This window comes from Bos grunniens, chromosome 28 (genome assembly GCF_055505025.1).
Source record: "Bos grunniens cultivar Pamir isolate PY7600 chromosome 28, Bosgru_T2T1.0, whole genome shotgun sequence".
Lineage (NCBI taxonomy): Eukaryota > Metazoa > Chordata > Mammalia > Artiodactyla > Bovidae > Bos > Bos grunniens.
In genome coordinates this window covers 1,673,608-1,734,555 of record NC_141192.1, presented here as the reverse complement: position 1 = coordinate 1,734,555, position 60,948 = coordinate 1,673,608, and the positions used below count along the sequence as shown (strand labels likewise).

At 40.3% G+C, this 60,948-nt stretch overlaps 3 protein-coding genes and 2 pseudogenes across 3 annotated transcripts; 4 read left to right on the top strand and 1 right to left on the bottom strand.

Moving 5' to 3' along the window:
- The first annotated feature begins 1,954 nt into the window (after positions 1 to 1,954).
- On the top strand, positions 1,955 to 2,899 carry LOC147342719 (olfactory receptor 6C75-like). Its single transcript, XM_086381207.1, has one exon. It carries the CDS (start codon positions 1,955 to 1,957, stop codon positions 2,897 to 2,899), a length of 945 nt encoding a protein of 314 aa, XP_086237333.1.
- Positions 2,900 to 19,210: 16,311 nt separating this feature from the next.
- LOC147342718 (olfactory receptor 6C74-like) lies at positions 19,211 to 20,254 on the bottom strand (annotated as a pseudogene).
- A 6,067-nt stretch (positions 20,255 to 26,321) lies between these two features.
- Positions 26,322 to 27,437, top strand: LOC147342717 (olfactory receptor 6C74-like). The gene has a single exon (XM_086381462.1). The coding sequence runs from the start codon at positions 26,469 to 26,471 to the stop codon at positions 27,435 to 27,437; it is 969 nt and encodes a 322-aa protein (XP_086237588.1). The 5' UTR covers positions 26,322 to 26,468.
- Positions 27,438 to 45,021: 17,584 nt separating this feature from the next.
- Positions 45,022 to 46,012, top strand: LOC147342716 (olfactory receptor 6C74-like). The gene has a single exon (XM_086381464.1). It carries the CDS (start codon positions 45,044 to 45,046, stop codon positions 46,010 to 46,012), a length of 969 nt encoding a protein of 322 aa, XP_086237590.1. The 5' UTR covers positions 45,022 to 45,043.
- An 11,311-nt stretch (positions 46,013 to 57,323) lies between these two features.
- Positions 57,324 to 58,261, top strand: LOC147342715 (olfactory receptor 6C74-like; annotated as a pseudogene).
- Positions 58,262 to 60,948: the final 2,687 nt, after the last annotated feature.

Below are 60,948 nucleotides of genomic sequence, written 5' to 3'. Positions count from 1 at the left end.
GGTGGTAGCTGAGGTAGGAGCAGAATGGGAGTCTGGGAAACTGGGAGCCTGCAAGGAGAGTATGATAGCTTTTTGAAATTCCTAGAGAACTCACTCCCAGATTCCAGGAGAGTGTCAAGGGCAATATGTGCTCTTCTTTCTTTCCCAGAATTTCATCAGGAAAGATTGCCATGAAACTGTCACTTTGGTTTATTCCAATTGTGGAAAACTCTGGATTCATATGAAGAAGAATGCTTAGCAGACATGATACACATGTTGAAATTTTCTCTGGGGCAAATTAGGGTTATTTCAAATACAGGTGTTTCCCTTTCTTCTTCCCTCCCTCCTTCCTTTCTAGTCTCTTTCCGTCCTTTCTTCTCTCTTGCTCTTTCCTTCCTTCCTTTCTGCCTTTCTTTCTTTTCCTTTCCTCCCTTCCTTCTGCCTAAACCAGCATCTTCCTTTGTTACAAGAGTAGAGGACAAGTCTCTGGTTACTGTTACATGTTGTTGAGTACGTGACCTTAGTGTGATTGGATGATTCTGTAATTTATTTATTTTAAACTAAAGAGAAGTCTGCTTCTCTTTAAGCTGATCTTAGATACTGGGCTGTATCAGATGGCTAGTTCAGAGATCAAAGATGAACACTAATTGCATGAGGAAGGCTCACATAAAGAAATTTATGGATTAAAGAGTGAAAGGTATTATTTTATTTAGGTAGACAATTGGAGAGAAGATGAATCAGAAAATAATTGCCAGAGTCAAAACATGCACTCTCTTTTTGTCCTCACCCTGAGTGAAAGTGTTAGTCACTCAGTCATGTTTGACTCTTTGTGACCCCCACGGACTGTAGCCTGTTAGACTCCTCTATCCATGGAATTCTTCAGGCAAGAAACTGCAGTGGGTTGCCATGTCCTTCCCCAGAGATCTTCCCAACCCAGGGATCAAATCTGGGTCCCCTGCATTGCAGGCAGGTTTATTTATTAATTTTTTTTTACCACATGAGCCACCAGGGAAGCCCCAGTTTCCCCAAATATATAAACTGAAAGGGTCAAGAAATATTGAATCTCCCCTAGACTGACCACTGTGTGCATGTTAGGTCGCTTCAGTTGTGTCTGACTCTTTGCCACCCTATGGACTGTAGCCTGCAGGGTTTCACTGTCCGTGGGATTCTCTAGGGTTGCCATGCCCTCCTCCAGAGGGTCCTCCTGATTTCGGGATTCAGGGATTCAGGAAACCTGCGTCTCTTACACCCCCTGCGTTGGCAGGTGAGTTCTTTACCATTAGCGTCCCCTGGGAAGCCTGCAGAGGGCAAAGGAAAAATTCTCCTCTTTACCAGCTAGTCTTGGGCTTCGTAGAAAATCGACCTTGGTTGGGTCTCCAACAATCTGATCAGAGTCTGTCTGTTAACTCTTTTAATCTGACTCACTTTAGAAAGCTGCAACTCGGACCACCAGAACTTTTCCTGCAAGTGATGCTGTAAATAAAGATGTCAAATCCTAAGTATATCAAGGGGGAATTTTTTGTGTGCAGTGACAGACTCCATGACCATAAGTTTTTTTAAGGCTATAATTTTCCTTTTGCCATATTCACCTTGTAAATGCATGAAATGAGAGATATCTTACCAGGAATATGTTGCATAAGTAGATACACAACTAAAAAGACTTTTTTCTTCTTAGCAATAGACTATTTAGGAAAATGGCTAGCACTGTTAAAATGATTTTATGAAAACTTGTAGCTACATGCAGTTCTTGTTTATCCAAGATTTTAGGCTGTGTCTCTGTAAACATAATCAAAGATAGAAATCACTTATATTTACTTATTAATGGACAAAACTATACATAAAATATAATGTTTAAAATAATAAACACATCTAGTCACCATGCCTACATTATTTTACATATGTAATAAAACAAGGTTCCCCATTCCTTAGTCTTGACACTGCATAGCACAAAGTTTATCGAAGAAATGGAAAAGTCATGAATGGGGATGCAAGAAACAGGACAGCAGCTCCGGAATTCATGCTCGAGGGGTTTCCTGCTGTCCAGCACCTGGGGAAGGTCCTCTTCTCGGTGCACCTGCTGATGTATCTGGCCTCCGTCGCAGGAAACACACTCATCATCACCATCACCTGGGCTGACCATCACCTCCAGACCCCCATGTACTTCTTCCTCAGCAGTTTTTCCTTTTTAGAATGCTGTTTTACAACCACCATTATTCCTAAATTGCTGGCCATCTTTCTGTTGGGGAGGCAAAAAATTTCCTTTGCTGCCTGCATCACACAAGCCTTTGTCTTTCTTTTCCTGGGAGCAACTGTTTTCTTCCTAATGGCTGTATTATCCTTGGATCGGTACATGGCCATTTGCAAGCCTCTTTATTATCCAACCATCATGAACCCAAGGATGTGTTCCCTTCTGGTCTCTGCCTGCCTAGTTTTGGGGTTCTCCCTCATGGTGGTTCCAGTTACAAAGCTTTCTCAGTTATCCTTCTGTGGCTCCCGTGTCATTCCTCACTTCTTCTGTGATTTGGGGCCCTTGATTAATCTCTCTTGTTCTGATATCAGGTCTATTGAAATGTTGGCCTTTGGCCTTGCTTTGTTTATCCTTTCGACATCCTTCATTATAACCATCATTTCATACAGCAACATAGTCGTCACAATCCTGCATCTCCCATCAGCCAAGGAGCGACAGAAAGCTTTCTCCACCTGCTCCTCTCACTTCATTGTCCTCTCTCTGATGTATGGCAGCTGTGTCTTTATATACATGAAACCAAAGGGAACAAATCAACTCGACTCCAACAAGGGGGCTGCCCTTGTGAACACAGTGGTGACCCCACTGCTGAACCCTGTCATCTACACCCTGAGGAACAAGCAGGTCCATCAGGCTCTGAGGAATGCCCTGACCAGGGTGCGATTACAGAAATAGAACCACAGCCTCTTGGAAGGCAAATCCACCTTTTCCACCTAATGCAATCTCCCTCCTATTTCTGGAATCTCATATAGACTTGCAAATATGTTTTTTAAGGTTCTGCTTATTTCTTCTTATAATAGGGACTAGTTTGTCTTATGAATGTCCACTATTTGAAATTACTAATATTCTTCTTTATATTGGGATGAAAAATCTTTCTGGACCTTCTTCTATTCATTAGTTTTGAAATGAATTAACTTTAATTTTGGCTCTGCTGGGTCTTCATTGCTTCATGCAGACCTTCTCCAGTTATGGCGAGTGGGGGCTGCTCTCTGGTTGTGGTGTGGGCCTCTCCTTGTGGCTGTTGCAGAACACGAACTCTAGAGTGTGCAGGCGTCAGCAGCCGGGGCACGTGAGCTCAGAACTTGCAGCTCGCGCGTCCTAGAGTGCAGCCTCACTGGCTGTGGCACATGAGCTTAGATGCCCTGCAGCATGTGGAATTTTCCTGGGTCAGATATCAGATCTGTGTCCCCTGCATTGGCAGGGGGATTCTGAACAACTGGACCACCAGGGAAGTCCTATTCATTTGTTTTAGATCACTAGCATTCAATAAATTTTAATGAAGAATCCAACATACATAAATCCATTTGATGCATGTGGAATCTCAATGTTGGGAAAATGTGGCTTTAAGTATCTACTTGTGATGAGTGTAGGGGGATGGAGAGCAAAATTTGCAAATATTAAGAATATCAAATTGGTTCAGGGATAGATGTGACATAGTCACTATATTGAGTTTTGAAGTACACATATGTACATAACTGTCATAATGGCAATAAAATTACTTAAAATGACTCAGTAAAATTATTTCAATGTTGAATATGTTGTATATAAGTAGAATATAAATCTTTACAACTCTAGTTCCCACTATGATGAAAATTTATATGTCTGTAGTTGAAATTGAAAGTTCCCATTGGTTTACTGTTTTGCTAGGTTGATTTCATTACAGAAGACCTGAAGAAGAAGGAACACAGGAAGGGAAGCTACAGAACATTTAAAGAAGTTTAATCATAGATGGAAATAAGTCTAACTGTAATTGAAAATCTCATCAAATAAATCTATAACAAGGATCTATATTTATGAATGAGAGATTTGATACAATAACCTCTGGGTGTCCATTGTTAGTTCTAATGTGAAATAACACTATTTCTTCCTGATATGACACATGCAGCATGCTATAACAGAAATACAATGTGAGCATGGCAGAGAGATGATAGGATGTTTTAATGAAAGAATTACAACTGTAATTTAATTAGTCAAGATTTTGATAGGAAATGATAGATTTGGGGACAAAACAGTGAGAAAAACCCTGGAACTGGAATTTACCTAGCTTGGTTGGATGATAGCCACAATGCTTCTCTCTGACCACATTATTCTGTGACTGCAGACATAATGAAATCCCATGTGGTGAAGACTTTTGGTACATGACTATGTAAGAATTTGAAGAACAGATTTGCTCAGCTTACAGAACACATTTTTGTCCAATCTATGCATATGCACTGGCCTCCCTGGTGGCTCAGATGGTAAAGAATCTGCCTGCAGTGCGGGAGACCTGGGTTCAGTCCCTGGGTTGGGAAGATCCCTGGTTGGCCATGGCAACCCACTCCAGTATTCTTGCCTGGAGAGTCCCCATGGACAGAGGAGCCTAGTGGGCTATGGTCCATGGGGTCACAAAGAGTCAGACATGACTGAGCAACTAAACACACACACGTATGCAAAGATCCCTGTATTTTTGTGTGTAGGCATCTCTCTTTGTCTCACACTTGGGATGCTCCTTTGGCTTGAGGTATTGTGTCAACAATGATTTTTCCCAGAAAAATCAGCAACGGTAACTGTGTAGTTACTGACAGCAGGATCTCCTCACATGAGGGCATGTGGCAGAGGGGGCTGGAGGGATTGAGGGCATGCGGGGGCACAGCTAGGAGGGGCGAGCTCATGAGCCTTGTGTGCAGGGCGATGAAAGGAGGCAATGCTGGGGCCGTACACAGCCTTTAGTGCCCCAAATACATAAAGAAAACATGCAAATCAGTGACAACCCCCAGAAATAACCCTGATAAAATAAGGGTTTTGTAAAAGACCTAAGTAGACATTTTCACAAAGAAGACACATCAATGACTAACAGGTACATGAAATAATGCTCAGCATCGCTAATCAAAAGGGAAATGCAAATCAGAACTATGGTTAGATCTCATCTCACCCCTGTGAAGATGTCTGCTACAAAAATATCAAAGGACAAGGAGTGTTGATTAGGATATTGAGAAAGGGGAACTGCTGTGCACTTATAAAAAGTAATTTTATGTATTTATTTTGGCTGTGCTGGGTCTTTGTTGCTTCACAGGATTTCTCTAGCTGCAGGTAGCAGAGGCTGCTCTCTGGATGTGGTATGCAGTCTTCTCGTTGCAGTGGCTTTATTGTTATGGAAGATGGGCTCTAGGGTGTGCAGGCTTCAGTGGTTGAAGTACCTGGGCTCAGTAGCTGCAGCTCATGTGCTCTAGAGCACAGGTTCACTGGTTGTGGTGCATGGGCTTAGTTGCTCTGAGGCACATGAGTCTTCCCAGGTCATGGATCAAACATGTATTTCCTGTGCTGGCAGGTGAATTCTTTACCACTGAGCCACCAGGGAAGCCCCTGCTGTACACTTTTGATGGAGATGTAAACTGGTGAAGCCAGTGTGGAAAGTAGTAGGGAAGTTCATTAAAAAATAAAAAATAGAACTACCATATGATTTCCAAATCCTCTTGTGGGTATGTATTCAAGAAATTGAAATCCAGGCGCTTCCCTGGTGGTTTAGTGATCAAGAATCTGCCTGCAGACATGGTTTCAATCTCTGCTCTGGGAAGATCCTACATGCTGCTGAGTAACTGAGCCCATGTACCACAACTATTGAAGCCCGTGTGCCTAGAGCCTGTGCTCTGCAACGAGAGGCCACCGCAATGAGAAGCCCTCACGTTGCAATGAAGAGTAGCTCCTGCTCTTTGCAACTAGAAAAAGTTCACACACAGCAATGAAGACTCAGTGCAGCCAAGAGTAAATAAATAAGAAATTGAAATCCCGATATTGAAAAGACATCTGCACTCCCAGATTCCTTGCAACATTATTCGTAATAGTCATGATATAGAAACAACTTCTGCCCATTGAAGGATGAATGGATAAAAACACGTGGTATATACATCAGTAGAATGTTATTGAACTGTAAAAGAAGGAAATCCTAAAATATGTGACAACATGAATGGACCTAGAGAACACAGTACTGAATAAAACAAGCCAGACCCAGAAAGACAAATATGGTCTCTTTTTTAACGAGGAATCTGAAATATCCAAACTCAAAGGACAGAGAGTAGAACAGTGGTTTAAGAGGGTCTGAGGTGAGCCAGCAGAGAAGGCAATGGCACCCCACTCCAGTACTCTTGCCTGGAAAATCCCATGGACAGAGGAGCCTGGTGGGCTGCAGTCCATGGGGTCGCTAAGAGTCAGAAACAACTGAGCGATTTCACTTTCACTTTTCACTTTCATGCATTGGAGAAGGAAATGGCAACCCACTCCAGTGTTCTTTCTTGGAGAATCCCAGGGATGGGGGAGCCTGGTGGGCTGCCGTCTCTGGGGTTGCACAGAGTCAGACATGACTGAAGCGACTTAGCAGCAGCAGAAGCAGAAGTGAGCCAGACAGGGGGAGGTAGGTGTCAGTCAAAATATACAAATTTCAGCACTGCAAGATGAGTAGGTTTCAGACTCTACCGTACAACATGGGCATAGTGTTATGATACTGTACTGTGTTGTTAAATTTTTGGTTAGTGGGCAGATCTTATGTTGTGTTCTAAACTACAAAAGCAAACAAAACTAAAGGGATTGGGAGAAACTTTTGGAGGTGATGTATAGATTTATGGCCTTGATTGTGATGATGGTTTCATGAGTGCATACTTATCTCCAATGTCATCAAATTGTACACATTAAGTATGCACAGATTTTAATATGTCAATCATACCTCAATATGGGGGCTTTTAAAATGCAAAGTGCACCTTCTTTTAGTCAAAACAACATGCCTCAGATGAAAATTTTATTGGATGGGATGAACAGCATATTGGACATTACAGATGACAGAATAGCAAATTTGAGAATGTAATTATAGAAAAATTTAAAAATAAAACACATACAAAAATCATTCATTTAAGTTGAAAAGAGCATCAGTGAAGTTTGGTCCTTGGAAGAAGTTATGACCAACCTAGACAGCATATTAAAAAGCAGAGACATTACTTTGCCAACAAACGTCCATCTAGTCAAGGCTATGGTTTTTCCAGTAGTCATGTATGGATGTGAGAGTTGGACTATAAAGAAAGCTGAGTGCAGAAGAATTGATGCTTTTGAACTGTGGTGTTGGAGAAGACTCTTGAGAGTCCCTTGGCTGCAAGGAGATCCAACCTGTCCATCCTAAAGGAAATCAGTCCTGGGTGTTCATTGGAGGGACTGATGTTGAAGCTGAAACTCCAATACTTTGGCCACCTGATGCGAAGAGCTGACTCATTTGAAAAGACCCTGATGCTGGGAAAGATAGAGGGCAGGAGGAGAAGGGGATGACAGAGGACAGTAAAGGGGTGACAGAAGGGGATGAGATGGTTGGATGGCATCACTGATTCAATGGACATGAGTTTGGGTAAACTCCAGGGTTGGTGATGGATAGGGAGGCCTGGCGTGCTGCGGTTCACGGGGTTGCAAAGAGTCAGACACGACTGAGTGACTGAACTGAACTGAACTGAATCCAAGAGGATGGGGCATCTCTCCATTTCCTTGAATAATCTTCAATTTTCTTTATCAATTTTTACAGTTTTCAGCTTATAAGTCTTTTACCTTCTCGGTTAAGTTTATTCCTAGGTATTTTTTTGTGTAATTTTAAATGGGATTTTTTTCTTTACTTTTTCTTTGTGATATTTTGTTCATATGAAACTGTCTAATTGTACTTTCACACACATGGTGCTGTGTGGTACTTTGTACACCCTAGGGTAATTATGACTAATTTTATTTGAAGATGCTACAAGGATAATATAGACTTTGAGAGCACATATTACTGTTTTCATTCACAATTCATGCAATCCATTCTCTGTTAATATGACAGTGTTTTGCTTCCAACAGCAACCAATGAACTTCCTTAGACTTGCGTAGTATGTGCAGCATCTATCCAACTGTATTTGTAAACTAATGAGACCTACCTAGGTATCTTTAAGGTTTGCTCATAGTCTCTGTTGCATCAACATTGATAAAAATTCCATATGTCACTTGAGTTTCCCTTTCTGACTGCAATGGTGTATATTTAAAGAAATTGAAACGTGGGTTTCAAAGAGATAACTGTACTGTTGTTCAGTGCAGCATTTTTTAATAGCTAAGCTATATAAGTAACCTAAATGTCCATCTACAGAGGAACAGATAAACAATTTGTGGCATATATATATATATATATATATATATATATATATATATATAGTGTGATATTTTTAAGCCTTAAAAATAGAAAAAACTCCTGTTATTTGCCACTACATGGATGTAACTGGGGGATATTATCTAAGTAAAATATTCCAGCTGCAAAAAGACAAACGCTATTTGATCTCAGATATATGTGGAATCTAATCAAACACATAGAAGCAGAAAATTGAGTGTTGGTTTTCAGAAGCAGGGGGAAGGAGAAAATAGAGAGGTATTAGTAGAGGAACAAAGTTTCAGTTACACGAAATAAAGGGGTTCTGGACAGCTGTATGACATAGAGCCCATCGTTAACAATGCTTTGTTGTCTATTTAAAATTTTTCTAAGAGGGTAGATCTTATATTAAGTGCTGTTACCATATGAGGAAAAAACAACAGCCAAGGCAAGAGGATGAAACTCTCAGAGGCGATAGATAGGTTTATGGCATTACAGTGATGACAGTTTCACAAGTGCATCCTTGTCTCCAAACACATCAAGTTGCATACATTAAATATCTACAGCTTTTCGTGTTTTAATCTTATCTCCGTGAAATGTTTTAATGTTTTAAAATTATTATTGGAATTTTTTTTTGGTGTAAAATTAACTCAGGAATCTGTCTCAAGAAAATATTTTACATCCCCAGAATCTAATGTATTAATCCTCATATTAGAATTCGTCCTTCACTGGGTATTTATTACCTGTGGTGGGCCATGACCAGCCTGGATCCATAAATTCAATTTGAGATTTCTGTTCTTCAATTTTCTATTTGTCAGGTTCATCCTTTAATCATAGGTCTGTCTCAAGTAAATGAAAAGTACAACTGATTAAGTAAATTATTATAAAATCTTGATTAAAATCTTGGCTTACCCCTTTTTCAATAGATTTATCATGATTTGTTCCTAAAATACTAGACCTCGACAACTTCAATACATTTTCCAGTAATTCACCTCTCACAGTGGCACTTATTAATAATTTCCAGATTCTTGCAGCATCTGGAATCTACCTCCAGGATATTTTCAAATGGACTCTAGAGATTATCTAGCTCAAACTTCACATTTGATGGATAAGGTACCTGATGAGTTTTGGGAACTTGATGAGTTAGTAGGAAGCTTAGAATCCAGGCTTGTCCAAAGTTAATGATTCAGAATTTACTAATGGTCTCTGTGTATTCCATTCCCACTGTTACTTCCTAAACTATCGTTCTCTTTCTCCCAATTTCTGTAACACTCTCTGTACCCACTTTTCTACTTTGAGCTTGTCATTTCCAATCTCTTTTTAATACAACATCCATAGCTATAGCATATAATATGTAGCTAATTACAACACATGTGATTTTTTAAGAGAAAGTTTAGTACTTTTTGATTGTCAATAAGATGAAATATAAATTCTGTAACAGGACCTTCAAGATGAGTATGATCCAATCATGATGTGGGATGTATTTCGTAAAATGTATTTGTGATGATCTAAGTTCAGACATTGATTTAAAAAACAAAAGAAAAATATATCAATCTTTTTTGTGGTGTTTCTTCTGAAGGGAAAATAGGCACATTTCTACCCTGGCAAAAATGACCAACTTTTGGAAATTTCAAGCACATGGTTTATAACAGAGGGAAGAGTGAAAATTAATTAAAGGATTTGGCAATTAAAATCAGCTGTCATCAATATGTTGTATATATGGGAAGAAATACCATGATAAATGTGGTCTTGAGAACACAGAGATTTCCATTTTCCTGAGGACGAGTGAACAGATTAAGTGAGGTCTGCAAGAGACTCTTTTTTTTTTTTTTTTAAGTGGAGTGCAGTTTATTATACCAGCGGGCCCAAGGCAGAGTCTCCTCTTGGCCAAGGACCCCGACCAGTTTTTGTGAAAACCTTATATACCTTAAGTGTACTTGCTCAAACCCACCTCCCCAAATTTCTTGAAACTAGTCTGGACAAGGTAAAAGAGAGATATGATCAAAGTTAACCCATGATTCATGTGTCACAAGACTAGATAAACAGTGGACATTAATCAATAGGACTGTGGTCATATCCCGATAAACATAATGGAATTTAGGACTTTGTTCCGTTACAGAGACAATTAGCATATTTTTTAAGGCAACGGAGAGTCCAAGTACAAGTCCTGAGGCTCTTTTATTGGGGGGTGGTCTGGTTTTCCATTGGTATGCCATTTCTATAGACACCGGGCACAAAGTTCACAGTCAATTGGGAGGGTGACCATGCGTGTAGCCTAATGTTTGCAGCCTGGCCTAAGATGGAGTCCAGCTCTGTCTGTTTCCTCCTTCAAAACCAAAGAACTCAGATGGGATTCAGACCCAGCCAAAACTCTGATTAGGACTTATTGAAGCTTAGTTCTTTTTTTTTGTTTTTAATAAATTTATTTATTTTAATTGGAGGTTAATTACTTAACAGTATTCTATTGGTTTTGCCATACATCAACATGAATCCACCACGGGTGTACATGAGTTCCCCATTGTGAACCCCTCTCCCACCTCCCTCCCCGTACCATCTCTCTGGGTCATCCCAGTGCACCAGCCCCAAGCATCCTGTATCATGCATCAAACCTGGATTGGCAATTCGTTTCATATATGATATTATACATGTTTCAATGCCATTCTCCCAAATCATCACAACCTCTCCCTCTCCCACAGAGTCCAAAAGACTGTTCTATACATCTGTGTCCTTTTGCTGTCTCACGTACAAGGTTATCATTACCATCTTTCTAAATTCCACATATATGCGTTAGTATACTGTATTGGTGTTTTTCTTTCTGGCTTACTTCACTCTGTATAATAGGCTTCAGTTTCATCCACCTCATTAGAACTGATTCAAATGTATTCTTTTTAATGGCTGAATAATACTCCATTGTGTATATGTACCATAGCTTTCCTATCCATTCATCTGCTGATGGACAGCTAGGTTGCTTCCATGTCCTGGCTATCATAAACAGTGCTGCGATGAACATTGGGGTACACGTGTCTCTTGCAATTCTGGTTTCCTCGGTGTGTATGTCCAGCTGTGGGATTGCTGGGTCATAAGGCAGTTCTATTTCCAGTTTTTTAAGGAATCTCCACACTGTTCTCCATAGCGACTTTACTAGTTTGCATTCCCACCAACAATGTAAGAGGGTTCCCTTTTCTGCACACCCACTCCAGCATTTATTGCTTGTAGACTTTTGGATCCCAGCCATTCTGACTGCCATGAAATGATACCTCATAGTGGTTTTGATTTGCATTTCTCTGATAATGAGTGATGTTGAGCATCTTTTCATGTGTTTGTTAGCCATCTGTATGTCTTCTTTGGAGAAATGTCTATTTAGTTCTTTGGCCCATTTTTTGATTGGGTCATTTATTTTTCTGGGATTGAGCTGCAGGAGTTGCTTGTATATTTTTGAGATTAGTTGTTTGTCAGTTGCTTCATTTGCTATTGTTTTCTCCCATTCTGAAGGTTGTCTTTTCACTTTGCTTATAGTTTCCTTTGTGGTGCAGAAGCTTTTAAGTTTATTTAGGTCCCATTTGTTTATTTTTGCTTTTATTTCCAATATTCTGGGAGGTGGATCATAGAGGATCCTGCTGTGATGTATGTCAGAGAGTGTTTTGCCTATGTTCTCCTCTAGGAGTTTTATAGTTTCTGGTCTTACGTTTAGATCTTTAATCCATTTTGAGTTTATTTTTGTGTATGGTGTTAGAAAGTGTTCTAGTTTCATTCTTTTACAAGTGGTTGACCAGTTTTCCCAGCACCACTTGTTAAAGAGATGGCTTTTTCTCCGTTGTATATTCTTGCCTCCTTTGTCAAAGATAAGGTGTCTGTGGGTGTGTGGGTTTATCTCTGGGCTTTCTATTTTGTTCCATTGATCTATATTTCTGTCTTTGTGCCAGTACCATACTGTCTTGATGACTGTGGCTTTGTAGTAGAGCCTGAAGTCAGGCAGGCTGATTCCTCCAGTTCCATTCTTCTTTCTCAAGATTGCTTTGGCTATTCGAGGTTTTTTGTACTTCCATACAAATTGTGAAGTTATTTGTTCTAGCTCTGTGAAAAATACCATTGGTAGCTTGATAGGGATTGCATTGAATCTATAGATTGCTTTGAGTCGTATACTCATTTTCACTATATTGATTCTTCCGATCCATGAACATGGTATATTTCTCCATCTATTAGTGTCCGCTTTGATTTCTTTCACCAGTGTTTTATAGTTTTCTATATATAGGTCTTTAGTTTCTTTAGGTAGATATATTCCTAAGTATTTTATTCTTTTCATTGCAATGCTGAATGGAATTGTTTCCTTAATTTCTCTTTGTATTTTCTCATTGTTAGTGTATAGGAATGCAAGGGATTTCTGTGTGTTGATTTTATATCCTGAAAGTTTACTATATTCATTGATTAGCTCTAGTAAAATCTGGTGGAGTCTTTAGGGTTTTCTATGCAGAGGATCATGTCATCTGCAAACAGTGAGAGTTTTACTTCTTCCTTTCCAATTTGGATTCTTTTTATTTCTTTTTCTACTCTGATTGCTGTGGCCAAAACTTCCAAAACTATGTTGAATAGTAGTGGTGAAAGTGGGCACCCTTGTCTTGCTCCTGACTTTAGGGGAAATGCTTTCAATTTTTCACCATTGAGGATAATGTTTGCTATGGGTTTGTCATATATAGCTTTTATTATGTGGAGGTATGTTCCTTCTATTCCTGCTTTCTGGAGTTTTTTTTTTTATCATAAATGGATGTTTGTCAAAGGCTTTCTCTGCATCTATTGAGATAATCATATGGCTTTTATTTTTCAATTTGTTAATGTGGTGTATTACACTGATTGATTTGTGGATATTGAAGAATCCTTGCATCCCTGGGATAAAGCCCACTTGGTCATGGTGTATGATCTTTTTAATGTGTTGTTGGATTCTGATTGCTAGAATTTTGTTAAGGATTTTTGCATCTATGTTCATCAGTGATATTGGCCTGTAGTTTTCTTTTTTTGTGACATCTTTGTCAAGTTTTGGTATTAGGGTGATGGTGGCCTCATAGAATGAGTTTGGAAGTTTACCTTCCTGTGCAATTTTCTGGAAGAGTTTGAGTAGGATAGGTGTCAGCTCTTCTCTAAATTTTTGGTAGAATTCAGCTGTGAAGCCGTCTGGACCTGGGCTTTTGTTTGCTGGAAGATTTCTGATTACAGTTTCAATTTCCATGCTTGTGATGCATCTGTTAAGATTTTCTATTTATTCCTGGTTCAGTTTTGGAGAGTTTTACTCTTTTAAGAATTTGTCCATTTCTTCCACGTTGTCCATTTTATTGGCATATAATTGCTGAGAGTAGTCTCTTATGATCCTTTGTATTTCTGTGTTGTCTGTTGTGATCTCTCCATTTTCCTTTCTAATTTCATTGATTTGATTTTTCTTCCTTTGTTTCTTGATGAGTCTGGCTAATGGTTTGTCAATTTTATTTATCCTTTCAGAGAACCAGCTTTTGGCTTTGTTGATTTTTGCTATGGTCTCCTTTGTTTCTTTTGCATTTCTTTCTGCCCTAATTTTTAAGATTTATTTCCTTCTACTAACCCTAGGGTTCTTCATTTCTTCCTTTTCTAGTTGCTTTAGGTGTAGAGTTAGGTTATTTATTTGACTTTTGTCCTGTTTCTTGAGGTATGCCTGTATTGCTATGAACTTTCCCCTTAGCACTGCTTTTACAGTGTCCCATAGGTTTTGGGTTGTTGTGTTTTCATTTGTATCTATGCATATTTTGATTTCTTTTTGATTTCTTCTGTGATGTGTTGGTTATTCAGCAGCGTGTTGTTCAGCCTCCATATGTTGGAATTTTTAATAGTTTTCCCCTGTAATTGAGATCTAATCTTACTGCATTGTGGTCAGAAAGGATGCTTGGAATGATTTCAATTATTTGGATTTACCAAGGCTAGATTTATGGCCCAGGATGTTATCTGTCCTGAAGAAGATTCCATGTGCACTTGAGAAAAAGGTGAAATTCATTGTTTTGGGGTGAAATGTCCTATAGATACCAATTAGGTCTAACTGGTTTATTGTATCGTTTAAAGTTTATGCTTCCTTGTGTTTCTGTTTAGTTGATCTATCCATAGGTGTGAGTGGGGTATTAAAGTCTCTGGCCATTATTGTGTTGCTGTTAATTTCTCCGTTCATACTTGTTAGCATTTGTCTTACATATTGTGGTGCTCCTCTGTTGGGTGCATATATATTTATAATTGTTATATCTTCTTCTTGGATTGATCCTTTGATCATTATGTAGTGTCCTTCTTTGTCTCTTTTCACAGCCTTTGTTTTAAAGTCTATTTTATCTAATATGAGTATTGCTACTCCTGCTTTCTTTTGGTCTCTATTTGCATGGAAAATCTTTTTCGAGCCTTTCACTTTCAGTCTGTATATGTCCCCTGTTTTGAGGTGGGTCTCTTGTAGACAACATATATAGGGATCTTGTTTTTGTATCCATTCAGCCAGTCTTTGTCTTTTGGTTGGAGCATTCAACCCATTTACGTTTAAGGTAATTATTGATAAGTATGATCCCGTTGCCATTTGCTTTTTTGTTTTGGGTTCGAGTTTATATACCGTTTTTGTGTCTCCTGTCTAGAGAATATCCTTTAGCATTTGTTGGAGAGCTGGTTTGGTGGTGCTGAATTCTCTCAGCTTTTGCTTGTCTGTAAAGCTTTTGCTTTCTCCTTCATATTTGAATGAGATCCTTGCTGGGTACAGTAATCTGGGCTGTAGGTTATTTTCTTTCATCACTTTAAGTATGTCTTGCCATTCCCTCCTGGCTTGAGAGTTTCTATTGAAAGATCAGCTGTTATCCTTATGGGAATCCCTTGTGTGTTATTTGTTGTTTTCCCCTTGCTGCTTTTAATATTTGTTCTTTGTGTTTGATCTTTGTTAATTTGATTAATATGTGTCTTGGGGTGTTTCGCCTTGGGTTTATTCTGTTTTGGATTCTCTGGGTTTCTTGGACTTGGTTGATTATTTTCTTCCCCATTTTAGGGAAGTTTTCAACTATTATTTCCTTAAGTTATATTCTCATGGTCTTTCTTTTTGTCTTCTTCTTCTGGGACTCCTATGATTCGAATGTTGTAGCGTTTAATATTATCCTGGAGGTCTCTGAGATTGTCTTCATTTCTTTTAATTTGTTTTTCTTTTATCCTCTCTGATTCATTTATTTCTGCCATTCTATCTTCTAATTCACTAATCCTACCTTCTGCCTCTGTTATTCTACTATTTGTTGCCTCCAGAGTGTTTTTAATTTCATTTATTGCATTATTCATTATATATTGACTCTTTTTTTATTTCTTCTAGGTCCTTGTTAAACCTTTCTTGTATCTTCTCAATCCTTGTCTCCAGGCTATTTATCTGTGATTCCATTTTGATTTCAAGATTTTGGATCATTTTCACTGTCATTATTCAGAATTCTTTATCAGGTAGATTCCCTATCGCTTCCTCTTTTGTTTGGTTTGGTGGGCATTTATCCTGTTACTTTACCTGTTGCATATTTCTCTGTCTCTTCATCTTGTTTATATTCCTGAGTTTTGTGGGTCCTTTCTATATTCTGGCAGTTTGTGGAGTTCTCTTTATTGTGGAGTTTCCTCGCTGTGGGTGGGGTTTTACAGGTGGCTTGTCAAGGTTTATATCTCTCCTTTTCTCCTTTGCTTTTTGCTTATCTTCTTTTCACAGCTATTTGTAAGGCCTCCCCAGAAACCATTTTGCTTTTTTGCATTTTTTTTCTATGGGAATGGTCTTGATCCCTGTCTCCTGTACAATGTCACGAACCTCATTCCATAGTTCATCAGGCACTCTATCTATCAGATCTAGGCCCTTAAATCTATTTCTCACTTCCACTGTATAATCATAAGGGATTTGATTTAGGTCATACCTGAATGGTCTAGTGGTTTTCCCTACTTTCTTCAAATTAAGTCTGAATTTGGCAATAAGGAGTTCATGATCTGAGCCACAGTCAGATCCTGGTCTTGTTTTGGCTGACTGTATAGAGCTTCTCCATCTTTGGCTGCAAAGAATATAATCAATATGATTTCGCTGTTGACCATCTGGTGATGTCCATGTATAGAGTCTTCTCTTGTGTTGCTGGAAAAGGGTGTTTGTTATGACCAGTGCATTTTCTTGGCAAAACTCTATTAGTCTTTGCCCTGCTTCATTCCATATTCCAAGGCCAAATTTGCCTGTTACTCCAGGTGTTTCTTGACTTCCTACTTTTGCATTCCAGTCCCCTATAATGAAAAGGACATCTTTTTTGGGTGTTAGTTCTAAAAGGTCTTGTAAGTCTTCATCGAACCGTTCAACTTCAGCTTCTTCAGCGTTACTGGTTGGGGCATAGACTTGGATTACTGTGATATTGAATGGTTTGCCTTGGAAACGAACAGAGATCATTCTGTCATTTTTGAGATTGCATCCAAGTAATGCATTTCGGACTCTTTTGTTGACCATGATGGCCACTTCATTTCTTCTGAGGGATTCCTGCCCGCAGTAGTAGATATAATGGTCATCTGAGTTAAATTCACCCATTCCAGTCCATTTCAGTTCGCTGATTCCTAGAATGTCGACATTCACTCTTGCCATCTCTTGTTTGACCACTTCCAATTTGCCTTGATTCATGGACCTGACATTCCAGGTTCCTATGCAATATTGCTCTTTACAGCATCGGACCTTGCTTCTATCACCAGTCACATCCACAGCTGGGTATTGTTTTTGCTTTGGCTCCATCCCTTCATTCTTTCTGGAGTTATTTCTCCACTGATCTCCAGTAGCATATTGGAGATATGGAAAGATATAAACATCTGAATGCAGAGTTCCAAAGAATTGCAAGAAGAGATAGAAAGCCTTCTTCAGCAATCAATGCAAAGAAATAAAGGAAAACAACAGAATGGGAAAGACTAGGGATCTCTTCAAGAAAATCAGAGATACCAAAGGAACATTTCATGCAAAGATGAGCTTGATAAAGGACAGAAATGGTATGGACCTAACAGAAGCAGAAGATATTAAGAAGAGATGGCAAGAATACACAGAAGAACTGTACAAAAAAGATCTTCACGACCCAGATAATCACGATGGTGTGATCACTGACCTAGAGCCAGACATCCTGGAATGTGAAGTCAAGTGGGCCTTGGAAAGCATCACTATGAACAAAGCTAGTGGAGGTGATGGAATTCCAGTTGAGCTATTCCAAATCCTGAAAGACGATGCTGTGAAAGTGCTGCACTCAATATGCCAGCAAATTTGGAAAACTCAGCAGTGGCCACAGGACTGGAAAAGGTCAGTTTTCATTCCAATCCCAAAGAAAGGCAATGCCAAAGAATGCTCAAACTGCCGCACAATTGCACTCATCTCACATGCTAGTAAAGTAATGCTCAAAATTCTCCAAGCCAGGCTTCAGCAATACGTGAACTGTGAACTTCCTGATGTTCAAGCTGGTTTTAGAAAAGGCAGAGGAACCAGAGATAAAATTGCCAGCATCTGCTGGATCATAGAAAAAAGCAAGAGAGATCCAGAAAAACCTCTATTTCTGCTTTATTGACTATGCCAAAGCCTTTGACTGTGTGGATCACAATAAACTGTGGAAAATTCTTCAAGAGACGGGAATACCAGACCACCTGATCTGCCTCTTGAGAAATTTGTATGCAGGTCAGGAAGCAACAGTTAGAACTGGACAAGGAAGAACAGACTGGTTCCAAATAGGAAAAGGAGTTCTTCAAGGCTATATATTGTCACCCTGTTTATTTAACTTATATGCAGAGTACATCATGAGAAATGCTGGACTGGAAGAAGCACAAGCTGGAATCAAGATTTCCAGGAGAAATATTAATAATCTCAGATATGCAGATGACACCACCCTTATGACAGAAAGTGAAGAGGAACTAAAAAGCCTCTTGATGAAAGTGAAAGTGAAGAGTGAAAAAGTTGGCTTAAAGCTCAACATTCAGAAAACGAAGATCATGGCATCCAGTCCCATCACTTCATGGGAAATAGATGGGGAAACAGTGGAAACAGTGTCAGACTTTATTTTTCTGGGCCTCAAATCACTACAGATGTTGACTGCAGCCATGAAATTAAAAGACGCTTACTCCTTGGAATGAAAGTTATGACCAACCTAGATAGCATATTCAAAAGCAGAGACACTACTTTGCCAACAAAGGTTCCTCTAGTCAAGGCTATGGTTTTTCCTGTAGTCATGTATGGATGTGAGAGTTGGACTGTGAAGAAGGCTGAGCACCGAAGAATTGATGCTTTTGAACTGTGGTGTTGGAGAAGACTCTTGAGAGTCCCTTGGACTGCAAGGAAATCTAACCAGTCCATTCTGAAGGAGATCAGCCCTGGGATTTCTTTGGAAGGAATGATGCTAAAGCTGAAACTCCAGTACTTTGGCCACCTCATGCGAAGAGTTGACTCATTGGAAAGGACTCTGATGCTGGGAGGGATTGGGGGCAGGAGGAGAAGGGGACGACAGAGGATGAGATGGCTGGATGGCATCACTGACTCGATGGACGTGAGTCTGAGTGAACTCCGGGAGTTGGTGATGGACAGGGAAGCCTGGTGTGCTGGGATTCATGGGGTTGCAAAGAGTCGGACACGACTGACTGACTAATCTGATCTGATCTGTCAAGGTTTCCTGGTTAGGGAAGCTTGTGTTGGTGTTCTGGTAGGTGGAGCTGGATTTGTTCTCTCTCCTTTCGAAGACAATGGGCTGATTTTCTGGGTGCCTGATGTCCTCTGCCTGCATTCAGAAGTTGTTTTGTGGAATCTGCTCAGCATTTAAATGTTCTTTGATGTATTTGTGGGGGAGAAAGTGGTCTACCCATCCTAGTCCTCCGTCATCTTAGGACTGCCCCCAAGAGACTCTCAATTTTGAACTCTGGAATGAAGATGGATGGTTTTTAGAAGCCTTCCGCTCCAAGGCTAGGTGTTTATTTTTTTTAAGTCTTGATAGTTTCATTCTGCTCATGGTCTCCCTCAGAGCCTGGTGGGCCTGCTTGTTCCTCAGAGTGTAGGTGACAGGGTTTAGCAGGGGAGTCACCACCGTGTTCACAAGGGCAGCCTCCTTGTTGGAGTCCAGTCTGTTCACCTGCTTTGGTTTCATGTATATAAACACACAACTGCCATACATCAGAGAAAGGACAATGAGGTGAGAGGAGCAGGTGGAGAAAGCTTTCTGTTGCTCCTTGGCTCGTGGGAGTCGCAGGATTGTGATGACTATGTTCTGCATGCAGTTATGGTTATGATGAGGGGAGTCAAAAGGACACACAAAGCAAGGACAACGAGCAATGTTTCAACAGACCTGCTGTCAGAGCAGGAGAGATGGTTCGGGGTCCGAGGTCACAGAAGAAGTGAGGTATGACATGGGGGCCACAGAAGCATAACTGGGACACCATCACCACCAGACCAGCAATGAGAGTGAAGCCCAAAGCCGAGCAGGCATGACCAGGAGGCAGCAAGCCCTCGGGTTCATGATGGTCGTGTAATGAAGAGGCTTGCAAATGGCCAGGTACTGATCCAGAGACATCACTGCTATGAGGAGGAAACACACTGCTCCCAGAAATACAAAGACACAGGCTTGTAAGAAACAGGCAGCAAAGGAAATCATTTGCTTTCCTAAAAGAAAGATGACCAGCAATTTAAGAATAATAGCACTTGTGAAGCAACACTCAAAGAAAGAGAAAATACTTAGGAAAAAGTACACACGTGTCTGTAGCCTTGAATCAGCACAGATGGTGGTGACTATGACTGCATTGCCTGCAATGGACACCAGGTACACCAGAAAGTGCACCAGGTAGAGGATTTTGCCCAGGTGCTGGACAGCAGGGAAGCCCTCCAAGGTGAATTCTTGGACATTTGTCCCATTCCTCATTTCCATGGACATCTTTTCCCACTCAGCATCACCTGCTGATCCTAACCTAAAGTAAAGACATTACAATGAGCTCAAAAGTTTTAGAGAAGCATAAGAACAAGTATTTGGCTCCTCAGCAAGGAGTTAGGCACATAGCAGCGTGGCTCAGTGAATGGACTCATGACCTGGAAGAAGCTGAGTTCCATACTATTTCAATACTGAGTCCACCTTTGTAGAGACAGATCAGCTTTGGAATGTTTGTTCTCTTGTGGACTTTATTTTCACCTTCTGATGCTTGTTCGTGTTCTTAAAAGAATTAAGATAAAACATGTAACTCACTTGACATGTAATGTCCACATTTCCTATGTGTCCCTTAATGTCCAATTTCAATATTCGACTCTTAGTGACCCCATGGACTGCAGCCTGCCAGGCTCCTCCGTCCATGGGATTTTCCAGACAAGAGTACTGGAGTGGGTTGCCATTGCCTTCTCCAATTAGGGTCATTATTAGACTCTTAAATATAGTTGGATCAGTAGATGGACTTCTTGACATTTATTTATTATCCAACCCAGGGACTGTCCATGGGGTTGCAAAGAGTTGGACACTACTGAGCGACTTCACTTCACTTCACTTCACTTCCAGGGACTGAACCCAGATTTCCTGCACTGCAGGCGATTCTTTACCGTATGAGCTACCAGGGAAGCCCTTATTGACATTGGATATTTTAAAACCACTTTGTATGTTGTACAGTATTATCAGTTTATAAATAAATGCAACAGTAATAGTAACACTTCCTTTAAATATCCAATTTAAAATATACAACAAACTCTATGGTCCAAGTCATCATTTGATGAGGACTTTACCATTGCCTGATACTTTGCTGGTTGCAAAAATTCAGTATTTCTGTTTCTATCCACCATAATCATGTTAGGTATTATGTTTTCCTTACCTGTTCTTCTATAAAAGGAGAAATTGAGAATTAAGAGAGTTCCAGGGGGTTATGTCACCTAGGTGGGATTTTAGCTCTATCTTCTAGAATCCAGAGTTCTGCTGTTTCCAAAGGCTGTGACCAAAATATTTTAAAATAGGAAGAAATATATTGTTGATGATTACAAGCTTAAGTGAAAGCTTAGGTGTATTTATCTTAAATTTTCCATCATCCTGTTAGTATCATTAATTAATTGTGCATTAGTCGCTCAGTCGTGTCCGACTCTTTGCAACTCCAAGGACTATAACCTGCCAGGCTCCTCTGTTCATGAAGTGCTCCAGGCAAAAATACTGGTGTGGGTTGTCATTTCCTTCTCCAATCATTGATTAATGCTGACCAACAAAAAACACAGGCCTTAGAGATGATCTTCTTCAGAACGGTCAATTTATAGAAGAGACTGGAGGCCAGAGATATTGGGGGTTGATCAACAGCATGATATAAGTTGTAAATCCAGGATGGACTTGGCCGTTCTGAGGCTCCTGCTGGCATGTAAGTGAGATGAAGAGTAACAGCAGTTCACAAGATTGGCCAATTTACGAAGGATGGTCTGGGAACATGGCACCAGTATGGCATCGCTCATATCAATGGTCAATGAGCATTCTCTTTCTCTCTCCAGTCTCCTCAGTAAATTCTATCTATTTTGAGAGTGTTGGGCTCTATCCTGCAACATGGAGTGAATCTTTCTTTCTAACCTCTCATGGGTCAAGTTGTGAGAAGTGGTGCTCATACAACCACACTGCTCACCCCAGACTGGCAGTGCCCGCAGGGTAGTCTGGAGGAGCAACTGCATGTCTTCCATTAACTGCAGCAGGTCCTCCAAGGTACCGCTGTCTCTGAGGCCAGGAATATACTCGTCATCTCACCAGGGGTAAGGCTTTCTCCTCTCGCAGTGATTCTCTTCCACAAAATCCCATGCTTGCTCTGGGATGAGCAGAAAGTAGAGGGAAAGGAAGCTCAGTTGTCACAGCCTGTTGTCACAGAGTGAGGTGAATATGCACCCCATGTTCCCAGTGTCCCTGACCGAGGAAATCTTATTTCTCAAGCCCAGGTTCTTTCCTACCACAACAAGGCTTCACAGAGCCTTGACTGAAGTCCCAGAAAGGAGCAGAATTGAATAAAACAACCACATTCCATGGCCTACAATTCTGGGTGAGAACTTGACTCTGGGACTACTTAGGGTTCTGACAGTAGGTCTAGACTTGCCTCCCTCAGTGGGTAACAGAGCATCTGACATGCAACATTGCTGCCTCATCCTGTATCAGCTGATAGGAGCAGAGGTCTTCTTCTGAACCCAGCCCCGGCTGATGCTGAGACAAAGATTCTTATACTGAACCACATCCTTTTGCTGACATGTCTGCTCCAAGTCACCTTCTGTTACACTGGCCTCCTCCACCGTATGCTCACCTTTCCATGTGCAGAAGCCTGCTTGGTCCACTGCATTAATGTCAAGATGCTCCTGACATGCACATCCGGGGCCTCTGTGATAGTTTTCCAACAAGATTGTGTTTGGTCACCAAGCAGGATGTATTCAGCCAGTGAGTAGTGAGGAGCTGAAAGGACATGGGCCAGAAGTAAAGGCAGGGCCAGTGCCCTGGGTGCAGCCAGTTGGTCACCACTGAGAATACTAGTTATTTGCACAAACCTTATATTTATCTTCTTTGGTCTGAAATGACACTGGCTCCCATATGTTCAGAGTTCTCTGCCAACATTTTTTCAAAGAAAATGCATGACTTCATTTCCCAAGGGCTCCTAAATCCCAATTTGAATGTTGCTACTAGGTGAAGTAGAATTCCAGACTAAAATTTCTGCACGTGATGTGTATGTACACTGAGGCCGAGAATTGGAGTTTAAAAAAAAAAACAAATTTTATTGTGAGAAAGGGTTGAATTGACAGAGATGTGAGAAAGGCTTTGGGGAAATATACTGGTTACTGAGAAAGGAGATGATAGAAGTCTACTTACCCCTCTCAACCATCTTCCTGCCTCTGCCAACGTTATGATGTTATGACTCTTTTCACTGGCTATTTTTATCTGAAGAATATTTTTGTTGCCCTCCTGAATTGTCTTGAAAAAATAAGATGTCTTCCTCTTTCACACATCTTCCTCTTTCAGGAAGAAAAGGGAACACTAGTTGCTTTCTGTGACATATCTAACCTGTCCAGATTCTCCCTTTTTAAAGAATCTGTAAAGTGGGTTTCAAATTTCTTCAAGATACAGACAAGGAGAAGGAGATGCAAGACTCAAGGTGGAGAAAGCGTGACAGTGTTAGTTGTTCAGTTGTGCCTGACTCTTTGCAAGCCTGGGGACTGTAGCCCGTCAGTCTTCTCTGTCCATGGGATTCTCCAGGTAAGAATACTGGAGTGGGTAGCCATTCCCTTCTTCAGAGGATCTTCCCAACCCAGGGATAAAACCCAGTTCCCCTGCATTGCAGGCAGGTTCTTTGTCGTTTGAGCCAACAGGAAGTTGTTGCCATAGTAATCACTGGCTTGGAAGGCTACTTTTCTTACTGGGTACCTCAGTTGGGCTACTGTGGCCTGAGTGACCAATTTTTCTGTGGCCTCTGGCCTCAAAACCATAATGAGGTATCAGTTCACACATGTCAGGTCTACAAATAACAAATTTTGGAAAGGATGTGAAGAAAAGGGAACCCTCATACACTGTTGGTAGGACTGTAAATAGGTGTATCCACTATGGAAAATGGAGAAGGCAATGGCAACCCACTCCAGTACTTTTGCCTGGAAAATCCTGTGGGCGGAGGAGCCTGGTAGGCTGCAGTCCATGGGGTCGCTAGGAGTTGGACACGACTGAGCGACTTCACTTTCACTTTTCACTTTCATGCATTGAAGAAGGAAATGGCAACCCACTCCAGTGTTCTTGCCTGGAGAATCCCAGGGATAGGGGAGCCTGGTGGGCTGCCGTCTATGGGGTTGCACAGAGTCGGACACGACTAAGGCGACTTAGCAGCAGCAGCAGCAGCAACTATGAAAAACAGTATGGAGGTTCCTTAAAAAACTAAAAATAGAATGACCAAGAAAGTGGAAGTCGCTCAGTCCATGGAATTATCCAGGCCAGAATACTGGAGTGGGTAGGCTTTCCCTTCTTCAGGGGATCTTCCCAACCCAGGGATCAAACCCAATAAAGAAAATACCAGGTTAAAAAGATAAAAAAGCAAAGATAATTCTAATGTAAAAAAGAGTTTCTGTTGTTTAAGCCTTTCTTGATATATGTAATTTGTGATTCTGTAAATTTTACAACTCTAGGGCAGTTGTGCAAAATCTACATTTAAGGACTTTCACAGAGGACTGTGCAGCCTATTGAGAAAGATAGTAGATAGGCAGTGAAAGGGTAATTATAACATATGTCAGCTGGAATTTTCCATTTCCAAATATGAAGCAATTAACTGTCCTCTGGGACTCTGTTGTGATTGTAGCTCCTATTCTATTAAAAAAAAATCCCCTCTAATGAATTTGAAGGTTCCAAAGATGTGTCCATTGGACGCTGAGCATCCTCACTAGTGATGGTTAATAAGCCTGTGATAATTATATCATAAGGGCATTTGAATGTGTTCTCGCTTATGACTGCTGTGATCCTTCCCTATATAAACTGGGGTGTCTGGTTGATGGAAAAGTGACTGATAACAGGGTCATTAAACAAGAAATTGTCCATTGTTGTTTCATCTTTTTGACTCTTTTCTGGGATGGATACACATGCAAAGAAGTTTGATGTTCATGATGCATTGTAGAATGGAAATAAATATGTCCAGGTATTCCAAACACAGAAAGTGCGAGTGGATGACTGGGGCAGCTTGTTGTCTTAATGGTCCAGAATTTATCAGGTCGTCATGGGGAAAAACTATGATGTAGGTTACTCCAGAGTTTGGAAATGTGTCTTTTTAAAAAGTGGAGCCTTAGTAATTTCCATTAATTTAGGACACTAGGCATCCATTAATTTTGTATGAAGTCCAAGAAAGGTATATCTCAACTAAAAGTATTTTTTACCCTTTTTCATTAGCCTTGGAAAAACATCCTGGTTTGTTTTAAGAAGAGAAGCACATTGTTAACAAAACACTGTTTCCTGTGAGCTGCTTTGTGGTGAGTACTTGATCATGGGGCTAGCTTGCAATCTAGTAGGTCAGATATTTTAACCAGAGACTGGCTATGTTTAAGTTTCTAATGTGGATCATGCATAGTTAAAGTAATAGATCTGGCCAAAAGGAATTAAGTAAAATACAATTAAATTATGGTTACTTATTTATTCAAGCACTGACCCCTTCCCCAAAGATTATATCAATATACTTGGATTCTAGTTAGGCACCGGCATTTTTTTAAGAAAAAAAGAGAATATTCCTCTTGTGACTGCAATGAAAACAGGTTTAATTCTGTCATACTGAATACTTACAATGTGAAAAAATATTCCCAGAAAAAGGAATGTTGAAGAGTAATCTATAACTAATAGCAGAATGAAAGACTACCATTCTGCTAGTTGGTAGAGTGTGAGGGAATCTGATTCACCCATTATATATGTGTTCATTGAATCTGAATAAGCAAGCCATGAAACCATTTCCCTCTCAAATTTAGATATGGTTTCTCTAAACCCACAGACTAGGTGGTTCTGATAGTATAATATACTACCTTTATTGCTCACCCTAGGGCTTGAAAAAAGAACTCAGGCTGAACAGACTTCAGGAAAATAACAGATTTGAAACATGGTAATAAGAAAATGGCTCTTTCACATTTTCTATTTTCAAAGGGCTAGCATCAGTGCACAGGAGGGTTCCTACATTGCTTGTCTTGCTGAAGCATAGAATGAACAAACTGAGTCCATGAGATGTATTTCTGCAGGATGATAGCTTTCATTGTTAAACCATTAATTGTGTATGTGTCTGCAAAAAATCATTTTCATTTTGTGTTGTTTATCTTGTGGACTGTTATTTACAGATATTATTTTGCAAAAAAGTTAAGTGACACATTAGAATTTATTAGCAAAAACAAAAATGAATCTTTAATTTTATAATTTAATAACTATTATTATTAATATAATAATGTAATGATAATAGAATACCATTTATAGTAAAATATTTCAAAATATGAAATGATCTCATTCAAAAATGTAGCATAAAGTAGTGTTTTTATATTATTTAATAGTTGCTATCATTTATTCTTTATTCTTTTTACTTATTTAGAATTTATTAAGAATAAAGAATTTATCATCAATTCTTTATTCTTCAGTGATAGTATTTTCTGCTTCACAGACTAGGCAGAGAATGATGACAGTCAGAGACACAGAGAGAACTGTGGGGGTGAAAAATGAGTCCACCATCCAGGAGTTCGTTCTGGAGGCGTTTCCTGCTGCCCAGCACTTGGGGGGCCTCCTCTTCCTGGTGCACCTGCTCGCATACCTGGCCTCTATCATGGGAAACACAGTCATAATCCTCATCACCTGGGCTGACCATCGCCTCCAGACGCCAATGTATGTTTTGCTGAGCACTTTCTCCTTCTGTGAATGCTGTTTCATCACCACAGTCATTCCTAAACTGCTGTCCATCTTCCTTTCAGGAAGGCAAACAATTCCCTTTCCTGCTTGCCTCACACAAGCCTTTTTCTTTTTATTTATTGGAGCAGGAATTTTCTTTCTCATGGCAGTGATGTCGTTGGATCGATACCTGGCCATCTGCAAGCCTCTGCACTATGCATCCATCATGAACCTGAGGGTTAGTTTCCTCCTGGTTTTCTTGTGCTATTCCTTGTCCTTCATCTTCTTCACTGGTCTGATGCTCAAAGTTTCCCAGTTATCATTCTGTGGCCCCAATATCATCTCTCATTTCTTCTGTGACCTTGGCTCTTTAATTCATCTGTCCTGCTCTGACACCAGCTCTGTTGAAACGTATTTCTTCTTTGTTACTTCGTTTGTCATTCTACTATCCCTCATTGTAACCATCACTGCCTACAGCAACATAGTCATCACAATCCTGCGACTCCCATCAGCCAAGGAGAGACAGAAAGCTTTCTCTACCTGCTCCTCTCACCTCATTGTCCTCTCCCTGACGTACGGCAGCTGTGTGTTTATTTATGTGAAACCGAAGCAGGTGGACAGGCTGGACTCCAACAAGGAGGCTGCCCTTGTGAACACGGTGGTGACCCCAGTGCTGAACCCTGTCATCTACACCCTGAGGAACAAGCAGGTCCACCAGGCTCTGAGGGACACACTGTCTAGGGTGAGGTTGCAGAAGTAGAGTTTGGAGGCTAAGTGGATCCTCTTGATCCTCCAGTTCAGTTTCCACCATTGGCAAAGTCTGTTCTCGAGAAGTTCTCCATATGGAGATCTATCTTGTACTACTTTTAAGCTGGATGGGTACTGTCTTATTTTGCAAATCAATACCTTTTTCTATTTGAAAATTTCACTTGTTCTCTATATTCTGCTAAAGCTATTTTGCTTGCTTTTTCTATTGATTGGTCTTAAATGAATTCAATTAAAGCAATATTGTGAAGCAACTATTATACATAAATCATAAGCTAAGAAGTCTTTAATGCAATAATAAAAATGTTGCAAGATTTTATCATTTCTATCCATGATACATTTTTATGCTCAAAGTTTATGATACCTCAGAAAAGATAGATAACCCTCCTTACCATTTGATACTCAAGGTTTGAAAATTACAGTTACAAATTACTTCTGAAAATTATATAAAGTCATAGTACAACTTACTGGTGTTTTATCATTTGAATCTACTTATGTGAATGCTCACTAGGTCTTATTCATGTCTAGTTCTTCTTCGTGTGTATTGGTTTTAGTGTACAAACAGCTCAGTGTAACTCCAGAGTTTTAGATGAGCTCTTTCGGTGTATCATCTTCCAGATGTATCAAATTTTATCAGTAACATTTTCTTTCATTCTTTCTTGAAATATAAACAAACTGAAAAGCTTTCAAATTATGTCAAGTTTATTTTTTCTGTAATTGATGTTGCCAAGTCCTAGAAGCAAAAATTGCTCAAAGGTAAGTAATCCCAGTAGCAAATTCTTTCCTCCCATCTAAGGTATTTTCAGTTTAGTGTGATATTGGGTGTAGGAGATGCCAGTGTCATCTATGTTAAGCTCATTTATGGTTAACATTTTGTGTAGCAAAAACTAATAGAAATCATAAGGAAAATGAGTGCATTAATAATAAAAAAGGGGGATCAAAATGGAGTCATTTACTGTGTTTGAAGGTTCATTGAGGAAGTGGCTCCCACCTGAAGGTAATTGGCCCTAAAGGGACATGGATTCCATCACATCTAGCACTGCATGTGCATAGCGTGCATTTGATTTTTGCTATGTCTGATGTGAGCCCATATTCCTTTTTTAGCTTGATTTTAATATTACTTCTCATTTAAGGCATAATATTATTAGGAAGAGTTTTAGATTGTCAGGAATACTGGGTGACTTAGATTTTTATGTTTGGGAGTCATTTGATAAGTTGTCCTAGGAATTACAGTCTTCCAAGGACATCTGTGCGTTTGTCTCTCACTTTTCCAAAATAGAAGTTAAATGAGTAGTTTTTGAATCTGACAAAAGTTGGGAAGTCCTGAGAGTCCTCTGTGTTGGTTTCTGTCCATTAGATAAAAGAACCAATCTTCACAGCCTAGCCCAGACTAGTGCAGGAGATGGACATCACCAATCACCCAGAATGACCCAAACCTCATCCTCCTCTAAACCAGTCTCTGCTTTAGTGTGTCCCAAGAGACTGAGGAGTGTCACCCCTATTACCCCAGCCCTAAGACAGGTAGATAGAATCCAACCTTTCCATTAACAGCTGGGAAAGTTGGGGTACTAGAAATGTTGTCCAGTTCCTTCTATATTCAAGGAGAAACTAAGAACTGATATGCTTGTCTGTTCATACTGTACTGACTGTGGGGGCAGAGCTGTGAGAGGTGATCCTTTACTCCTTAGGAGAAGCTGGAAGTTGGGAGTACTGGTCAGATTGTAAGGTGCTGTGTTAGGTTAGAACTCACAGCTTCTCCTTGTTTAAGACTGGTGTGTGTGTGTGTCCTAAAATGGCGGAGGAATAGGACGGGGAGACCACTTTCTCCCCAACAAATTCATCAAAAGAACATTTAAACGCTGAGTAAAATCCACAGAACAACTGCTGAATGCTGGCAGAGGACATCAGGCATCCAGAAAAGCAGCCCATTGTCTTCGAAAGGAGGTAGGAAAAATATAAAAGATAAAAAAAGAGACAAAAGGGGTAGGGATGGAGCTCAGTCCCAGGAAGGGAGTCTTAAAAAGAGAGAAGTTTCCAAACACCAGGAAACACTCTCACTGCCAAGTCTGTGGTGAGCCTTGGAAGCACAGAGGGCAACATAACAGGGAGGAAAAATAAGTAAATAATTAAAACCCACAGATTATGAGCCCAACGGTAACTCCCACAGTGGAGAAGCAGTGCAGTCGCCTGCACCTGCCACTAGCAAGCGGGGCCTGGGCAGGGAGGCGCTGGCTGCACTGCTTAGAGTAAGGACTGGGCCTGAATGCCCCGAGCGCTATCTGAGTGAACTAACTTGGGCTAGCAAACCAGACTGTGGGATAACTACCATGCGAAAAGCCAGCCCTAACCTAAGAACCGCCAGGCCCGCACACAGAACAAAGGACTGAACAGAGATAGCCGGCTGCAGACCATCCCCCTCCGGTGACAGGCAGCCAGAGCCAGAAGGGGGCAATCGCAGCCCCAGAGAGACATTATCTACCTAACTGCAAGCAGGCTTCTTTGCTAACTAAGACTTATTGCGGTTCTGGACAGTCATCTGCCTGAGAAGGTGCACCAGTTGTACACCCAGAAAACCGAGCGGCAGGGACGGGAGAGGTGATAAGTCGCAGTGACCGCGCTCGCCAAACACCTCATCACCCAAGCTGCTTGGAGCTGGGAAGGGCACAAAACGCAGGCCCAGTGGAATCTGTGCCTCTGAGGACTACCTGAGTGCCTGAACCTGAGTGGCTTAGACCTGGGAGGTGCACGCAGCCCAGGGCCAGCCTCGGAAGGTTCCCAGCAGAGCAACCTAGAGCCTGAGCAGTGTGGGCAGGGAGGGTACATGCGCCATGAGCAGGGGCAGGCCCAGTGTGGCTGAGACACTGCGAGCACAGGCCAGTGTTATTTGTCTGCAGCGTCCCTCCCTCCCCACAGCACGACTGAACAAGTGAGCCTAAACAAGTGTCCACCACAGCCCCCTCGTGTCAGGGCGGAAATCAGACACTGAAGAGACCAGCAAACAGAAGCCAAAACCCAGGGAACCGCCTTGGAAGTGACTGATGCAATAGATTAAAACCCTGTCGTTAGTACCGACTACATAGGAAGGGGCCTATAGATCTTGAGAAATATAAGCCGGACCAAGGAACTAGCCAAAAATGAACTGACCCCACACTGCCCACAACAACACCAGAGAAAGTCCTAGGTATATTTTTACTATTTTTATGATCATTCTTTTTTTTGGTCTCTCTCTTTCTTTTTTTAACTTCTTTTTAATTTTTAAGTCCTCTATTACTCCTTTAATTTTCATTTTTATAACCTACTATTACTTAAAAAAAAAGACTATTTTAAAAGCAAACTTCATATATATATATATATTTTAATAACTTTTGTGACTTTGTTTTTTCCTTCTTCTTCTTCTTTTCTTTAATATTGTATTTTTTAAAATCCAACCTCTACTCTAGAATTTTAATCGTTGCTTTTTGGTATTTGTTATCAATTTTGTACCTTTAAGAACCCAATCTTCAATACCCATTTTTACTTGGGAGCGAGATTACTGGCTTGACTGTTCTCTCTCCCTTTGGACTCTCCTTTTTCTCCACTAGGTCGCCTCTGTCACGTCCCTCCCCCTTCTCTTCTCTATCCAGCTCTCTGAATCTCTGTGTGTTCCAGACGGTGGAGGACACTTAGGGAACTGATTACTGGCTGGATCTGTCTCTCTCCTTTCATTCCCCCCTATTATCCTCCTGACCACCTCTGTCTCCTTCCTCCCTCTTCTCTTCTCTGTATAACTCCATGAACATCTCTGAGCGGTCCAGACTGTGGAGTGCACATAAGGAAATGATTACTGGCTAGCTTGCTCTCTCCTCTTTTGATTCCACCTCATCTAATTTGGGTCACCTCTAACTCCCTCCTCCCTCTTCTCTTCTCCATGTAACTCTGTGAACCTCTCTGGGTGTCCCTCACTGTGGAGAAAATTTTCATCTTTAACGTAGATGTTTTATCAACAGTGCTATATATAAGGAGAAGTCTTGAGGCTACTGTAAAAATAAGACTGAAAACCAGAAGCAGGAGACTAAGTCCAAATTCTGAGAACATCAGAGAACTCCTGATTCCAGGGAACATTAATTGATAGGAGCTCATCAAATGCCTCCATACCTACACTGAAACCAAGCACCACCCAAGGGCCAACAAGTTCCAGAGAAAGACATACTATGCAAATTCTCCTGCAACACAGGAACACAGCCCTAAGCTTCAATATACAGGCTGCCCAAAATTACTTCAAAACCATTGACATCTCATAACTCTTTACTAGTCACTTCATTGCACTCCAGAGGGAAGAAATACAGCTCAACCCACCAGAACACTGACACAAGCTTCCCTAACCAAGAAACTTTGGCAAGCCACAGATACAACCCCACCCACAGCAAGGAAACTCCATAATAAAGAGAACTCCACAAACTGCCAGAATACAGAAAGCCCACCCCAAACTCAGCAATATAAACAAGATGAAAAGACAGAGGAATACCCAGCAGGTAAAGGAACAGGATAAATGCCCACCAAACCAAACAAAAGAGGAAGAGATAGGGAATCTACCTGATAAAGAATTCCGAATAATGATAGTGAAATTGATCCAAAATCTTGAAATCAAAATAGAATCACAGATAAATAGCCTGCAGACGAGGATTGAGAAGATGCAAGAAAAGTTTAACAAGGACCTAGAAGAAATAAAAAAGAGTCAATATATAATGAATAATGCAATAAATGAGATCAAAAACACTCTGGAGGCAACAAATAGGAGAATAACGGAGGCAGGAGATAGGATTAGTGAAATAGAAGATAGAATGATAAAAATAAATGAATCAGAGAGGAAAAAAGAAAAACGAATTAAAAGAAATGAGGACAATCTCAGAGACCTCCAGAACAGTGTTAAATGCCCCAACATTCGAATCATAGGAGTCCCAGAAAAAGAAGACAAAAAGAAAGACCATGAGAAAATACTTGAGGAGATAATAGTTGAAAACTTCCCTAAAATGGGGAAGGAAATAATCACCCAAGTCCAAGAAACCCAGAGAGTCCCAAACAGGATAAACCCAAGGCGAAACACCCCAAGACACATATTAACCAAATTAACAAAGATCAAACACAAAGAACAAATATTAAAAGCAGCAAGGGGAAAACAACAAATAACACACAAGGGATTCCCATCAGGATAACAGCTGATCTTTCAATAGAAACTCTTCAAGCCAGGAGGGAATGGCAAGACATACTTAAAGTGATGAAAGAAAATAACCTACAGCCCAGATTACTGTACCCAGCAAGGATCTCATTCAAATATGAAGGAGAAATCAAAAGCTTTACAGACAAGCAAAAGCTGAGAGAATTCAGCACCACCAAACCAGCTCTCCAACAAATGCTAAAGGATATTCTCTAGACAGGAAACACAAAAACGATGTATAAACTCGAACCCCAAACAAAAAAGCAAATGGCAACGGGATAATACTTATCAATAATTACCTTAAACGTAAATGGGTTGAATGCCCCAACCAAAAGACAAAGACTGGCTGAATGGATAAAAAAACAAGACCCCTATATATGTTGTCTAAAAGAGACCCATCTCAAAACAAGGGACAAATACAGACTGAAATTGAAGGGCTGGAAAAAGATTTTCCATACAAATAGAGACCAAAAGAAAGCAGGAGTAGCAATACTAATCAGATAAAATAGACTTTAAAACAAAGCCTGTGAAAAGAGACAAAGAAGGACACTACATAATGATCAAAGGATCAATCCAAGAAGAAGATATAACAATTATAAATATATATGCACCCAACAGAGGAGCCAAAAGTCATATGCCAAAGCCTTTGACTGTGTGGATCACAATAAACTGTGGAAAATTCTGAAAGAGATGGGAATACCAGAACACCTGATCTGCCTCTTGAGAAATCTGTATGCAGATCAGGAAGCAACAGTTAGAACTGGACATGGACCAACAGACTGGTTCCAAATAGGAAAAGGAGTACGTCAAGGCTGTATATTATTACCCTGCTTATTTAACTTCTATGCAGAGTACATCATGAGAAACTCTGCACTGGAAGAAACACAAGCTGGAATCAAGATTGCTGGGAGAAATATCAATAACCTCAGATATGCAGATGACACCAACCTTATGGCAGAAAGTGAAGAGGAACTCAAAAGCCTCTTGATGAAAGTGAAAGTAGATGATAAAAAAGTGAAAGTAAATGATACAATAGACCAGTTAGACCTAATTGATATCTATAGAACATTTCACCCCAAAACAATGAATTTCACCTTTTTCTCAAGTGCACACGGAACCTTCTGCAGGATAGATCACATCCTGGGCCATAAATCTAGCCTTGGTAAATTCAAAATAATTGAAATCATTCCAAGCATCTTTTCTGACCACAATGCAGTAAGATTAGATCTCAATTATGGAAGAAAAACTATTACAAATTCCAACATATGGAGGCTGAACAACACACTGCTGAATAACCAACAAATCACAAAAGAAATAAAAAAAAATCAAAATATGCATAGAAACAAATGAAAACACAACAACCCAAAACCTATGGGACACTGTAAAAGCAGTGCTAAGGGGAAAGTTCATAGCAATACAGGCATACCTCAAGAAACAAGAAAAAAGTCAAATAAATAACCTAACTCTACACCTAAAGCAACTAGAAAAGGAAGAAATGAAGAACCCCAGGGTTAGTAGAAGGAAAGAAATTTAAAAATTAGGGCAGAAATAAATGCAAAAGGAACAAAAGAGACCATAGCAAAAATCAACAAAGCCAAAAGCTGGTTCTTTGAAAGGATAGATAAAATTAACAAACCATTAGCCAGACTCATCAAGAAACAAAGGGAGAAAAATCAAATCAATAAAATTAGTAAGGAAAATGGAGAGGTCACAACAGACAACACAGAAATACAAAAGCTCATAAGAGACTACTATCAGCAATTATATGCCAATAAAATGGACAACGTGGAAGAAATGGACAATTCTTAGAAAAGTACAACTTTCCAAAATGGACCCAGGAAGAAATAGAAAATCTTAACGACGCATCACAAGCATGGAAATTGAAACTGAAATCAGAAATCTTCCAGCAAAAAACAGCCCAGGTCCAGATGGCTTACAGCTGAATTCTACCAAAAATTTAAAGAGCTGACACCTATCCTACTCAAACTCTTCCAGAAAATTGCACAGGAAGGTAAACTTCCAAACTCATTCTATGAGGCCACCATCACCCTAACACCAAAACCTGACAAAGATGTCACAAAAAAAGAAAACTACAGGCCAATAACACTGATGAACATAGATGCAAAAATCCTTAGCAAAATTCTAGCAATCAGAATCCAACAACACATTAAAAAGATCATACACCATGACCAAGTGGGCTTTATCCCAGGGATGCAAGGATTCTTCAATATCCGCAAATCAATCAGTGTAATACACCACATTAACAAATTGAAAAATAAAAGCCATATGATTGTCTCAATAGATGCAGAGAAAGTCTTTGACAAAATTCAACATCCATTTATGATAAAAGCTCTCCAGAAAGCAGGAATAGAAGGAACATACCTCCACATAATAGAAGCTATATATGACAAACCCACAGAAACATTATCCTCAATGGTGAAAAATTGAAAGCATTGCCCCTAAAGTCAGGAACAAGACAAGGGTGCCCACTCTCAGCACTACTCCATCAACATAGTTTGGGAAGTTTTGGCCACACCAATCAGAGCAGAAAAAGAAATAAAAGGAATCCAAATTGGAAAAGAAGAAGTAAAACTCTCACTGTTTGCAGATGACATGATCCTCTACATAGAAAACCCTAAAGACTCCACCAGAAAATTACTAGAGCTAATCAATGAATATAGTAAAGTTGCAGGATATAAAATCAACACACAGAAATCCCTTGCATTCCTATATACTAACAATGAGAAGATACAAAGAGAAATTAAGGAAAGAATTCCATTCACCATTGCAACGAAAAGAATAAAATACTTAGGAATATATCTTCCTAAAGAAACTAAAGACCTATATATAGAAAACTATAAAACACTAGTGAAAGAAATCAAAGAGGACACTAATAGATGGAGAAACATACCACGTTCATGGATCAGAAGAATCAATATAGTGAAAATGAGTATGTGACTCAACGCAATCTATAGATTCAATGCAATCCCTGTCAAGCTACCAAAGGTAATTTTAACAGAGCTAGAACAAATAATTTCAAAATTTGCATGGAAATAAAAAACCTCGAATAGCCAAAGCAATCCTGAGAAAGAAGAATGGAACTGGAGGAATCAGCTTGCCTGACTTCAGGCTCCACTACAAAGCCACAGTCATCAAGACAGTATGGTACTGGCACAAAGACAGAAATATAGATCAATAGAACAAAATAGAAAGCCCAGAGATAAACCCACGCACCCACAGACACCTTATCTTCGACAAAGAAGGCAAGAATATACAACGGAGAAAAAGCCATCTCTTTAACAAGTGGTGCTGGGAAAACTGGTCAACGTCTTGTAAAAGAATGAAACTAGAACACTTTCTAACACCATACACACAAATAAATTAAAAATGCATTAAAGATCTAAACATAAGACCAGAAACTATAAAACTCTTAGAGGAGAACATAGGTAAAACGCTCTCCGACATAAATCACAGCAGGATCCTCTAGGACCCGCCTCCCAGAATATTGGAACTAAAAGCAAAAATAAACAAATAGGATCTAATTAAATTAAAAGCTTCTGCACAACAAAAGAAACTATAAACAAGGTGAAAAGACAGCCTTCAGAATGGGAGAAAATAATAGCAAATGAAGCAACTGACAAACAACTAATCTCAAAAATATACAAGCAACTGCTATTGCTGCTACTGCTAAGTCACTTCAGTCGTGGTTGACTCTGTGCAACCCCATAGACGGCAGCCCACCAGGCTCCCCCGTCCCTGAGGTTCTCCAGGCAAGAACACTGGAGTGGGTTGCCATTTCCTTCTCCAATGCATGAAAGTGAAAAATCAAAGTGAAGTGTCTCAGTCGTGTCCGACTCTTCACGACAACACGAACTCCAGCCTACCAGGCTCCTACGCCCATGGGATTTTCCAGGCAACTCCTGAAGCTCAATTCCAGAAAAATGGGCCAAAGAACTAAATAGACATTTCTCCAAAGAAGACATACAGGTGGCTAACAAACACATGAAAAGATGCTCAACATCACTCATTATCAGAGAAATGCAAATCAAAACCACAATGAGGTACCATTTCATGCCAGTCAGAATGGCTGCGATCCAAAAGTCTACAAGCAATAAATGCTGGAGAGGATGTGGAGAAAAGGGAACCTTCTTACACTGTTGGTGGGAATGCAAACTAGTACAGCCACTATGGAGAACAGTGTGGAGATTCCTTAAAAAACTGGAAATAGAACTGCCATATGACCCAGACATCCCACTGCTGGGCATACACACCAAGGAAACCAGAATTGAAAGAGACACGTGTACCCCAATGTTCATCGCAGCACTGTTTATAATAGCCAGAACATGGAAGCAACCTAGGTGTCCATCAGCGGATGAATGGATAAGAAAGCTGTGGTACATATACACAATGGAGTATTACTCAGCCATTAAAAAGAATACATTTGAATCAGTTCTAATGAGGTGGATGAAACTGGAGCCTATTATACAGAGTGAAGTAAGCCAGAAGGAAAAACACCAATACAGTATACTAACGCATATATATGGAATTTAGAAAGATGGTAACGATAACCCTGTATACGAGACAGCAAAAGAGACACTGATGTATAGAACAGTCTTATGGACTCTTTGGGAGAGGGAGAGGGAGAGGGTGGGAAGATTTAGGAGAATGGCATTGAAACATGTAAAATATCATGTATGAAACGAGATGCCAGTCCAGGTTCAATGCATGATACTGGATGCTTGGGGCTGGTGCACTGGGACGACCCAGAGGGATGGTATGGGGAGGGAGGAGGGGAAAAAAAAGAAAGAAAACAAAACAAACAAAAACAAAACAAAACAACAAAAAAAAAGAATTAAAATTTTAAAGTTCTTTCTTTATTTTTATTGCAGTAGAGGTGATTTACAATATTACATAAATTTCATAGGTACAACATAGTTTTGACTTTAAGAAGTAACTTTCTTTATATTTTATTTATTCATTTTTGTGTTTGGCTATACTAGTCTTCGCTGTATGTGCAGGCTTTGTCTGGTTGCGGTGAGTGGTAACTACTCTTCACTGTAGTGCGTGAGATTCTTATTGCAGTGACTTTTCTTGAGGAGGAGCGCAGGATTAGTTGCTCCGAGGTATGAGGAATCTTCAAGGACCAGGGATCAAAGCTGCGTTCCCTTTGTTGGCAGGCAGATTCTTAACCACTGGAACACCGAGGAAGCCTAAGTGATTCACATTTTTAAAATATTATACACCATTTAGTTTTTAGTATAGTACAATGTATCATTTTTTCTGTGTTGTACAATGTATCGTTGTAGTTTATTATTTTATATAATAGTACCTACCTCATTCTTGAACCCTAGTCTTGCCCTTCCCAATTCCCTCTCCCCACTGTAACTACTAGTATTTTTTCCTATGTCTTTGAGTCTATTTTTTTTAGTTTATTTATTTTAATTAGAGGCTAATTACTTTACAACATTGTATTGGTTTTGCCATACATCAACATGAATCCACCACGGGTGTACATGTGTTCCCAATCCTGAATCCCCCTCCCATCTCCCTTCCCATACCATCCCTCTGGGTCATCCCAGTGCACAAGCCTCAAGCATCCTGTATCCTACATCAAACCTGGACTGCCGATTCATTTCTTATATGATATTATACATGTTTCAATGCCATTCTCCCAAATCATCACCCCACCCCTGCTCCCACAGAGTTCAAAAGACTGTTCTGTACATCTGTGTCTCTTTTGGTGTCTCGCATACAGGGTTATCGTTACCATCTTTCTAAATTCCATATATATGCATTAGTATACTGTATTGGTGTTTTTCTTTTTGGCTTACTTCACTCTATATAATCGGCTCCAGTTTCAACCACCTCATTAGAACTGATTCAAATGTATTCTTTTTAATGGCTGAGTAATACTCCATTGTGTATATGTACCACAGCTTTCTTATCCATTCATCCGCTGATGGACACCTAGGTTGCTTCCATGTTCTGGCTATTATAAACAGTGCTGCGATGAACATTGGGGTACACGTGTCTCTTTCAATTCTGGTTTCCTTGGTGTGTATGCCCAGCAGTGGGATGTCTGGGTCATATGGCAGTTCTATTTCCAGTTTTTTAAGGAATCTCCACACTGTTCTCCATAGTGGCTGTACTAGTTTGCATTCCCACCAACAGTGTAAGAAGGTTCCCTTTTCTCCACATCCTCTCCAGCATTTATTGCTTGTAGACTTTTGGATCGCAGCCATTCTGACTGGCATGAAATGGTACCTCATTGTGGTTTTGATTTGCATTTCTCTGATAATGAGTGATGTTGAGCATCTTTTCATGTGTTTGTTAGCCACCTGTATGTCTTCTTTGGAGAAATGTCTATTTAGTTCTTTGGCCCATTTTTCTGGAATTGAGCTTCAGGAGTTGCCTGGAAAATCCCATGGGCGTAGGAGCCTGGTAGGCTGGAGTTCGTGTTGTCGTGAAGAGTCGGACACGACTGAGACACTTCACTTTGATTTTTCACTTTCATGCATTGGAGAAGGAAATGGCAACCCACTCCAGTGTTCTTGCCTGGAGAACCTCAGGGACGGGGGAGCCTGGTGGGCTGCCGTCTATGGGGTTGCACAGAGTCAACCACGACTGAAGTGACTTAGCAGTAGCAGCAATAGCAGTTGCTTGTATATTTTTGAGATTAGTTGTTTGTCAGTTGCTTCATTTGCTATTATTTTCTCCCATTCTGAAGGCTGTCTTTTCACCTTGTTTATAGTTTCTTTTGTTGTGCAGAAGCTTTTAATTTAATTAGATCCTATTTGTTTATTTTTGCTTTTAGTTCCAATATTCTGGGAGGCGGGTCCTAGAGGATCCTGCTGTGATTTATGTCGGAGAGCGTTTTACCTATGTTCTCCTCTAAGAGTTTTATAGTTTCTGGTCTTATGTTTAGATCTTTAATGCATTTTTAATTTATTTGTGTGTATGGTGTTAGAAAGTGTTCTAGTTTCATTCTTTTACAAGACGTTGACCAGTTTTCCCAGCACCACTTGTTAAAGAGATGGCTTTTTCTCCGTTGTATATTCTTGCCTTCTTTGTCGAAGATAAGGTGTCTGTGGGTGCGTGGGTTTATCTCTGGGCTTTCTATTTTGTTCTATTGATCTATATTTCTGTCTTTGTGCCAGTACCATACTGTCTTGATGACTGTGGCTTTGTAGTGGAGCCTGAAGTCAGGCAAGCTGATTCCTCCAGTTCCATTCTTCTTTCTCAGGATTGCTTTGGCTATTCGAGGTTTTTTATTTCCATGCAAATTTTGAAATTATTTGTTCTAGCTCTGTTAAAATTACCTTTGGTAGCTTGACAGGGATTGCATTGAATCTATAGATTGCGTTGAGTCACATACTCATTTTCACTATATTGATTCTTCTGATCCATGAACGTGGTATGTTTCTCCATCTATTAGTGTCCTCTTTGATTTCTTTCACTAGTGTTTTATAGTTTTCTATATATAGGTCTTTAGTTTCTTTAGGAAGATATATTCCTAAGTATTTTATTCTTTTCGTTGCAATGGTGAATGGAATTCTTTCCTTAATTTCTCTTTGTATCTTCTCATTGTTAGTATATAGGAATGCAAGGGATTTCTGTGTGTTGATTTTATATCCTGCAACTTTACTATATTCATTGATTAGCTCTAGTAATTTTCTGGTGGAGTCTTTAGGGTTTTCTATGTAGAGGATCATGTCATCTGCAAACAGTGAGAGTTTTACTTCTTCTTTTCCAATTTGGATTCCTTTTATTTCTTTTTCTGCTCTGATTGGTGTGGCCAAAACTTCCCAAACTATGTTGATGGAGTAGTGCTGAGAGTGGGCACCCTTGTCTTGTTCCTGACTTTAGGGGCAATGCTTTCAATTTTTCACCATTGAGGATAATGTTTCTGTGGGTTTGTCATATATAGCTTCTATTATGTGGAGGTATGTTCCTTCTATTCCTGCTTTCTGGAGAGCTTTTATCATAAATGGATGTTGAATTTTGTCAAAGACTTTCTCTGCATCTATTGAGACAATCATATGGCTTTTATTTTTCAATTTGTTAATGTGGTGTATTACACTGATTGATTTGCGGATATTGAAGAATCCTTGCATCCCTGGGATAAAGCCCACTTGGTCATGGTGTATGATCTTTTTAATGTGTTGTTGGATTCTGATTGCTAGAATTTTGCTAAGGATTTTTGCATCTATGTTCATCAGTGTTATTGGCCTGTAGTTTTCTTTTTTTGTGACATCTTTGTCAGGTTTTGGTGTTAGGGTGATGGTGGCCTCATAGAATGAGTTTGGAAGTTTACCTTCCTGTGCAATTTTCTGGAAGAGTTTGAGTAGGATAGGTGTCAGCTCTTTAAATTTTTGGTAGAATTCAGCTGTAAGCCATCTGGACCTGGGCTGTTTTTTGCTGGAAGATTTCTGATTTCAGTTTCAATTTCCATGCTTGTGATGCGTCGTTAAGATTTTCTATTTCTTCCTGGGTCCATTTTGGAAAGTTGTACTTTTCTAAGAATTGTCCATTTCTTCCACGTTGTCCATTTTATTGGCATATAATTGCTGATAGTAGTCTCTTATGAGCTTTTGTATTTCTGTGTTGTCTGTTGTGACCTCTCCATTTTCCTTACTAATTTTATTGATTTGATTTTTCTCCCTTTGTTTCTTGATGAGTCTGGCTAATGGTTTGTTAATTTTATCTATCCTTTCAAAGAACCAGCTTTTGGCTTTGTTGATTTTTGCTATGGTCTCTTTTGTTCCTTTTGCATTTATTTCTGCCCTAATTTTTAAATTTCTTTCCTTCTACTAACCCTGGGGTTCTTCATTTCTTCCTTTTCTAGTTGCTTTAGGTGTAGAGTTAGGTTATTTATTTGACTTTTTTCTTGTTTCTTGAGGTATGCCTGTATTGCTATGAACTTTCCCCTTAGCACTGCTTTTACAGTGTCCCATAGGTTTTGGGTTGTTGTGTTTTCATTTGTTTCTATGCATATTTTGATTTTTTTTTATTTCTTTTGTGATTTGTTGGTTATTCAGCAGTGTGTTGTTCAGCCTCCATATGTTGGAATTTGTAATAGTTTTTCTTCCATAATTGAGATCTAATCTTACTGCATTGTGGTCAGAAAAGATGCTTGGAATGATTTCAATTATTTTGAATTTACCAAGGCTAGATTTATGGCCCAGGATGTGATCTATCCTGCAGAAGGTTCCGTGTGCACTTGAGAAAAAGGTGAAATTCATTGTTTTGGGGTGAAATGTTCTATAGATATCAATTAGGTCTAACTGGTCTATTGTATCATTTAAAGTAATATTCACTAGTTTCTTTCATTTTTAGAAATCACATATAAGAGAGACCAATTGGGTGCTTGTTGGTGCTTAATTGCTCAGTCGTGTCCAACTCTTTGCAACCCTTTGGACTGTAGCCCATCAGGCTCCTCTGTCCATGTGATTTTTCAGCCAAGAATACTGGAGTGGATTGCCATTTCCTCCTCCAGGGGATGTTCCATACCCAGGGATCTAGCCCACAACTCCTGTGGCTCCTGCACTGCAGGTGGATTCTTTACCTGCTGAGCCATCAGGGAAGCCCAAAAGATAACATATAGTATTTATCTTTCCCTGTCTGACTTATTTCACTAAGCATGGTGGTGGTGGTGGTTGTGGTTTAGTCTCTAAGGCAAATCTGACTCTTGACAACTTCATGAACTGTAGCTCGCCAGGATCCTCTGTCCACGGGATTTCCCAGGCAAGAATACGAGAGTGGGTTGCCATTTTCTTCTCCAGGGGATCTGTCCTGCCCAGAAGTTTAACCTGCTTCTGTTTCATTGTAGGTGGGGTGTTTTTTTTTTTTTAAACCATCGAACCACCTGGGAAGTCCTATAGAGTTTACATTCTCTGTTGAAAATATCAAAAACTAGAAGTTAGCAAGAATTTTACAAAGAATACTTTGCTTGACAGTTGAAAACGTTCTTATACAACTTCACATCTTCCGAGGTGGCACAGTGGTAAAGAATCCTTCTGCCAATACAGGAAACAGGAGACACGAGTTCAATTCCTGGGTCGGGAAGATCTCCTGGAGAAGAAATGGCAACACACTCTTGTCTTCTTGCCTGGGAAGTCGCATGGAAAGAGAAGCCTGGCAGGCTACGGTCTATGGGGTCACAGAAGAGTTGGACACACCTAGGCAACTAAACAACAGGAAATTGTGCAAAATGTACCTTTGAGGATTATCAGAGGACTGTGTAGCCTATTAAAAATGAAAGTAGTATCTTACCATATGCAGTGAAGGGGTAATTATGATACATGTCAGCTGGAATTTCCTATTTCCAAATATGAAGCAATTAAATGTCATCTGAGACTCTGTTCTGATTATACTTCCATCCCATTAAGAAAAAAATCTCCTGTAATGAATTTTAAAGTTCCAGAGGTGTGTCCTTTGGACCCAATGCATCGTCACTGGTGATGATAAATAAGCCTGTGATAATTATATCATACGGGCATTTGAATGTGTTCTCGCTTAGGACTGCTGTGATCCTTACCTATATTTGGTGGGGTGACAGGTTGATTGGGCAGTGACTGATAACAGGGTCATTAAACAAGGAAATTGACCTTTGTTTTCTCTTCTTTTTGATTCTCTTCTGGGATGGATGCAAAATCAAGAAAGTTTGTTGTTCATGATGCATTGTAGAATGGAAATAAATATGTCCAGGTATTCCAAATAGTAACATCAGAAAGTGCTACTGGATGATTGGGGCAGTTTGTATTGTCTTAACGGTCCAGAATTTATCAGTCAGATTGCAGTTGAAAAAACTATGACTGTTAATCCTCCAGAGTTTGGAAGTGTATTTTTTTAATGGAGTCCTAATATTTTCCTACTAATGTAGAACATAAGGCATCCGTCAATTTTGTATTAGGTCAAAGAAAGGTATATCTCAAGTAAGAGTGTTTTTCCCCTGTTCCATTAGCCTAGGAGAATGTTACATTAGCCTGCTTTGTTTCAACAATAGAAAGAAGCACCTTGTCAAAAACACAGTTTTCTGTGAACTGCTTCGTGGTGAGTACTTGATCATGGGGCTAGCTTGCAGTCTAACAGGTCAGATATTTTAACCAGAGACTGGTATGTTAAAGTATCTGATGTGGATCCCGCATGGTTAAAGTAATGAAAAAAAGTGCTAGTCACTCAGTCATGTCCGATAGTTGGCAACACCATAGACTGGAGCCCACCAGGCTCCTCTGTCCATGAGGTTCTCCAGGCAAGAATACCAGAGTGCGTAGCCATTCCGTCTGCCATGGGATCTTCCCAACCCAGAGATCGAACCCAAGTCTCCTGCGTGGCGGATGGATTCTTTACCATCTGGGCCACCAGGTAAAGTAATAGTTTTGGCCAAAAGGAAGTAAGTAAAATACAATTAAATTATGATTTCTTATTCACTCAAGCACTGATTCACAGCAGATGCCCAGACCCCTTCCCCAGTGATTCTAGCAATATACTTAGTTTCTAATTAGGCTTTTGCATTTTTTTTAATAAAGACAAATGTTAATCTAGTGATTGCAATGAAATTCAGGTTTAATTCTGCCACACTGAATACCTCAAGTGTAAAAATTTATTCCCAGAAAAGGAATGTTGATGAGTAATCTATGACTAATTGCAGAATGGAGCACTACTATTCTGCTAGGGAGGTAGAGTGTGAGGGAAGCCAAGTCACCCAGTCACTGTGTGTTCATTGAATCTGATTAACAAGTCATGAAACCATTTCCCCCCAATTTTAGATATGGTTTCCCTTAAACCACAGACTGTGTCGTTATAATATTATAATATACTCGCTTTACTGCTCACACTGGGTCTTGAAGAAAGAACTCAGCCTGAAGAGACGTTAGGAAAACAACTGATTTGGAACACGGTAATAAGAAAGTGGCTCTTTGGCACTTTACATTTTCAAAGGGCTTGGTTCAGTGCGTAGGAGGGTTCCTACACTGCCTGTCATACCTGAAGCATAGAAATGAACACTGTGAGCCCCTGAGATGCATTTTCTGCAGGATGACGGCCTTCATTGTTAACCATAAGTTGCGGATGTGTCTATAAACAATCATTTTTATTTTGCCCTGTTTTCTTTGTAGCCAATTATTCACAGATGTTATTGTCCAGAAGAGTTAAGTGACACATTAAAAATAATTATCAAGAATAAAAAATGAATCTTAATTCATTAATAATTAATATAGATAATATAATAATGTTATAATAGTAAAATGTCATTTATAGTAAAATATTTTAAAGATATGAAATGATCCCTGCTTCACAAATACAGCTGAAATTAGTGATTATTTTATTTTTTTTAAGACTTGTCATCATTTAAATTGTTTTTTTTTTTTCCAGTGATAGTATTTTCCGTTCCACAGGTTAATCAGAGAATGATGAGAGTCAGAGAATCAGGGAGAACTGTGGGGGTGAAAAATGAGTCCACCGTCCAGGAGTTCGTTCTGGAGGCGTTTCCTGTTGCCCAGCACTTGGGGGGCCTCCTCTTTCTGGTGCACCTGCTCGAATACCTGGCCTCTATCATGGGAAACGTGGTCATAATCTTCATCACCTGGGCTGACTATCACCTCCAGACGCCAATGTATGTTTTGCTGAGTACTTTCTCCTTCTGCGAATGCTGTTTCATCACCACAGTCATTCCTAAACTGCTGTCCATCTTCCTTTCAGGAAGGCAAACAATTCCCTTTCCTGCTTGCCTCACACAAGCCTTCTTCTTTTTATTTATTGGTGCAGTGATTTTCTTTCTCATGGCAGTGATGTCGTTGGATCGATACCTGGCCATCTGCAAGCCTCTGCACTATGCATCCATCATGAACCTGAGGGTTAGTTTCCTACTGATTTTCTTGTGCTATTCTTTGTCCTTCATCTTAATCACTTGTCTGATGCTCAAAGTTTCCCAGTTATCATTCTGTGGCCCCAATATCATCTCTCATTTCTTCTGTGACCTTGGCTCCTTAATTCATCTCTCTTGCTCTGACACCAGATCTGTTGAAATATATTTCTTCTTTGTTACTTCGTTTGTCATTCTATTATCCCTTGTTGTAACCATCACTGCCTACAGCAACATAGTGGTCACAATCCTGCGACTCCCATCAGCCAAGGAGCGACAGAAAGCTTTCTCCACCTGCTCCTCTCACCTCATTGTCCTCTCTCTGATGTACGGCAGCTGTGTGTTTATTTACCTGAAACCGAAGCAGGTGGACAGGCTGGACTCCAACAAGGAGGCTGCCCTTGTGAACACGGTGGTGACCCCAGTGCTGAACCCTGTCATCTACACCCTGAGGAACAAGCAGGTCCACCAGGCTCTGAGGGACACACTGTTTGGGATGAGGTTGAAGAAATAGAGCTTTGGAGGCTAAGCAGATGGGCTTGATCCTCTAGGTCAAGTTCCCACCATTGGCAAAATCTATTCTTGAGAAGCTCTCCATATAGCAATCTAGCTTGTGCTACTTTTCAGCTGGATGGGTAGTGTCTTATTTTGCAATTCAGTTCCTTCTTCTATTTGAAAATTTCATTTGTTCTCTATATTCTGCTAAAGCTATCTTCCTTTCCTTTTCTACTTATTGGGCTTAAGTAAATTAACTTCAAATAATATTTATGGAGCCAACTATTATACATAAGTCATAATATACAAAGTCATTACTGTAAAGATAAAAATGTTGCCAGATTTTATAATTTCTGTCCATGATGCATTTTTATGTGTTTTGTTTATGATATTTCAGAAAAAATAAATAGACACCCTTCTTTACCATTTGATAGTTAATGTGTGATATTCCAGAAACAAATTATTTCTGAAAAGTATATAAAGTCATAGTACAACTTAATGGTGTTTCATTATTTGAATCTACTTATGTGAATGAATCAGTTGTATTCTCACTAGTTCTTCCTTGGGTCTATTGGTTCTAGTGTACAAACAGCTCAGTGTAACTCCAGATTTTTATATGGGCTCTTTCAGTGTATCATCTTCCAGATGTATCAAATGTTTTCAATAAACTTTTCTTTATTAATTCTTTCTTGAAATATAAACAAACTGTAAAACTCTAAAAATTTGTAGTTGTTTTCCCCCCTGTAATTGATGTTGCCAAGTCCTGGAATCAACAAATTGCTCAAAGGTAGGCGATCCCAGTAGCAAATTCTTTCCTCCCATCTAAGAGGTATTTTCTCCTTAGTGTGACTTCAGGTGTAGGAGTTGCCAGTGTCCTCCATGACATTTTATGTAGCAAAAACTAATTGAACTCATAATTAGAAAAATATAAACAGAAAATGAGTGCATTAAAAATGAAAAAAGGGGATCAAAATGAACTCATTTTCTGTGTTTGAAGGTTCACTGAGGAAGTGGCTCCCACCAGAAGATAATTGGCCCTAATGGGACATAGGTCCTGTCACGTCTCATACTGCATGTGCATAATGTGCGTTTGATTTTTACCACGTCTGGTGTGAGTGTGTATTTCCTTTAGCTTGATTTGAAAATTGCTTATAAGTTAAGGCATAATCTTATTAGGAAGAATTTTACATTGTTAATAGTACTCGGTGATTCAGATTTTTATGTTTGGAAGTGACTTAATTGTGTTATCCTAGGAATTATGGTTTTCCAAGGACATCTCTGCCTTTGTCTCTCTCCTTTCCAAAATAGAAGTTAAATGAATAATTTTTAAACCTGATAAAATTTTGGAAGTCCTGAGAGTCCTCTATTTTGGTTTATGTGTATTAGATAAAAGAGCCAATCTTCACAGCCTGGAGTCCTGAACCAGGCTAGTGCAGGAGATGGACATCACCAGCCAGCCAAAATGACCCAAACCTTGTGCTCATACAAGCCACTGTCTTTGCTGTTGGTGTGTCTCAAGAGACTAAGTTTTGTCAAGCTCTATTATCTCAGCCCTGATAGAAGCCAAACCCCTTGTAGCAACTGGAAAAGTTAGGGTGCTAGAAATGTTGTCTAATTCCTTGTATTTGTAGTTGTTCAGTTGATAAGCCATGTCCGACTCTTTGCAAATCCATGGACTGCAGCACACTAGGCTTCCCTTTCATTCACTATCTCCCAGAGTTTGCTCAAACTCGTGGCCATTGCATCTGTGATGCTGTCTAACCATCTCCTCCTCTACTTCCCTCTTCTTTTCCCTTCAACCTTTTCCACCATCAACATCTTTTCCAATGAGTTGGCTCATCGCATCAGGTGGCCAAAGTATTGGAGCATCAGCTTTAGCATCAGTCCTTCCAATGAATATTCTGGGTTGATTTCCTTTAGGATTGGTTTGATCTCCTTGCATCCAAGGCTCTCAAGAGTCTTCTTCGACACTACAATTCAAAGGCATCAGTTCTTCACCGCTCAGCCTTCTTCATGGGCCAAATGTCATCCATACATGACTACTTGAAAAACCATAGCGTTGAATATACGGACCTTTGTCAGTAAAGTGATGTCTTTGCTTTTTAATATGCTGTCTATGTTTGTCTTAGCTTTCCTCCCAAAAAGGGTCTTTGAATTTCATTACTCTAGTTACTGTCTGCAGTCATTTTGGAGCCCCCCAAAATAAAATCTATCACCATTTCTATTTTTTCCACTTCTATTTGCCGTGAAGTGATGGAACCAGATGCCATGATCTTAACTTTTTAAAAAAGTTGTGTTTTAAGTCAGCTTTTTTGCTCTTCTCTTTCATCCTCATGAAAGAGGATGTCTCTTAGTGCCTCTTCACTTTATGCCATTAGAATGGTATTATCTGCATATCTGAGGTTGTTGATATTTCTTCCAGAAATCTTGATTGCAGCTTGTGATTCATCCAACCCGACATTTTACATGATATACTCTGAATATTAGGTAAATAAACAGGGTAATGATAAGCAGCCTTGTCATAATCCTTTCCCAATTTTGATCCAGTCCATTGACCATGTCCAGTTCTAACTATTGCTTCTTCACCTGCATACAGGTTTGTCAGGAGACAGGTAAGGTGGTCTGGTATTCCCATAACTGTAAGAATTTTCCATGGTTTGATCTGATCCACACAGTCAAAGGCTTTCAAGTAGTCCAGAAGCAGAAGTAGATGTTTTTCTGGAATTCCCTTGCTTTCTATATGATCCAAAAAAATGTTAGCAATTTGATCTCTGGTTCCTCTACATTTTCTAAAGCCAGCTTGTACATCTGGAAGTTCTTGGTTCATGTACTACTGAAGCCTAGCTTGAAGGATTTTGAGTATAACCTTACTCTCATGTAAAATGAGCACAATTGTCTTGAAATTTGAATGTGAGCACAATTGTCTGGAAATTTGAACGTTCTTTTGCACTGCCCTTCTTTGGGATTGGAATAAAACCTGACCTTTTCCAGTCGTCTGACCACTGTTGAGTTTTCCAAATTTGCTGGCATATTGAGTGCAGCACTTTCACAGCATCATCTTGTAGGATTTGAAATAGCTCAACTGGAATTCCATCACCTCCACTAGCTTTGTTTGTATTGGTGCTTCCTAAGGCCCACTTGACTTCACATTCCAGGATGTCTGGCTCTAGGTGAGTCACCATACCATCATGGTTATCCCAGTCATTAAGATCTGTTTTGTATAGTTCTTCTCTTTATTCTTTCCACCTCTTCTTAATCTCTTCTGCCTCTCTTAGGTCCATACCGACTGATTATATTCTTTATATTATATTCAGATTGGTTATATCTTTGCAGCTGAAGATGGAGAAGTTCTGTTCAGTCAGTAAAAACAAGATCTGTAGCTGACTGTGGCTCAAATCATCAGCTCCTTATTGCAAAATTGAGGATCAAATTAAAGAAAGGAGGGAAAACCACTTGGCCATTCAGGTATGACCTAAATCAAATCCCTTATGATTCTACAATGGAGGTGACAAATAGATTCAAGGGATTAGATCTGGTAGACAGAGTGCTTGAAGAACTATGGACAGAGGTTCATAACATTGTTCAGGAGTCAATGACCAAAGGCATCCCAAAGAAAAAGAAATTCCTTCTATATCTAGGGAGAAACTGAGAGCTGCTATATTTGCCTACTACACTCTACTGACCCAGGGGAAAGAACTGCAGGAAGTGACCCTTTACTCCTTAGAAGAAACTGAGAGCTGGGGGTTCCCTCCAGATTATAAGGTGCTGTGTTGGGTTAGAACTCACAGTCTCCTTGCCAAAGACTGGTTTGCTTTGACCCAGCCCATGTGGACCAGAATAGGTCAGAATGAATATGTTCAGGAGTTCCATCAATAACTTTAAGTCACCAGTATGATGAGTTTAAACTGTGTTTTCTGTGTATGAACCCTGTTAGCCAAGACTTTCAGACTAATAAAACTTTAGCATCCTCATGTGTTAGAAAACACAGGCATTTATTATTTTGGGATCTTTTGAGGCTATTATCTGAATATAGAATCTTAAGTTGAAACAAAAATAGGAACCTCTCCAGTCAAAATATTTCTTCTGTATTTATCAGTTTAAAATGACATCTTATTATTTTAGAGAGAAAAAAAAAAAAAAAAAGAACAAATTTCAAATTCTGTTAAATACATCTAGCTGAGTATGTGGCTTTGATTTGATTGATCAACTATTAGTGTTATAAACTAAAACAAGCTTTGCATGAAACAAATTGGTTGGGCAATGAGTTTGGCCACATTGAATAACTTGTTCAGACAACTAAGCCCCGTGCTTAGGTCAGTCAGTCGTGTCTGACTCTCTGCGACCCCATGGACTGTAGCTCACCAGGCTCCTCTGTCCATGGGATTCTCTAGGCAAGAGCACTGGAGTGGGTTGCCATGTCCTTCTCCAACTAAGCCCTAAAGAGCAGCAATTTCCATGATACTAAGGGAGAATTTAAGCGGAGAAAAGAAGGGAAGCTTTTCACTTTTTGCCTAGGTCCAAGAATGGATAAGAATCAGAGATATCGGTGAATTGAAAAAAAAAAAATTATGGGAAAGCACAAAGTAACTCAAGAATAAAGAGAAAATACAAATAAGTAAATAACAATTGAGAAACCTATTAGTGATCAAAAACTTCCCACAAAAAAGCTCAGGAAGACATGTCTTTACTAATGATTTCTATGAAACATTTAAGGAAGAATTAGCTCCAATTACTCACAGACTTCTAAAAATAAAGTGAAACAATCACTTTTCAGCTCTTTCCATGAGATCAGTATTACCCTGATATCAAGACTAAAGGAAAGTGTCATAAGAAAAGAAAACTACAAAGAAAGAAAACAAAACTACCCACGGATTTCTGTGATGAAAAGAGGTACATAAGAATGCCCAAGGTAATGCTGACAAGCCTAAATTAGGAACATATTACGAAGGATAACACACAATCACCAAGTGGGGTTTATCCCATAAATGCAAGGCTACTTTAACATATAAAAATCCGTCAATAGTATACACCATATTAATAAAATAAAGGGCCTCAAACACATGATGATCACAATAGATGCAGAAAAACCATTGACAAATGGAAGAATGGATGCTTTTGACCTGTGGTGTCGGAGAAGACTCTCGAGAGTCCCTTGGACTTAAAGGAGATCAAGTCAGTCCATCCTAAAGGAAATCAGTCCTGAATATTCATTGGAAGGACTGATGCTGAACCTGAAACTCCAATACTTTGGCTACCTGATGTGAAGAGCTGACTCAGTAGAAAACACCCTGATACTGGGAAAGACTGAAGGTGGGAGGAGAAGGGGACAACAGAGGATGAGATGGTTGGATGGCATCACTGACTCGATGGACATGAGTTTGAGCAAGCTCCAGGAGTTCATGATGGACCGCGAAGCCTGGCGTGCTGCAGTCCATTGTGGTCGCAGAGTCCGACACAACTGAGAGACTGAACAGAACTGAAACTTCCCATGACAAAAACATTTGGAAAACTAAATACAAAAGGGAAATTTCTCAACCTGATGAAGTGTATATATTAAAAATCACTGAATAATAGTATCTTTGACGAGGAAAGACTGAACACTTGCTCCCTAAATTCAAAAAGAAGAGGATGTCTCTATTTTACACTGTCCTAGAGGTTGTTACAAGAGCAATTAGGCAAGAAGAATAAATAAAAGGCATTCAGATTGGAAAGCAGGAATAAGATTATCTTATTCACAGATGCCATAATTTTGTACATAGAAAATTCCAGGGCATAGACAGTAAAATTTTTAGAGCTATTAAATGGGTCCAACAAAGTTTCAGAATTAAAAACTTTAAAGTTCTTTCTTTAATATTATTTTGTATTTTTTATTGCAGTATAGGTGATTTACAATATTATACAGATTTCAGAGGTACAACATAGTTTTGCATTTTTAAAAAGTAATTTTCTTTTGGTTTTATTTATTCACTTTTATTTTTGGCTACACTGGGCCTTCCTTGCTGTGTGCAGCCGTTCTCTGGTTGTGGCAGGTGGGGGGCTACTCTGCATTGTAGTGTTTGGGTTTCTTATTGGGTTTCTTATTGTGGTGGCTTCTCTTGTTGCGGAGCACAGGCTCTAGGCATGTGGGCTTCAGTATTTTTGGTGCTTAGGCTTAGTTCTCCAAGGTATGTGAAATCTCCCAAGGCCAGGGATCTAACCTGTGTCCCCTGTATTGGCAAGAGGATTCTTAACCACTGGAACACCAAGGAAGTCCTGTTGCTGCTGCTGCTGCTAAGTCTCTTCAGTCGTGTCTGACTCTGTGCGACCCTATAGACGGCAGCCCACCAGGCTCCACTGTCCCTGGGATTCTCCAGGCAAGAACACTGGAGTGGGTTGCCATTTCCTTCTCCAATGCATGAAAGTGTAAAGTGAAAGTGAAGTTGCTCAGTCATGTCCGACCCTTCGCAACCCCATGGACTGCAGCATTCCAGGCTCCTCCGCCCATGGGATTTTCCAGGGAAGAGTACTGGAGTGGGTTGTCATTGCCTTCTCCGAAGGAAGTCCTAGTGGGTCACATTTTAAAATAGTATACTCCATGTATAGTTATTTTGGCCACATTTTCTGTGCTGTACAATGCATCATTGTGGCTTACTTATTTTATACATAGTAGTCTGTGCCTCTTGTCCTCACCCCTGTCTTGCCACTCCCTACTTCCCTCTCCTCACTGGCACTACAAGTTTGTTTTCTGTATCTGTGAGTCTTTTTTTTTTTAAAATATTCACTAGTCTGTTTCATTTTTAGAGTCCACATATAAGAGATAACATATGTGTGCTTGTGTGTTCTTAGTTGCTCAGTAATGTCCAACTCTTTGCAACCCTTAGGACTGTAACCCACCAGGCTCTTCTGTACATGGGATTCTCCCCTCAAGAATCCTTGTGTGGATTTCCATTTCCTTATCTAAGGGACCTTCCTGACCCAGAGATCAGACCTGGGTCTCTCGTATTGACAGGCAACTTCTTTACCAACTGAGCCACCAGGGAAGGGGGGACACACACAAAAGCTCCTGAAAATTTCTATGAAATTTGCTTTGACTTTGAAGAGTAGTGGGGAGATATTCAGACAGATCTCCAGACAGCTACTGTATGCCCCAGTGTTGCCAGAAAATAGACTCTGGGAGGTTAGCCACCTGGCTTTCAATAGGAAGCTAGAGGCCAAAGAAAAATGGGTAACTCCTGTGTCAGCAGCCCAGCTGAGATACCCCAGGAGGAGAAGCAGCCTTCCAAAGGGTGGTTGCTACGGCAACAGCTTCTCCTCCCTGGAAGTCATGTCTCAAACTTTCTCTCCTGTGTTTTGAAGAACTCTGGCATCCACTTTACAGATTTCATTTCAAAAGAGAGAGGCTGGCCATGTTAGTATGTTGAAGAAAACACCTAGTGTTCCCTTTTCTGCCCTGAAGAGGAAGAAATTTGTGCTTCTCCTTTTTCAAAGAGATTGAGGAAGGCAACAAAAATATTCTCCAGACACAAATATCTGATGAAAAGAATCATAATGTTGGTGGAGACATGAAGAATGATTGCGTGAGGATGGCGGCTTTTCGTCGCCTTCCTCAAAATCCAGCGTCATCCCCAGAGCTGACAATACCCAGCGTGTGGTCCAGCCCTTCTCCATGACTTGCTTTATTAAACCTCAGTGCTCCGGCCTCAGTGCACACTTCCTGTGTAGATGATTTTAATCTGGACTTTCACCTCAAACAGGTAGACACATTCCAATTGGGACTTTAGGATCCCTTGGGAAATCGTCATAAATTTCTTGGACAAAACTTGGCAGAAAACAACAGGGACATCTGGGAGCCGATCACACACAGGCAACGAGAGGGAAGAGACATGCAAAGGTGGCTGGTGACGCTTGTTTCCAACAGCGATCAATTAGCTTCCCGCAGTCCTGTCTCTGCTTTCCGTCCATGTCCTTTCAGTTCCTCGTTGCTTGGTGACTAAACGCCATCGTCTGGGAAAACTGTTACGGAGACCTCAGACGTGCATGTCAGAAGCATGCGGCAGTAATACAGTGGGTCAAGGATGCTTCTCCATGTGGAAAGGTGAGCATCTGATGGAGGAGCATAGAGCAGTAGCAGTCTAGGAGCAGATGGGTTAGCACAACGTTGTGCTGCAGAAGAAGGAGACACGTCTCAGCAGCTCTCAGGGCTGAACTCAGAAGAAGCTACCTGACCCCTTAGTTGGTATAGGAGGTAGACAACAATTTTGCGTGTTCAGTTCAGTTCAGTCGCTCAGTCATGTCCTGTCGGGAGCCGCGTTAGGCATTACTGACAAAGTGGAGGCACAGCCTCAACCCCCTCTCCTCATCCCACAGGCACAGTCCCGGGATGAAGGAGTTAGCTCTTGTGATTCTGACTTGTTTATTCCTTTCTTCGGTTGAGTTGGCTGGAAAGAATGTTAAGGTGCTTATTGTTCTTGAGAGGAGCATGAGAAAGCACAAAGCCTTCTGTAGTTGTGCCCAGAAAATAATCTATAAAGTAACCATTGACATTTGTTCAAGGATCTTTACAAAGAATATTGCAGGATGAGCCTGCAGGCCATAGCTTGAGGCCATGGGAAGGATTGTTATCTGAGACCTGTTTGTGAGGGGAATGTTTATGGCAAAAGAAGTTTGCTGAGCTTAGGGTTAAGGAATAATTAAGAATAGCTAGAAGCCTTTTTAGGAGATAGTGATCTTAAGATGCTAGGGGCAAAGAGGATTTAGAAAGATAAGAAATAAACTGAGGAATGTAGCATGAGTTAATCACAAGTTAAGTATAGGACACATAAGAGGAAGTAGATAATACTAAAGCTGATTCTGAGAGAATCACTGAAGCAGAAACTCTGTTTGTAGGGCAACAATGATTTCTGGAGACAATCTGGGTGGGGGAAACTAAAAATGTCAAACCTCTGACCTAATGCTTTTGTCAAAGTATAAAAGAAAACCTGAAGCTTGAAATAAACATGTAGTCCCATACTTTGACTCAGAGGCTACATCATCCCCCACCGACCCCCCTCACCCATTCAGGCTGATTCCCTGGCTGCTGGAGCTGGACTCCAGCAATGTCTGACTCTTTGCAACCCCGTGAACCAGAGCACACCAGGCCTCCCTGTCCATCACCAACTCCTGGAGTTCACTCAAACTCACCATCGAGTTTGATGATGCCATCCAGCCATCTCGTCCTCTGTTGTCCACTTCTCCTCCTGCCCCCAATCCCACCCAGCATCAGAGTTGGCTAGGCTATTACCAACTGGGGGAGGCAGAGTCTGAACTTTCATCAGAACCCTAAGTAGTCCTGGAACCAAATTTTCACCAAGAATGGGGACAGTGAATTGTGATTGCTTTATTCTGTCTGCTCCTTTCTGGGGTTTCAGAGGTCAACGTTGAGAAGAAGCTTTGTGGTATGAAAAATTCTGCCTCTGGACCCAGGGCTCTGTCATCCAGGAGCACTGGGAGCATGGGATGTACAGTCACCCCATTTGAAGACAACAGACTGTGACCAGTGTGTTTCCTTTTCTGATCCTTTTTCCTACCCCAGAGAGATCTCTTGATTTCTTGGAAGAGAATAACTCTTGGAGGAGAATGCCCTGTTCCCCATGAAAACACTTGTGCGTGCCTGTGTCAGAAACAGTGGCCAACTGTAACAGGGACTGCTGTAACTGGGACAGAAGCAGAGGCACCTTGAGTGTCGTTCTGAGGTGAGCAGTTTGGTTGCATAAGCATCGCTTCAGAGAACTTGGCCCAAGGCAGGCTAGTCACATACACACACACACACACACACACACACACACTCTGACACTCCACACTGCAGACCTTCAGCTTAGTATTGAGATGCTAGAGTCAAACACTATTATCTTAGGAAAAGTGTTTTATTAAGAGGACTGAAGAGAAAGAAAAATGTTCATTGAGCTTTGGTGTAAGAGTGAGTAGGAGGCAGGTGCCAAGTTCTAGAATATTGTTCCTGTTGGGCTAATTTTATGAACTACTGTCATTCCCCATATCTCTTACCTGCCAGCATGGAGCCTCGGAAGATTGGAGTGATTCCTGGATTTATAACTTACATTATGTTGTTGAGCAACCCCCAGTGTCTCTGGTCTCCAAGTGTCTTCTGTAAAATGGTTATGCTAAAGGAGAATATCTCTAAGGCCTGTGTTGTATCACAGGTTTGTATTTCATGAAAAGGGCTTCCCTAGTGGCTCAGACAGTAAAGAATCTGCCTGCAATGCAGGAGACCTGGGTTCAATCCCTGGATTGGAAAGATCCCCTGGAGGAGGGCATGGCAACCCACTCCAGTATTCTTGCCTGGAGAATGACATGGACAAAGGAGCCTGGGGGGCTGCAGTCATGGGGTCACAATAAGTCAGACATGACTGAGCAACTAAGCACAGCACATTTCATGAAAAGATGTTAACGGAAGGGTAGAAAAAAATAAAGCTAAACTTTCACGTAAGTCTGAGAGATAATCAACAATGTATTTCTTCCTATTGAAAGATATTTTGTCACAGCATTTGGAACTAACAGGAGCTTTGGATGCTGGCAGATCTAACTGCAGTCTCAGCTATGTGATTAACTTCTCTGGAATTTCTCTAAGCCTCATTGTCTCCTTTTGGAGAAAGGCTTGGGACTATCTAGCTAACACTCTTCATTATGGTGAACAATAGTAGAAGGACTGAATCTTGATGAATAGCAAAGTAACAGACATTCATAAAGTCCTCATAAATGATAGTGGTGATGGTGTTGATTTGGACCATAGAATTTATTGTATATTTTTGAATGGATAGTCAAAAGGAATGTTAATAATATCACTGTTAAGTTCACTTATAAACTGATAATAATGTAAAACACAATGATTTATTTTATAAATGTTCAAATGTAAATAACCCCGTCTACTGGTCGTGCTGTATTTAAGAGTATATTAATGACCCTAATATTATAATTAGACTTTGAGGAACACAAAGATAACACTGATGTGACATGTCAAGTGACTTACACGCTTATTTTAACTTCATAATCACAGGAGCAGGAACAAATAGGTCCTTACATCTTCATCTTACAGAAGATGAAAGCGAAATTTTGGAAATTTAACTAACTTTTCAAAGATGACCCATGTCTCCAGGATTAGAACTCAGTGTTGAAATAGTACTGAACTCGAGTCCTACTAGTTCAAGGACAACTCACTGCAGGAGTCTGCTATCTGCCCAGTTACCTTCTGGAGGAGTCAGATAATTGATCCCATGCTCCCCTAAGACTATTTTTGCTTGTTGTAATATCTTTATTCTAGATTAAGAGCAGCAGGTGATGATACTGTGGGGGAAAAGCCTCTGGAAATGAAGAATGGGAGAAGTGTCCAAGAATTCACTTTGGAGGGCTTCCCTGCTGCCAGCACCTGGGAAAGGCCCTCGTCCTCCTGCGCCTGCCAGCACACCTGGTGTCCATTGCGGGCACTGTGGCCATGGTGCCCGTCACCTGTGCTGACGCCAAGCTACAGACACCTGTGCACTTTCTCCTCAGCATTTTCTCCCTCACTGAGTCTTGTCATAAGTGCTGTTATTCCTAAGTTGCTGGTCATCTTTCTTTTAGGCAAGCAAATGATTTCCTTTCCTGCCTGTTTCAGGCAAGCCTGTGTCTTTGTATTTCTGGGAGCAGCAGGCTTCCTCCTCATAGCAGTGATGTCTCTGGATCAGTACCTGGCCATTTGCAAGCCTCTTCATTACATGACCATCACGAACCTGAGGGCTTGCTGCCTCCTGGTCACAGCCTGCTCGGCTTTGGGTTTCACTCTTATTGCTGGTCTGGTGGTGATGGTGTCCCAGTTATCCTTCTGTGGCCCCCATGTCATACCTCACTTCTTCTGTGACCTCGGCCCCTGATCCATCTCTCCTGCTCTGACAGCAGGTCTGTTGAAAAACATTGCTCCTTGTCCTTGCTTTGTGTGTCCTTTTGACTCCCCTCATCATAAAATCACTGCATGCAGAACATAGTCATCACAATTATTGGACTCCCATCAGCCAAAGAGCGACAGAAAGCTTTCTCCACCTGCTCGTCTCACCTCATTGTCCTTCCTCTGACGTACGGCAGCTGTGTGTTTATATATGTGAAACAGAAGCAGGTGAACAGGCTGGACTGCAACAAGGAGGCTGCCCCTGTGAACATGGTGGTGACTCCACTGCTGAACCCTGTCACCTACACTCTGAGGAACAAGCAGACCCGCCAGGCTCTGAGGGAGACCGTAAGCAGAATGAAATTATCAAGGTAAAAAAGTCACACTGTCTTGGAAGTGTGAAGTGATAGCTCATTGTGGTTTTGATTTGCATTTCTCTTAATGATGTTTGAATTATTTTCATTAGTGATTTTGAGCACATTTTCATGTACTGACTATTTACTTGTATGTCTATTTGGAAAATGTTGACTAGTTTCTCTTTAAGTGAAGTATAGTTGAATCATAATGTTGTGTTAGTTTCTGGTGTACAGCAAAGCGATTCAGACATATATATATATATATTCAGATTCTTTTCCATTATAGGTTCTGTTCAGTTCAGTTCAGTCACTCAGTCATGTCTGACTCTTTGTGATCTCATGAACTGCAGCACACCAGGCTTCCCTGTCCATCACCAACTCCCAGAGTTTACTCAAACTCATGTCCACAGAGTCAGTGATGCCATCCAACCATCTCATCCTCTGCCATCCCTTCTCCTTTCAGTCTTTCCCAGTATCAGGGTCTTTTCCAATGAGTCCATTCTTCAAATCAGGTGGCCAAAGTATTTGGAACTTCAGCTTCAGCCTCAGTCTTTCCAATGAATATTCAGGATTGATTATAGGTTATTATAAATTACTGAATATAGTTACTTTTACCATATCGTTGGGCCTTACTGTTGATCTATTTTACATATAGTAGTATAAATCTGTTAATCCTAAACTCCTGATTCCCCCACTTTCCATTAATTAAATGTAGCCATAAGTTTGTTTTCTATGCCTGTGAGTCTGTTTCTGTTTCATAAGTAAGTTCATTTGTATAATTGTTTATGTTTCCATACATAAGTGCTATTATATGGTATTTGTTTTTCTCTGTCTGACTTAATTCATTTAGTTTGAAGTAGGTCCATCCACGTTGCCGCAAATGGCATTATTTCAATCTTTTTATGGCTGAATAATATTTCGTCACACACCCATCCACCATATCTTCTGTATCCATTTATCTATTGATGGACACTTAGATTTCTTCCATGTCTTGGCTATTGTAGACGGTACTGCTGCAAACATTGGGGTGCATGTATCTTTTCAAAATAGAGTTTTTGTCTTTTCCAGTTATATGCCCAGAGATGGGATTGCTGGATTATATGGCAACTTTATTTTAGTTTTTTAAGGAACCTTTATACTGTTCTCTATAGTGGCTTTACCAGTTTACATTCTCACCAACAGTGTAGGAGGATTCCTTTTCTCCACACTCTCTCTAGCATTTATTATTTGTAAAATTTTTTTTGAGAGGGAAATAAAGTTTATTAAAGTGGGAGACACAGAACAGCGGGCCAGCTCAAGGGAGAACCGACGTTGAACAGGGGTCCTTAGTCCACTTTCATACCCAGGATGCAAGCCGTGGGATGGGGGTCTTGCGGGTCATTTGCTGATTGGATGAGGCGCGTACACTGGGTGGGGGAGAGTAGGGCAAATACCTTCTCCCTCTGGGGTAGGAGGGGAGACAGGTTACACTGTTCCATTATAGTTACAACGTGGGGGAGGGAAGGACGATAACGGTCGGTTTTCTGTTCCTGTGTTCCAAGACGCTCCTCGGTTTTATCTGCTCTCTCGTCCTTGGCTCACCACATTCCTCCCTCTTTATTTTTAGGGCCAATTATTTGCCCCCTTTTGATACCCTGCTCATGTCTAACTATCTACCTGTTTCCCTTCTCAGGCACTTGGGAACCCAATCTCAAAGATTTGTAGACTTTTGATGATGGCCATTCTGACTGGTTGCACCTTATTGAAGTTTTGATTTGCATTTGTCTATTAATAAGTGATGTTGAGCATCTTTTCATGTGCTTGTTAGCGACCTGGATGTCTTCTTTGGAGAAATGTGTACTTAGGTCTTCTGCCAATTTATTGATTGGGTGGTCTGTTTTTTTGATATTGAGCTGTATGAGGTATTTGTATATTTTGGAGTTTCAACCCTTAGAATTCAGTTGGGTAGATGCTGAATGTATATGTGTCTGAGGAAGTTCATTGGTTGTTGCAGAAAGCATAAAAGTGTCAAATTAACAATGAATGAATTGTATGAACTGTAATGAAAATTGTGTAAAATATGTCCTCCCTAACCTATACTGTCCTTGTAACATCTTCAAAGGAAATTAGTCATAATTACCCTAGAGTGTACAAAATACCACGTAACACTACGTGAGAAAAGGTACAGTTAGATGTTTTCTTACGAACCTTGTGTCTGCTTTGAAATGCAACATCTTTGAATAAATATTTTTAATGACAAAAATCAACAATGAAAAAAAAAATCAACAGTGAAGTATGGGGAGCACGATCAAGATGGCAGAGCAGGAGAATGCAAAACTTTACCTCCCTCCATGAGTCGATCAAAAATACATATACATGCAGAACAATGCTCACTGAAAACTGCTAACAGCTGGAGACTGACAGAAAGCCTGCTGCGGAACCAAGGCTGTCAGACAGAGCCACGTGGTGTTTCCTTGGGAGGGATCTGTGCCTCTGGAAGGGGGCTCAGTGAAGAAGGGAGATTACAAGGGCAGAGGACCTCTCTGGGGGGCTAGGAGTTCAAGCTACATGAGTGTCACTGCCCTGGGGTCTGACACATGAAGATGGGAACCCCGGGGGGCAAGAGGACTGGTGAGACTGAAAGGAGGGGTGTGGGAAGGCTAGGCTTCACTTATGAGGAGTGAGCACGTGCGTGCGTGCACACAAAACGGGGTGTAGAGGGCAGAC

Bases quoted from the DNA above. Each gene is read 5' to 3' on its own strand.
- LOC147342719 (XM_086381207.1), top strand. From the start codon at position 1,955: ATGAATGGGGATGCAAGAAACAGGACAGCAGCTCCGGAATTCATGCTC.
- LOC147342717 (XM_086381462.1), top strand. From the start codon at position 26,469: ATGATGACAGTCAGAGACACAGAGAGAACTGTGGGGGTGAAAAATGAG.
- LOC147342716 (XM_086381464.1), top strand. From the start codon at position 45,044: ATGATGAGAGTCAGAGAATCAGGGAGAACTGTGGGGGTGAAAAATGAG.